The following is a 72089-nucleotide window of genomic DNA, read 5'->3' as shown; positions in this document are numbered from 1 at the left end:
AGGTTTGGTTTGTTTTGAAAGATTTGGAATTAGTATGCTTTTGAAAGTGGAGGTTTGTAAAGTTTAATGAAAATAATAATTTTTTATTAACTTTGGTGGAGCATAACTTGGCCTCCAGACCTCTGATTTTTATCAAACTTATCTAGAAAGAAAATTTGGTCCGAGAAGTTTACACTGTTTGAAGAACAGAGGAAAAATATTTTAAAATAAGAAAGTTATGCTCGATCAAAGTTTGGGGTTCAAAATAGAGATTCTGAACTTAGCAGCTTTTCGAAGTTTCTGTTAAGCCTACTATTTTACGGTTATTTTTGTATTGAATTGAGTGGACTTTATCCTTACACTTATTCATATAAATTGCATGGTTTTATAAATCCTTCTGAATTTGTGCTATGATTGAAAACATGCTTCTTTGGCCTTAAAATTGCTAATTTTTAATCCTCCTTTATTACCATTCGATGCCGTGATGTGTGCGTTAAGTGATTTCAGGTTTTATAAGGTAGGAATGGCTTAGAGGATAGAAAGGAAGCATGCAAAAGTGGAAGGAACACAAGAAATTGAAGTTTTGAGAAGCTGGCCTCGACGCGCATGCATGGATGACACATACGCCTGACCGGTGCAGCAGACAAACGACGCGTACGCGTGGATGACGCGTACGGGTGACCAGGAATTTGTTCAGTGATGCATACGCGTGGCTAACGCGTACGTGTGAAAAGCGTCACGTGATTAGGACTTATGAACTCAAGTTGATTGTACGCACTTGACTTTCATTCATTGGTTAGAGGTTAACTAAGTGAAGGCAATTTACATTTACCATCACAATTGATGACGATAATGAGGATAGGACTTCTAATTCTCTTTCCTTGATAAGAGCTTTCTTAGTTTATGAAGCAAGAAAAAGCAGTGAACAAGCAAAAGCTTGCGAAAAAAAAGAAAAAAAGTGGCGAAAAAAATTAGAAAAAAAAAAGAAAAAGCAAGCAGAAAAAGCCAATAGCTCTTAAAACCAAGAGGCAAGGGTAAAAAGGATCCAAGACTTTGAGCATCAATGGATAGGAGGGCCCAAGGAAATAAAATCCAGGCCTAAGCGGCTAATTCAAGCTGTCTCTAACCTTGTGCTTGTGGCATGCAGGTCCAAGTGAAAAGCTTGAGACTGAGTGGTTAAAGTCGTGATCCAAAGCAAAAAGAGTGTGCTTAAGAACTCTGGACACCTCTAATTGGGGACTTTAGTAAAGCTGAGTCACAATCTGAAAAGGTTCACCCAGTAATGTGTCTGTGGCATTTATGTATCCGGTGGTAATACTGGAAAACAAAGTGCTTAGGGCCACGGCCAAGACTCATAAAAGTAGCTGTGTTCAAGAATCAACATACTTAACTAGGAAAATCAATAACACTATCTGAAACTCTGAGTTTCTATAGATGCCAATCATTCTGAACTACAAAGGAAGAAGTGAGATGCCAAAACAGTTCAGAAGCAAAAAGCTACAAGTCCCGCTCATCTAATTAGAACTAATCTTCATTGATATTTTAAGATTTATAGTATATTCTCTTCTTTTTATCCTAATTTATTTTCAGTTGCTTGGGGACAACCAACAATTTAAGTGAGCGGATAATTTATACGCTTTTTGGCATTGTTTTTAGATAGTTTTTAGTAGGATCTAGCTACTTTTATGGATGTTTTCATTAGTTTTTATGAAAAATTTACATTTTTGGACTTTACTATGATTTTGTGTGTTTTTCTGTGATTTCAGGTATTTTCTGGCTGAAAATTAGGGACCTGAGCAAAACTCTGATAGAAGGCTGACAAAGGACTGCTGATGCTGTTGGATTCTGACCTCCCTGCACTCGAAATGGATTTTCTGGAGCTACAGAAATTCAATTTGCGCGCTCTTAATGGCGTTGGAAAGTAGACATCCAAAGCTTTCTAGCAATATATAATAGTCTATACTTTATTCGAGTTTAGATGACGCAAACTGGCGTTCAACGCCAGTTCCATGCTGCATTCTAGAGTAAAACGCCAGAAACACGTCACAAACCAGAGTTAAACGCCAAAAACATGTTACAACTTGGAGTTTAACTCCAAGAGAAGCCTCTGCACGTGTAAAGCTCAAGCTCAGCCCAAGCACACACCAAGTAGGTCCCGGAAGTGGATTTCTGCACTTAGACTTATTTTTGTAAACCCTAGTAGCTAGTTTAGTATAAATAGAACTTTTTACTATTGTACTGGGGGTCCTTTTCCCTTATTTTCGAATTCATATCATATTTTGGGGGCTGGCCATCCGGCCATGCCTGGACCACCATCACTTATGTATTTTCAATGGTGGAGTTTCTATACACCATAGATTAAGGGTGTGGAGCTCTGCTGTACCTCGAGTATTAATGCAATTACTACTATTTTCTATTCAATTCATGCTTATTCTTATTCTAAGATATTCTCTGCACTTCAACATGATGAATGTGATGATCCATGACACTCATCATCATTCTCACCTATGAACGCGTGACTAACAACCACTTCCGTTCTACTTTAGACCGAGCGCATATCTCTTGGATTCCTTAATCAGAATCTTCGTGGTATAAGCTAGAACCCTTTGGCGGCCACTCCTGAGGATCCGAAAAGTCTAAACCTTGTTTCTGGTATTCCGAGTAGGATTCAGGGATTGAATGGCTGTGACGAGCTTCAAACTCGCGATTGTTGGGTGTGATGACAAACGCAAAAGAATCAATGGATTCTATTCCGACATGATCGAGAACTGACAGATGATTAGCGGTGCTGTGACAAGAGCATTTGGACCATTTTTACTGAGAGGATGGGATGTAGCCATTGACAACGGTGATGCCCTACATACAGCTTGCCATGGAAAGGAGTATGAAGGATTGAAAGTAAGAAAGCAGTATGTTACAGAGATTCAATAGGGATAAAGTATCTCCATACACTTATCTGAAATTCCCACCAATGATTTACATAAGTATTTCTATCTTTACTTTATGCTTTATTTATTATTAAAATTTCAAAACCATTATAAACCATTTGAATCCGCCTGACTGAGATTTACAAGATGACCATAGCTTGCTTCATACCAACAATTTCCGTGGGATCGACCCTTACTCGCGTAAGGTTTATTACTTGGACGACCCAGTGCACTTGCTTGTTAGTTGTGCGGAGTTGTGACAAAGTTTGATTCATGTTTGAGAGCACCAAGCCTATTGGCGCCATTGTTGATGATCACAATTTCGTGCACCACAGGTCAAACTCGTGTATTAGAAACCCAAGAGATACACACTCAAGCTATCGCCCAATGACTACGTTGAGCTCATGTAGAACAGAAGTGTTTGTCAGGCATGCGTTCATATGTTGGGGAATGATGATGAGTGTCACGGATCATCACATTCTCCATGTTGAAATATGAGTGAGTATCTTAGAATAGAAACAAACGTGATTGAATAGAAAATAGTAGTAAATGCATTAATCCATGGAAACACAGTAAAGCTCCCCACCCCCACCTATGGGGTTTAGAGGTTCATACTGTAGAAGATACAATAGGATTTGTCAAAAATGTCATAAGTTGCCAAATGAAAGTCTAAAAGTAGTTTTTATACTAAACTCGTAACCTAGGTTTATAGAAAATGAGTAACTAAGTGCAGATAGTGCAGAAATTCACATCCGGGGCCCACTTGGTGTGTGTTTGGGCTGAGCTTTGAAGCTTTCATGTGCATAGGCCATTCTTGGAGTTAAACGCTAGCTTTGGTGCCACTTTGGGCATTTAACTCCAGCTTTGGTGCCAGTTCTGGCGTTTTACTCCAGAAAAGGGTCTCTGGTGGGCATTTGAACGCCAGTTTGGGCCACCAAATCTCGAGAAAAGTATAACTATTATACATTGCTGGAAAGCCCAAGATGTCTACTTTCCATCACAATTTAGATCGAACCAATTGGGCTTCTGTAGCTCTAGAAAATCCACTTCGAGTACAAGAAGGTCAGAATCCAACAGCATCTGCAGTCCTTTCTCAGCCTTTGAAACAGATTTTTGCTCAGGTCCCTCAATTTCTGCCAGAAAATACCTGAAATCATAGAAAAACACACAAACTCATAGTAAAGTCCAGAAATGTAAATTTTTCATAAAAACTAATAAAAATATACTAAAAAGTGACTAAAACATACTAGAAACTACCTGAAAACAATGCCAAAAAGCGTATAAATTATCTGCTCATCACAACACCAAACTTAAATTGTTGCTCGTTCCCAAGCAACTGAAAACAAAATACAATAAAAAGAAGAGAATATACAATAAATCCCAAAATATCAATGAAGCTTAGTTTTAATTAGATGAGCGGGACTTGTAGCTTTTTTTGCTTCTGAACAGTTTTGGCATCTCATTTTATCCTTTGAAATTCAGAATGATTGGCATCTATAGGAACTCAAAATTAAGATAGTGTTATTGATTCTCCTAGTTCAGTATGTTGATTCTTGAACACAGCTACTTATGAGTCTTGGCCGTGACGCTAAGCATCTTGTTTTCCAGTATTACCACCGGATACATAAATGCCACAGACACATAATTAGGTGAACCTTTTCAGATTATGACTCAGCTTTGCTAGAGTCCCCAGTTAGAGGTGTCCAGAGTTCTTAAGCACACTCTTTTGCTTTGGATCACGACTTTAACCACTTAGTCCCAAGCTTTTCACTTGGACCTTCATGACACAAGCACATGGTCAGGGACAGCTTGATTTAGCCGCTTAGGCCATGATTTTATTCCTTTGGGGCCTCCTATCCATTAATGCTCAAAGCCTTGGATCCTCTTTACCCTTGCCTTTTGGTTTAAAGGGATATTGGCTTTTTCTGCTTGCTTTTTCTTTTTCTTTCTTCCCCTTTTTTTTCTTTATTTTTTTCGTATGCTTTTTATTTTTCACTGCTTTTTCTTGCTTCAAGAATCAATTTTATGATTTTTCAGATTATCAATAACATTTATCTTTTTTTCATTATTCTTTCAAGAGCCAACAATTTTAACATTCATAAACTTCACTATAAAAAGTATGCACTATTCAAGCATTCATTTAGAAAACAAAAAGTATTGCCACCACGTCAAAATAATTAAACTAAGTTCAAGATAGAATTCAAAATTCATGTACTTCTTGTTCTTTTGCAATTAAAAACATTTTTTATTTAAGAAAGGTGAAGGATTCATGGGACATTCATAGCTTCAAGGCATAGACACTAGACACTAATGATCATGTAATAAAGACACAAACATAGACAAAACATAAAGCATAAGAAACGAAAAACAGAAAAATGAATAATAAGAAAATTAAAGAACGGGTCCACCTTAGTGAAAATTAAAGAACGGGTCCACCTTAGTGATGGCAGCTAGTTCTTCCTCTTGAAGATCCTATGGAGTGCTTAAGGACAATAATTAAAAGTGCTAGGTGGGAGACAACTCACCATGGTATGATCTTCCTTTTCTACAGTTTCTTTTATTTATTTATTTGCTTATTTTTGTTTCATTATGTGTGTGTGTTACTTTTCACCAATGCATGTTTACATTTGCTCTTTTAATAATAACAAAAAAAAAGAGTGCATCCCACGCGCGCGTCATATTGAATGCTGCAACTTCCGGTACCAAAACCAAAGAGTTGTGCTGGAACTGTGCGGGTAGGGTACTAGACACACAACCCAACCCACGTGTGCACCTCGCTGATGCGTACGTGTCATTTACATTTTGGGCCACCCACGCGTAAGCGTGGACGATGCGCACGCATCGTATGATAATGCTGCCATCCTCGGTACATAAACTAGAGAGTTGTGATGGAACTGTGCTGGTTTCACATGTCTAGCACGAAAAGTGGTCATGCGCACGCGTGACTGACGCTCACGCATCATCTCCTTTATTCTACTTCTCACGCGTACGCGTGATCGACACTCACGCGCATCGTCATTCTGCAATCGATGCGTGCGCGTGGACGACGCTTACGCGTCACCTCTCTTTTCCCATTTCTTCTTCTTTCTTCTCTTCGTTCTTCTTCTTTCTTCTTCCTTTCTTACTTTCTTCTCCTCCCTCTCTTAAAAAATTCCACTTCTCATCTCTATCCCCCTTCATTCTCTTTTGCTTTTTGCATTTGCATACTCTCATCCATTGCATTTTAATTTGGCTTTTGTAGCTTGTTCTTCTTTTCCTTCTTAAGTTTACTATTTTACTATTGGTGTTGATTTTTCCTACTTAACTGTTGAGAATTTCTTGAACCATTTTGGTGCTTCTTAACTTGTTTGATATTTAGTTGATATATCTTTGCTTCTATTGTTTTTTCACTTGCATGTTGTAGCTACCATGTAGTTGAGAACTCCACTCTTATTTGGCATTACCCAACACCTATATTCTATTTGCTTTATTTTTTGGCTTAATCTTCCATCTTTTTCTCCCCTTTCAGGATGGCCACCAAGAAGGGAGAAGAAAAGCTTCGAAATAGGGCAACAAGCAAGTCCTTCTACACAATCCTTTGTAGAAGCTCATCAGTTGTGGCAACCCACCCTAATCTACCCCTTGCTCATCTTTGCATGCACCGAGGACGGTGCAATCTTTAAGTGTGGGGAGGTCGAGTCCGACTTCCGTGGGTAACAATTCCTTTTTCCAACACCAATTATTAATCTTCTTTGTTAGTTAGTTGTTGCATTGCATGATAAATCACATGTGTAGTTAGTTGCTTGCATTTAGGTACTACTTGGTTGAAGTGATGATTTCTTTTCCAAAAAATTATTTTAGTACATTTCACTAATTTGAATTAAAATTTTTGTTGAACTTGCTTGAAGTAATTTAATTTGGAACATGGTTTTAGAGCTCAAACACACAAACCAGTAAGATTTTTGAGCTTATTTGATTGGTTGCATCTTATCAACCAATATTTTATTTTGGTGTGTATTGTTCTCTCTAAAATTGCGATCTTTGTCTTGCTTGATTCTATATTTCCATTGTTTGATATATGTATGTACTTATATGATTGAAGCCCTTGTTTCACTAAGCTTACATACCCATATGGCCTTACCCTTCACCATTCTTTGCAAACCATTGTTGAGTCTCTTTAACCCCATTTATTCTTTATTTTAGCACATCACTAACTCTAAGTATAAAACAATGAATGTCCTTAATTTGAATCCTTGGTTAGCTTAGACTTGTGAAAGTGTTCATGAATTAAGTGTAGAAAAATTGGGTTTGGAAACATTTGGTTTGGGAATTGGGTATTGTATATTTTTGTTAAAATGTGAAAAAGATAGTTGAGCACATATCCTTACATTCAATACCTTAATCATATGCATTGAGAAAAAAAATAAAAAAAGAAGAAAAAAAAAGAGAAAAAGATAATAATATAAAGGGGACAAAATGTTCCAAAGTAAAAGGTGGTAGCAATGCATATATACTATACTCAAACTTGGGATGCATGAATATGTGGCAAAACATAGTTAATGGGTAGTTAGATTTTGTAATTTGATACATGGATTGTTTGAAGTTAAGTGGGAAGTTTAGGTTAATCAAGGATTCAGATTTTAGTCCACTTGAACAAATACAATCCTACCTCGACCCTAACCCCATTACAACCCTTAAAAGACCTCTTGATATGTGTATTCGTGCATTAAATTTGTGTTGATTGGTAGAAGAAGAGAAAGTCTTAGAAAGCAAGATTAGTAGAGAATTGAGAGAATCGAACCTTAAACACTTGAGCGATTAGAGTGTATACACTTCCGGTGAGGGTTCGATGCTCGATTCTTTGTTCCCGGCTTTCATTAGCTTTCTTCTTGCAAGTTTATTTGTACTTCATTTTGAGATTTGAATTAGTGGAATCTAGTTTATATTTGCTTGGAAGATTTATTTACTTTTAACCAAGTAGGTAGAAATATTTTTTCATTTAGTTGCATTCATATAGATAGGTTGCATTTAATAAATTCTATCATCCCTCTTTACCCCCTTTATAGCTTCTCTTGAGTTTAGAATGAGGACATGCTAATGTTTAAGTGTGGGAAGATTTGATAAACCACTATTTTACGGTTATTTTTGTATCGAATTGAGTGGATTTTATCAACTATTCCTACACTTATTCATATAAATTGCATGGTTTTATAAATCCTTCCGAATTTGTACTATGATTGAAAACATGTTTCTTTGGCCTTAAAATTTCTAATTTTTAATCCTCCTTTATTACCATTCAATGCCGTGATGTGTGCGTTAAGTGATTTCAGGTTTTATAAGGCAGGAATGACTTAGAGGATGGAAAGGAAGCATGCAAAAGTGGAAGGAACACAAGAAATTGAAGTTTTGAGAAGCTAGCCTCGACGCGCACGCATGGATGACGCGTATGCGTGATCGGTGCAGTAGACAAACGACGCGTACGCGTGACACGTGTCACGTGCCTCAGTTACGAGAAAACGCTAAGGGCGATTTCTGAGCTGCTTTTGGCCTAATTTCAAGCTTGAAAATGAAGATTAGAGGCTGCAAAGTGGAACAAATCAAAGTGACACACTTCATTCATTCACTTTAGGTTTAGTTAGATGTAGGTTTCTAGAGAGAGAGAGGCTCCCTCCTCTCTCTAGGTTTTAAGGTTTTTGTTCTTGTTCCTTCTGAAATTCAGATTTCTACCTTACTTTAATTTAGTTTTCTTCTATTTTTATTTGTTCTAGTACTTTAGTTTATCTCCTTCTCTTGTTGATTCCTTTATGTCGCCAATTTAGTTTATGAATTTTTCTTGTTTCCTTTAATCCATATTAATGCAATTTATGTTTTCATGTTTATGATTGCTTTCTTTAATTTGTTGTTATTGTTTCCTCTTGCAATTGTTAATCTTAGATTTTGCTATGTCTTGTTAGTTTTCTATGTTTTTTTACTTTAAGCCTTCCAAGTGTTTGATAAAATGCTTGGTTGGATTTTAAATTAGGTTTTTATGTTTTTAGCTTGGATTGATTAATTAGAGACTCTTGAGTTATCAAAATTTTGTTGTTGAATGGTAATTGAAGATTGCCGGTTAGCTTGAACTTTACTAAATCTAGTCTTTCATTATGGTTTGACTAGGACCTGTGAACTCAAGTTGATTGTACGCATTTGACTTTCCTTCATTGGTTAGAGATTAACTAAGTGAAGGCAATTTACATTTACCATCACAATTAATGACGATAATGAGGATAAGACTTCTAATTCTTTTTCCTTGCTAAGAGCTTTCTTAGTTATTACTTTACTTTCTTGCCATTTTACTTTCCTGTCTCTTAATTCAAAAATCCCAAAAACATTTTCCCATAACCAATAGTAAATACACTTCCCTGCAATTCCTTTGAGAGACGACCCGATGTTTGAATACTTCGGTTTATTTTTATTGGGGTTTGTACTTTTTACAACCTAATTAAACGTTGACCAAGGATTGCTTGTTGGTTTAGAACAATACTTGCAACGCGATATTTTTGTGAAATTATTTACCGACAACTTTCCTCTGTCAAGACACGCGCGAGACGACCATTTGCTACTGCCCAGAGGGCTCGCGTACGCGAATGTGTGTCACATACGCGATCACATGGCACGCGACGCGAGCAATGCTCTCGAGTTGAATAGCTCGCGTACGCGAGAGGTCAAAATTTTCAAGGGTACGTATGCGAAATGTGACACACGACGCGAGCAGGGCTTGCGTCCCTCTTTTTCCAAAACTTTAAATTTTGATTTTTAAATGCATTCCTCCAGCTTTCAAAACCTTTTTTACTCTTGTTTAAGGCATGGTAGGTGGAATTTGGGTAGTGAAGTACTCTTAGGGCTGTAAGGAAGGTAACTTGTTGACGAAGAAAGAGGTGAATTAATGATGAATCATGGCTAATAATGATTATATGAGTTTACTGATGATGATGGCGGAAGTGCTATTTATGTTATGAGCTAGATGACTATATTGATACTGAATTACGGCTGATTATGAATTATGTTATGAGCCAAATGGCTATATTGATAATGAATTATGGTAGATTATGAATATATGATTATTGATGGATTATGTGGTAGTTGCACTTCCAAATATCTGAGATACGAGTTTTTCTGGGTGAAAGCAGCAGCTTGCCACCACGTGCTCCAAGTTAAGACTCGATACTCTGCTGACCCTATGTCGTAAGTATGGCTGGACACTTAAACCTTTCCGGTGAGCTCACCCCCATGGATATGCACCGGTGTGTGTTATATGATTATGAATGTTTATAATTTGAGATATCGGGGATGGAGACAGAGGGACAGTCCAATGGTTAGTGATGTGTGGAAAACGATCCAACACAAAACTCACCGGCAAGTGTACCGGGTCGCATCAAGTAATAATAACTCACATGAGTGAGGTCGATCCCACAGGGATTGAAGGATTGAGCAATTTTAGTTTAGTGGTTGATTTAGTCAAGCGATTCAAGTTTTAGTTGAGTGATTTGTGTTTAACAGAAAGTAAATGACATTAAATGTAAAGGGGGAAGGGAAAAGTGCAGTAAATTGAAGAACAGAATTGTAAATGTGCAGAATCTTAAAGAGCAAGGAAGTAAATGACTGAAACTTAAAGTGCAAGAAACTTAAATTGCAGTAACTTAAAGGGCAAGAAAGATAAATGACTTGAATATAAAAGGGAATTGAGGAATGGGATTGCAAGATCTAAACAAAGCTGAAGTAAATTGTAGCAAGAGATTGAGCAGAATTTAAATCAGGAGCAAGTAGCATTCAAACAGAATTGAAATAAAATGCAGCAGAGGTTCACAGAAGAACCAAGAGTGAATTATGATCTCAGGATCCCAAGGGCTTAGGTAGCAGAGCCTAAAACCCAATTTCCTTCCCAGATCTGAATCAACTAAGCAATTGACAAAAAATTAAAGATAAAGCAGTAGAAGAACAGAATTGAGATTCAATTATGCAGAAAATAAAATGCAAAGGGCTTGAATGGGAATTGGGACAGAATTTCCCCAATTTCACACACCCAATGCTCAGAAAACAGAAGAGTAGAATTGCCCAAGAGAAGTGAGGAAGGAGATCAATCAATTCTCCTTTGATCCTCTTGGTGCTCGGACAAATCTCTCAAGAAAGCTCAAAGACAAAAGTTAAAAGCTCAAAATGAAAGCAAAATTTCAAAGCTCAAAGTAAAGGTAGCTAAAAAAGTTTTTAATTACATCAAACTAAGTCCTATTTATACACTTTCTATTCTTGGATAATGGGATTTGGATGGGCTTTTGGATTAGTGAAGAAATGAATTCAAATGAATTTTTAATTTGAATTTTGGCCCAAAAACCACTCCCAGGAGGCTGCCCTGCCCTTGTGGAGGGCAGGGCAGAAAAATGAAGCTTGGTGCATGGATTTGGTGCGGCCATGTGCGAGTTGGTGCGGCGTGTTGTGATTCTGGCGCGTCCTGGTGCGAGTCTGGCACGAGGCTGGTGCGCCAGAGGCTGCCCTGCCCGCGCCAAGGGCAGGGCGGGAAAGTTTGGTGCGCCAGGGAGCGTTAGTGCGTGCGGATGGTGCTGCCAGGAATGAAAAATGCTGCCCTGCCCGCGCCAAGGGCAGGGCAGGATCGGTTTGGTGCGCCAGGGAGGAAACGCGCGCGCCAGATGCTGCCAGGACGAGGAAATTGGTGCGCCAGAGTGAGAAATGGCGCGCCAAGACCGTGCCAATTCAAATGCTGCCCTGCCCGCGCCAAGGGCAGGGCAGGGTTGCCATATTGCACGCCCGTGTTCGAACCTGGGCCGATGCAAACACGCTTCTTTTTCTCTTGGCTTTTTGGCACGCTAGTCACCCTTAGTCTTTGGCTTCCTCATGGTCCCTTGCTGGAGCCTTGTAGCATGCATAGTTGATATTTTCTTCTTGATTTTCTTCCTCATGGAGCCCGATTCTGCTCTCCACAAGGGCAGGGCAGAGTTTGCTTCTCTTGGTTCCAAGGCATCATTTTGTGCTCTGCCCTTGGAGTGGGCAGGGCAGAGTTGCCTTCCTTGACTTGGTCACTTAATGCTGCCCTCCTAGAGGGCATTCTGCCCTTGTGAAGGGCAAGGTTGCTTCCCTCATTAGTTGCGGCACGCTTCTCTCCTCTTTGGCCACGCTTTCCATTTTCTTTTCTTTTCTTCACCTAAAATAAACCAAACAACCACTCAAAGTATCACTAAATTCAAGAGGCTTATAAATCAATTAAAATGCAATTAAAATTAGCTTAAACCTCATGATTTAACATTAATTTCATGGTGGTTGCTTGATTTAGAGAAGTTGTGCATTTTCACTCCAAATCACTTACTTAGGATGCAAGAAAGTGCATAAATGCTAACAAAACAAGTGAAATTAGCTTGAAAAATGGGTATATGATGACTTGTCATCACAACACCAAACTTAAACCTTGCTTGTCCCCAAGCAAGCATCAAAACTAAGAGAAAATGGAATGAATAAGAAAAGTGTATATATCCTTATTATGCAGATAGCAGAACTTGATCTATGGGGCATTTATGCAGACAATGACACTCATTTATTGTTGCTGCTGCATAATACACATTTTGCATCAAAGGTTTGCTAAGCTTGCTGTTATAAGACTCTTCTTTTGATTACTCCCTTGGTAACTCTTTTTATAATGCTTTAACAAGCTTATTACTTTCTTATAGGTTGGGTGTCAAATGCTGCAGCATAGCCTTTGGCTTTATTTTCTTTTCTTTTGCTCAACATCTTTCCACCACAGACACTTAGCTCATTAATTCTTCCTAGGATCATTGATGCCCAGCATCTCTTTGGATCACTAAGTGCTTTGTATCTGAGTTGCTCTTTATTGTGGATTTTCAATTGGCCATCCCAAATCAGTTGATCTAAGTGACCGGGTTTCAAAATACCCCTTAGAATTTACTCATCCAAGCAGATCTCAGTACAAGAACACCACAGACATTTGTCCTAAGGTTCAAGCCATTGGTGTCCAACCTTTATTCTTTGTTTTTCTTGCCACTTTGGCTTTTTCTTTCTTCCTTTTCTTTCTGTTTTTGTTACCAAGGGTATTTCATTCTTGATATGAGTTTTCATAACAGCAAGCTAACTCACAATTGGATGAAAATGATATTATGCAACATTTATTTCATGAGTTATGCATTTAATCAAACACATATGCCACCACCAACTTCCATTCACACTCATGCAACATTGGATATTTCACTTTTCAATTCAAACCAAACTCTTTTATTTAGGCATATGGGAAACGAAGCAATATTTAAAGCTAAGTGATGGATACAAGCATTATGCATACTTATCATTTTTAACAAACCATTTCACTTGTAGCTAAATGAACACTTTAGCAAGAAATACAATGACTTCCAGTTTCGAAACATCACACAGCAGCAAGGATTAAGTTCAGATACGACCTTTGAAGTTGCAGCTCTTTGATTTTTCCTTCTGTTGTGTCCTCTTTTAAGATGCAAAATGTCTTCAATTATTGACTCTGTCCTGCATAATCCTCAAAGTTGCTTGCTTCTCAAGCCCTTAATTATATGGTTAGTAAGCATAATACTGAGTGTGGTTTTAGGATTTGTTTTGGTGTGTGAACACCAAACTTAATTGTTTTGCCACTGTCTCAGATGTACCAAGTTAACCATATTTGAAACCATGTATTCTTGCTAAAGGTTACTGGAATTAGAGCTAGAAAACAATTCAACAGTTGAATAATAGGTTTGATTACTTGGAGCTAGAATCATGCAAGAGGTGAGAATGTGTTAATTGATATTTTTGGTGGAACACCAAACTTAGAAGTTTTCATTCTCCCTCAAATTGTTTTTGGTGTGCAACACCAAACTTAGCTCCTTGCAATGCACAACAATTACTCAACATTTTTATCGAAAAGCTATGAAAAGAAACTACCTCAGGTTGGGTTGCCTCCCAACAAGCGCTCTTTTATTGTCATTAGCTTGACATTGACCTCCCTTTAAGGTGGTTGATGTTGGTGATGTCTCAGCTTGTCGCCTCTCACTGTCAGCTTTCTCTGTGTGCTTTGATGCTCAATTTCCATATGCTCAAGAGAAAGAATTTGATTGACAGTGTAATAATCTTCTGCTCCCTGCTGTTGGTATATTAGTTGCACCTTATCACCTTTAGAGAATCCTTCAGTTGGGATTTTCTTGTTCTTCCACCCTTTGTGAGCCTTTTTCTTGTTCTTCACCTTTTTCTTGCTTGTTGATCTTCCTTTCTTGGCAATTACTTGAGTTGTGATGCCTTCCTTCTTGCTGATCACCCCTGCTTCCTTGTGAATCCCCTTTTCTTCTTGTATTTGTTTGTTTATCTGTTCCACTTCCTTTTCAGTTGATTGCTTTGAAAGAAGGTCATCACTCATTCTGCCTGTTTCTTTATTCTTTTGTGATTCTGGGAAGACTTTCAGGATGATGCTCTCCTCATGCATCCTAAGGGTTAGCTCTCCTTGCTCTATGTCCACAATGGCTCTAGCAGTGGCCAAAAATGGTCGACCAAGTATTATGGAGTCATTTCCATTTTCTGAAGAATCTAGGATCACAAAGTCTGCCGGATAGATGAACTTGCCAATCTTAACTAAAAGGTTCTCAATCAGCCCCTTAGGATGGATTATTGATTGATCTACCAATTCCAAAGTCATCTCTGTTGGTTTCACCTCTTCTATGCCAAGCTTTTTCACTAGAGAATATGGGATTAGATTTATGCTTGCTCCTAGATCGCACATCCCTTTGTTAATGAGCAGGTTCCCAATAGTGCATGGTAAGAAGAAACCTCCAGGGTCCTCAAGCTTGGGAGGGAGTCCCTTTTTAATGAGTGCACTGCATTCCTCACTAAGCATCACTGTTTCCTTCTCATTCCAATCCCTTTTCTTGTTGATGAGCTCTTTTAAGAACTTGGCATACAGGGGCATTTGCTCCAAAGCCTCTGCCAAAGGTATGTTGATCTCTAACTTCTTGAAAGTCTCAAGAAATTTGTGGAAGTGCTGGTCCTTTGTTTCCTTGTGAAATCTTTGTGGATAAGGTAGTGGTGGTGTTGAGCTCTTCACCACTTGATGTTGCTTTGGAATTGGTTCATCCAAGATCTTCTTTTCTTTTTTCAAATTCTGTGGCTTGTTGTCTTCCTCTGTGAGCTTTTCTGGAGCATTCTTGCTTATCTTGTCTTGGTTGATGGTTTCGTCCTTCTTTGTTGGCTCAGTGTCATTCTCCATAAGCTTCTTTGTTGCTCCTTGGTTACCATCTGTCAACACCCTTCCACTTCTTAGTTGCACAACCTTGCATTCTTCCTTTGGGTTGGGAATGGTGTCACTAGGTAGTGAACTTGATGGCTTCTCAACAGAGATCTTCTTAGAGATTTGTCCAATCTGCCTCTCTAGGTTCTTCATGGAGGCTTCTTGATTTTTGTTTGTCAATTCTTGGCTCTTCATTAGTTTCTCCAAGAGTAGCTCTAGATTGGTGATTCTCTGTGAGTCTTGGGAGATGGTTTGATTTTGGGGTGTTGATGGATGAATATAAGTGTTTTGGTTAGTTGGGTGGTTATTGGGTGGGTATTGGTTAGAATTTGGGTAGTTGTTTTGTGGTTTTCTGTATGAGTTTTGGTTAGTGTTTGGCTGGGAGTTATGGTTTGTGTTTTTCCAATTGTTTTGGCCTGTGTTTCTTTGCCATGGTTGTTGGTTTTGGGTATGGTTGTCTCCCCATCTAAGGTTGGGATGGTTCTTCCAAGATGGGTTGTAGGTATCACCATAGACTTCATTTGTTCCAGGATTTTGGTTGTGCATGTATTGGACTTGCTCTTGTTGTTGCTCCTCTTGAGTTTCTTCATTTTGCACCCAAGTGGTTGGAGGTTGGCTTGTGGTGTTCACTGCTGCCACTTGCAAGCCATCAATTCTCTTAGCCATTTGCTCAAATTGTTGTTGAATCTGTTGCTGCATCATCTTGTTTTGAGTTAAGATTGAATCAACTCCTTCCAACTCCATGACTCCTCTTCTCTGTGATGGTTGGCGTTGTCTTTGATGAGCAAAGAAATATTGGTTGTTGGCCACCATCTCAATGAGGTTTTGAGCTTCCTCTATGGTCTTCATGAGTTGTAAAGAGCCTCCGGCAGAGTGATCAAGAGCTTCTTGAGCTTTAAGGGTGAGGCCTTCATAGAAGTTTTGTAGCTTGTCCCACTCAGTGAACATCTCTGGGGGACACTTCCTCAATAGAGCCTTATATCTCTCCCATGCTTCATATAAGTTCTCGGCCTCCATTTGAGTGAATGTTTGAACCTCTGTCTTCAACCTTAGGACTCTTTGAGGGGGGTAGAATTTGGCAAGAAACTTGCTCACTAAGTCATCCCAAGTGTTGATGCTTTCTTTTGGAAAAGTCTCTAGCCATTGAGTAGCTTTATCTCTGAGAGAGAATGGGAAGAGTAGCAACTTGTAGCTATCAGGAGGCACACCATTTGTCTTCACTGTGTCACAGATTCTCAAGAAAGTGGACAAATGTTGGTTTGGATCCTCCAAAGGCCCTCCTCCAAAAGAACAATTATTTTGAACCAGAGTGATGAGTTGTGGCTTGAGTTCAAAGTTGTTTGCATTGACATTGGGAGGAAGAATGCTACTCCCACAATGCTTGGCATTTGCAAATGTGTATGAAGCCAAAACTCTTCTCTGTTGTTGATTATTGTTGGCTCCGTCTCCTGGTTGATTGGTATCTCCTTCCATATCTTGGAATTCCTCCTCAGATTCTTCTTCTTCTCCAACAATGTACTTCCCTCTTTCAGCTCTTCTTATTCTCCGAAGAGTCCTTGGATCAATTTCAGTGATGATAGGAGAGGATCTCCCTATACCTGACATACAAACACACAACAATAAATACACAAACCCAGAAAGCCAATGAAACTTCAATCTATAGCTAGAATGAAGGTTCAGTTAGTTTAAGCAAAAATTCAAACAGTTAGTGTGTTAGTGAGAGTTAGAATAACAGAAAAGTAAAATGCTTAATCTAGACCTCCACTTCACTTAATCATTGTCAATCTATTTCAATCCCCGGCAACGGCGCCAAAAACTTGATGTGTGGAAAACGATCCAACACAAAACTCACCGGCAAGTGTACCGGGTCGCATCAAGTAATAATAACTCACATGAGTGAGGTCGATCCCACAGGGATTGAAGGATTGAGCAATTTTAGTTTAGTGGTTGATTTAGTCAAGCGATTCAAGTTTTAGTTGAGTGATTTGTGTTTAACAGAAAGTAAATGACATTAAATGTAAAGGGGGAAGGGAAAAGTGCAGTAAATTGAAGAACAGAATTGTAAATGTGCAGAATCTTAAAGAGCAAGGAAGTAAATGACTGAAACTTAAAGTGCAAGAAACTTAAATTGCAGTAACTTAAAGGGCAAGAAAGATAAATGACTTGAATATAAAAGGGAATTGAGGAATGGGATTGCAAGATCTAAACAAAGCTGAAGTAAATTGTAGCAAGAGATTGAGCAGAATTTAAATCAGGAGCAAGTAGCATTCAAACAGAATTGAAATAAAATGCAGCAGAGGTTCACAGAAGAACCAAGAGTGAATTATGATCTCAGGATCCCAAGGGCTTAGGTAGCAGAGCCTAAAACCCAATTTCCTTCCCAGATCTGAATCAACTAAGCAATTGACAAAAAATTAAAGATAAAGCAGTAGAAGAACAGAATTGAGATTCAATTATGCAGAAAATAAAATGCAAAGGGCTTGAATGGGAATTGGGACAGAATTTCCCCAATTTCACACACCCAATGCTCAGAAAACAGAAGAGTAGAATTGCCCAAGAGAAGTGAGGAAGGAGATCAATCAATTCTCCTTTGATCCTCTTGGTGCTCGGACAAATCTCTCAAGAAAGCTCAAAGACAAAAGTTAAAAGCTCAAAATGAAAGCAAAATTTCAAAGCTCAAAGTAAAGGTAGCTAAAAAAGTTTTTAATTACATCAAACTAAGTCCTATTTATACACTTTCTATTCTTGGATAATGGGATTTGGATGGGCTTTTGGATTAGTGAAGAAATGAATTCAAATGAATTTTTAATTTGAATTTTGGCCCAAAAACCACTCCCAGGAGGCTGCCCTGCCCTTGTGGAGGGCAGGGCAGAAAAATGAAGCTTGGTGCATGGATTTGGTGCGGCCATGTGCGAGTTGGTGCGGCGTGTTGTGATTCTGGCGCGTCCTGGTGCGAGTCTGGCACGAGGCTGGTGCGCCAGAGGCTGCCCTGCCCGCGCCAAGGGCAGGGCGGGAAAGTTTGGTGCGCCAGGGAGCGTTAGTGCGTGCGGATGGTGCTGCCAGGAATGAAAAACGCTGCCCTGCCCGCGCCAAGGGCAGGGCAGGATCGGTTTGGTGCGCCAGGGAGGAAACGCGCGCGCCAGATGCTGCCAGGACGAGGAAATTGGTGCGCCAGAGTGAGAAATGGCGCGCCAAGACCGTGCCAATTCAAATGCTGCCCTGCCCGCGCCAAGGGCAGGGCAGGGTTGCCATATTGCACGCCCGTGTTCGAACCTGGGCCGATGCAAACACGCTTCTTTTTCTCTTGGCTTTTTGGCACGCTAGTCACCCTTAGTCTTTGGCTTCCTCATGGTCCCTTGCTCGAGCCTTGTAGCATGCATAGTTGATATTTTCTTCTTGATTTTCTTCCTCATGGAGCCCGATTCTGCTCTCCACAAGGGCAGGGCAGAGTTTGCTTCTCTTGGTTCCAAGGCATCATTTTGTGCTCTGCCCTTGGAGTGGGCAGGGCAGAGTTGCCTTCCTTGACTTGGTCACTTAATGCTGCCCTCCTAGAGGGCATTCTGCCCTTGTGAAGGGCAAGGTTGCTTCCCTCATTAGTTGCGGCACGCTTCTCTCCTCTTTGGCCACGCTTTCCATTTTCTTTTCTTTTCTTCACCTAAAATAAACCAAACAACCACTCAAAGTATCACTAAATTCAAGAGGCTTATAAATCAATTAAAATGCAATTAAAATTAGCTTAAACCTCATGATTTAACATTAATTTCATGGTGGTTGCTTGATTTAGAGAAGTTGTGCATTTTCACTCCAAATCACTTACTTAGGATGCAAGAAAGTGCATAAATGCTAACAAAACAAGTGAAATTAGCTTGAAAAATGGGTATATGATGACTTGTCATTAGTTAGCTACCAGGACTTGTCGAGTTGGCTATATAATTGACAAATGAGACTCATCAGCCATATGATAGGCATGCATCATATGCATCTATGTGTTTGCTTGGTGTGCTTTATTTAGAATGCCTAACTGATTGCATAAACTACTTGCTACCTGTTTACCTGCTGTATCTGAATCCTAATTGTGATTTTCTTGCATGTAATATTTATGTTTGAAACAAATGATTCCAGTGGCGGTTGGGAGATTCGGAGGAGTTGGAAAGGGGAGTATTAGATAGTATGAAGATCCTTAGTTAGTCGCCTAATCTATCTTTGGTTTAGTTATATTTTATAAGATTTAATCATACGTCGGAGTTTTAGGACCGCCTTCACTTTTCCGGGACATTATATGATAGAGATGTGGGCACTGTTACCATGCTGAGAACCTCTGGTTCTCACCCCATACATATTTTGTAGTTTTTAGATGCAAGACGTGAGGCACCTCGCTGAGGCATTCTGGGAGCTTCTTACAGTGAAGATCTTTTGCATTTTGGGACTTTATTTTGGTTATGTTGTTTATAAGTAGATACTTATTATCTCCACTACTTATGTATATGATGTATTACTCCTCTTAGAGGTTATCTTGGAGAAACAAGTTCTAAAAACTGTATTTTGGGCTCTTTTGGGTTCTCTTGTATATATGTATATATGCTTATGTGCTCTGGCCGGTTTATCTTCGCGAGCCGAGTTAGAAGCTTTGTTATCTGTATCTTGGAACTCTCTTGTGTGTGTGTGTGTGTCTATATATATATATATATATATATATATACTTAGTTTATTCTTAGCCTCCTCGATTTACGTTAACCGCTAACGTTGACATGAGTGTTGTGCTTTTTCATTTAACGATTTTGTTTTAACTTTCCTTCAAAGGCTCCTAGATATATATATTTTTAAACTATATTTAAATATATAATTTTACTTTTATAAGTCGTAATACCTCACCACCTCTGTTTTATGACTTAAGCATAAGACTTTATGTGGTAGGGTGTTACAGTACATAAGGTGCTAGTCATCCAAAATTGAAGATAAAATATCATTAAGAAGATAATTACTAAAATTAGATGTATTAAATCACTAGTAATTACACTTCTAGAGTAAATATATGAGCTACTAGTATAAATGATACTAGTAGCATGATTATCTCAGAGATAAGAGATTGACGATGAAGCATTAGCATAAGTAAGCTCATTGGAGAGTACCGGCATTAGTCCTCGCCGATAGATTTTTGACCTAGTTATAATATTATTAAACTTTTTTTCAGTTTAACCAAAGCAGGTAAAATAATAATATAATAATATAATATTATTATTTTTTCTCTTGAGATTCAGATCTAACTTGTCAAACTGAGTCTGACTACGAAAATCAAAATGTTGAAATTCTTAGCTGAAATGGCTCAAAATTTCAGTTTTTTGCGGCTTAGTCGATATGCCTGCTTAGCTCAGGAGAGGTGCCTACTTGAGGTGCTTGCTTGAGGTGCTTGATTTGATGATGCAGTGCTTGTGCATTAGAAGTATCTGCTTCACTGAACTTTCTTAAAAATTCCGTTTCTTTAGGAAAAAATCTCATTTTGTCGAAAACTAGACCATTACGCTTAGATTAGTAAAGTATCTGAGTTTTGTTTGAATATGTCCATGAATATTTGAAGTTCTTAGATTTATGGGTATCTAGTTTAACTCTGTACTTAGTCTTAAGAAGATTTGAGAAAAGAATATTTAAGATTTTAGGTTAGTTTGAAGTCCATCTAAATTACTTTGTAAATTTAAGAAAGTTTGATGAAATAATATCTAATATTTTTAGGTTAGTGTAATATCTAATTTCAGTCTTATTTAAGCAAATTTGAAAAATATTTAAATTTTTTAAGTTAGAATGCAATTCAATCTAAATCAAGGTTTAGTTTAAGAACACTTGAGAAAAAAAATATAATTTGACACTTTTTTTTTATTAGTAGAATTCTTAAATTACTAATTCAGGATTAAACGTATGCATTTTAGGTTGAAGCAATATATTATCAATCTATATCTACTAAACTTTTATTTCTTTAATTTACAGCTTATTATTTATATTGGGGTCTAAAATCCATTTTAGTCGTGTCCAAGATACCATAAAAGGTGTGTATTAAAACCTTAAGTATGTTAGAATTTAATTTTAAAAACTGAAAATAAGACTTTTGAACTTACCTCTAATATATTTCACTACATACAAATCTTAAAACTTCAAAAACTTTTAAGTTACTATTTCAGATTTCAAAAAGCATAAAAAATTCAAAACATTATTCAAACTCCCTTCTCGTGCACTTTTATTATAAAACAACTTAGAGGGAAAAAAAAGATTGTTTAAATAAATTTTTGATTCGTAACAACCACTCATTTTTTAGTTTTGGTTCACTCAAATTTAAAATATTTTAGTTTTAGTCCCTGCCATTAGTTTGCTTTATCAAATGGTGTTGTGACAAGTTTTTTTTTTAAAGTGAAGCTCAACACTTGAAGTGAAGCAAAGACAAAACGAAAAATAAAAGACAAACATTAGAAAACAGTAACTTATATCCCCATGTTATTTTCGGCATTGCCATCAATAACTAAAGAAATCCGCATCTAGCTACTCCTTGTAGTTCAGAGAGTACATATTGATAATCTCCTCCACTCCTTTTCTCTTGTTCTAAAATAGTCTTTTATTTCTTTCGAACCACAAATTCTAGATAATTGCACAAAAGCTCACCATTCATCCTTATTGTGACAAGTTAAGCGTCAACTCACATTTTATCATACGATTTATCACAGCAGCACTTTAACGAAACAAACTAATAAAAACTATAACCAAATTCTTTTAAATTTTCCTAAACCAAAATCAAAGAAAAATTTTACAAAAGACAACCAAAATATAAGTATTTTATAGACAGCGAAAACTTATTTAAGCCAAAAATTAATAAATTATACTAGCAGTAAATTACATAATACCTAAAATTTATATACGCAAAGTATATTGATAAACTAACAAGTAACAAGGTTAATATTCATTATGTAATCCTACAATAGCAAAACGCAGCCCCACCGGCAAACCAAAAAAGTAAAGGCAAAAAAAAAAAAAAGAATCAAGCATCATATAAAATACATACAAGCTTTATAACAATCTGACAAAAAATATTTTAAAAAAACTAATGGAAAGAATTTCACAAGAATGCTTATTCAGCATCCAAATTATCATATTGCCAAGGGTTGAACTCTGTTCTGCTGCTGTCAGGTTCGTCGTTGCAGGCAGAGCTTTCGATAGCGGCGCGATGTGCAGTGTATTTACCGTTGTATTGATAAACTTCCAAGTCACCCCATGGTGTAGGAGTTACTTCCTCTGTCAAATCAAACCATCTGGAAACGAACTTGTGGTCCTTGGCCTCGCGGTTTCGCTTCTCTGCTCTCTGCCTCTCCTCCAAACTGCAAAAAATAAAAAGTTGTAAACACGTAGAATGGTAAAGAATTAACAAGACCTCACAGGTGATGATGATAAAGAAGAATGAAAGATTTTAAGTTTCAGTCCACATTGGATATCTTTTCTGTTGCAAATGTTTTAATTGTGGAGAGAGTGAAAAGGGCAGTTAATTACCTGCTTTTCTCATTGCCAGCTGTGGAAAGGTCACCCTTCTCAAGGGCCATTCTGTCGGGTCGGAGACGAGAGTCGGATGCCAATAACTTCTTGGGAGCGGTGTCAAAGCTGTTGATCTTATGTGCAAAATGTGTGTACTGGAATTTGTCGTTTTTCGGAGTCTCGGCAACTCTCCATGACTGCAGAATGGGACAAGTTAGATCGCAAAATAAATATTCCAGAATAACGTGGGAACAGTGCAGCAAACACAAAATCATAGAAACAATGACACCAAAAAGTAGCAATCTCTCCATAAAATCAGGGATGAGGAGTTGAAGAATGAAGAGTCAGGAATGATGAAAATTTAAAAAAAAAAATATATCAGAGAAGACGTTTTATAAGCTTCCTAATTAATTCACTTTGACTAAGCTCCTTTCCTATTTTTACTAAGCAAGCATTCAACCGTATTCAAGTATTGGTCATATTCAGTCCGAACCGGCAGACTCACTTCCCATCCAGCTTAAAGATAATTATGAGATAATACAAAAATATTCTCCTACAGAAGCAATAGTTTAGAAATTACATGGGGAAAAAAAAAATTCTAAACGGACAAAAGAAAATATTCTTTTCCTATCTGATCTTTATTTTTATGAGACTGATTAGTCTCTCTGTTAATATTTTTATCATTGACGCAGGGACTAATTAGTCTCATAAAAATAAAGATCAAGAATTGAAAAAGATATTTTTTATTTAAAAATCTCATAATCTCTTCCAAAAAATTATCAGGACGAAGTTGGGTATTCACTCGAGAAAAAATCAGAGAGCACCATATGCTGTGCATTTGGAGACACTAATTGGATTAGTCATCTACCTACTACAATTTACAGAGGAAGAATTATGTGCGACACATCTATGGAATAAAACTGGCATGCTACCTAGGAAGCTCAATACGACACACGATATGGATATGATACGACACGATACGACGATATGTATTTTTATAAAAGTAAAAATAGGATAAGTCATGTAATATAATAAAACATAAATAAATGGAAGTTGGATAACACACCTCTTTAATTTGAGTGCCCGGAAGTGGCTCTCCCTCTGAGTCACAAGGCTGATAACTCATAGCCTCATTCCATTTTCCTGTCATCAGTATCTTTGGCTCATCGGAAGCATTATATACGTATCCGTCCACCTCATACCGACCAGCTCTGCAAATAGAAATTCCTTTTAGGTTGGACGATATACACAACAAAAGCACCAAGGAAATAATGAAACTGGAAGTCGACAAGCTATAAAGCCTGTAGTAATTGTCAGACAAATAGTGTTGTTTTAGAGTTAGTCCTTGACACCTTTAAATGTCCAACCCAAGTTAGCAATATGCATTATCCATGCTTCAAGATCAATGGGCGATTATTAGTTTAAGCTTTTAAGCGGTTAGCTCTAGAAAGTTTTAATACAATATACAAAATCCTGCTTCTTACTGAATTCTTCAATCTGTTGATCATATCATGATTCATGCTTTTCAGCACCTAAAACTACAATAAATAGAAGCCAAACATGGAGATAGGAAATTCCCCATAAGAAATAAATACGCATGATAGAAAATCAATGTCTTCTTATCCGCTGATAGACGGATCTACAAGAGAAAGTAGTCATACCCAAACCAGCCGCATGGTTGAAAATACAGCACGACTTTATCGCCAGTAGTCAGATTTGTAAGGATCATCTCCCCTGGTGAGTCAATCCAAGTTCGTCCAAAAATCAAATTGCTAACTTTTGTTGGAGGTGGCACCAAATCAAGGACCGAACCATCTCTTTTGAGGGTAACTCGTGTTCTGCATTCAAGTAACAGCACATTACATGAGCACACAAAGAAAATGTTTACTAATAATTAACATGAATCATCCCAGAAACTTGCATTATAAAATAAAGTCAAATAACGTTGTAATAAGGACACATGAAACATTCTTAAACATAAGATGCACAATTGAAAACCCACAAATCATGTCTGACGACTCTTATGGCAAAGATTATGTTGCACTTCATCTTCTCTTTTAAGTCAACAAGCAAAATTCAAAAAGGAACCCAGACTTGAGAGAGCTGAAGAATAGAATTACCTTCCAATAGGATATACATCAACTGAGTTGCCAAGAAATTTGGTTTTCAATTTCGACGTCACATCATAAGTAAAGTGGTCATTTTCAGCATGCCCAGCACTCATGGGAGGGTGATGGCTGACCTGTTAGCAGTTTGTATTACGCGTAAACACAATTTAGAACCATGCTCAAGAGCATCATACAAACTACTCAGAAAATTATATACATTTCCTTTATAATATATAAACAATAGGACACTTGAATCAGCATTCTGTTTGAAGAACTAGCAAACAAATAAAAGAAAACATAACACACCTGTTCTGCTATAAATGTTAGGCCACCATGGTTAACCATTTCATAAGTCTCCCCAAGAATTGGATTGAAAGGTTTCCATGTTCGTGTGTAAGCAAAATAGACAGATATGAAGAATGATGCTGCAGAAATCATCCAATGTCAGATGTATGTAATTACATGAATAAAACAACAAGAGAGAGAGAACATGAAAATAATCCCTACAAGCATATACAAGTCTCATGTATGGATCCTCAGTCTCATCTGCCAAATCTAAAAGGTAAGAGTATTCCATCAGCTGTAAAATCGAAGCACAATCAGTGAGATTCTATAGATAGAACACTCGATATTCATAGTTTGTGAGAATGCAATAGCAAAAGCAAATGCACCAAAGTTACATATGTATATAATAATACACACCTCTGCCATTCTCTGTAGCATTGTCATTGGCTCAAAAATGATAACTGGAAGTGTCACCATTGATGTGATATCAGAGCCTATATACTTCTGCATCATTTTCCAGTAACTATCCCGATCCTGAAAGGTTCAAAGGAACATTTGACTATTTGAGAGATGAAATGCATACAATATAAAATATACATTATAAATTTGAAGACAAATTTTCTCCAAAGTACACCATGAGATATATGTAAATTTTTAGTAATCAAAGTCATCATTGGTTATAGGTTGACTAAAAGTTATAAAGTGAAAAACATCAAGTTTCAAAATGCAAATTCCATCTCCATTCCACAAAGATGAAAAGTTACTTTATGCCTGTTATAGAATCTAGATTGCATTAGCAACAGTTTCCTCACACAATAAATGTGCTTTGCCTTTAAGACAGTTAAATTCTTTGTACCTCTTGCTTCCATCGTCCCTTCTCCGCTTCCTCTGCTGCGTCTTCGGTTCCTCCTTCTGGATTAACAACCTCCAGCCCCTCATAGCCCATTATACTGAGAATCAAAATTACAAAATTTCAACATAAAATCTCCCAGCTCATGAAACTGAATCAGCCTAAAACAAACACAAGCTTCATGAAATAAATCAAACAGTTAATAGACACATTTCATGTTCCAGTGAAACTGAAAGAAATGAAACCCCAATAACTGAAAATAATCACAACAAACTCTAAACTCAAACGGCTCTTACATTAAATTACACGTTTAGAACTCAAACAACATATATATCTAATAAAACTGCTACATCATTATTTCAATCCAGCGAACAAAAAAAAACCAAGTAAGATCGATGATCATCCAAACCAAGTTAAATCAGTGATCTTGATTCTTGAACTTCCCTCATACAAAACAATTCACAAAAAAAAACACAATATAAAATTAACAAGTTTGAATCCAAAGGTTCTAAAAGATCTTATACCCATTCACGGATTTTGACATGGCAGTTCCAAAATTGGACAAACTGGAAGCAAGTGAAGCAAAGAAGCCACCCCCATTGGCGCTAGCAGCAGCAGCATGCTTGGGATCCTTTGGAGCCATGGCTATGAAAAATTCAACCAAATATTGAAACCAAATTGACAAAGAGAAAAGCGGAAGAATCTGATATTTTTCTTTAGCAAAGTCGATCTAACTTCTAACGAACCAAAAGGAATACTAAAATTTTGGATTATTTTTTATCACTATTTATATATAATGGTGCAGCAAACAATGCTTTATTATTAAAATAAATAAAATAATAATATTAATAAAATAATATCAGGAACAGCTACGAAAAGCAACGATCATGGTTGGCGGTTCTAGAGTTTTGAAAAGTCCAAGCGAATGGAAAGTGGGTTGATATTTCCTTTTTTTCTTTTCTTCAGAGTCTGTTTGGGTGGCGATGCAAATTTCAAAGGTGACGTAATGACGTGTCATGTTACACGCGTGTGCTTAGCGCGTGAGGTTGAGTTGCCTTGTGCGTAAAGAGAATCAATCAACTTTGGCGGCTTTATAAGGAGGAAGGAACAAGTTGTAGCTGGTGTGGCATTGGAATGACGAGGAGCACCACTTGCCTTTGCCGGCTACACACGCTAATTATTCTCTAACTCAGTTTTTGAATTTTAAATTTATAGTATACAACTATCCAACACTTGAAAGTTTTATGGTTGGAAAGAGGTCTTATAGATGTTCAGTCCACATGTAACCTATATTAGGTAGCGTTTGGTTATTGAGACATAGACACTGAGACATAGATACAGTGGTACACGATAACACATGTCTGCTGTTTGGTTTGGTGAGACACAGATTTTCGAAGGACACGGGAGGACACGGATGGACACGGAGACATTAAATTTGTGTACCTCCAATTTGGTGAGACACTAGACATAACTTGTGAGACACTAAATTTACTTTTCTATTTTTTTCAAAAAAAATTTTGTACATTTAATTTTTTTTATTTATTTAAATTTTGATTAATCTTTGATAAATTCTGAATTTTAATTTTCTATTTTTTTTCAAGAATAATTATATATTTAATATTTAAATGATAATTTAAAATGGTATTAGAAGAAATAAAAAATTATTAGAAGAAATAAAAATTTAATGGTGATGGCATGCATTGTTTGGGATAATAGGTGTATTGTAATGGTGGTAAAACTTGTGGTTGAATGAAAGGTAATTCAGTCTTTTTGAAATATATGTGTCTTGTTTCTTATTTTTGCCAAACACAATACATAGACACAAATATTTTATGTTCATGTTTTTAATGTCTGTGTCTCTGTATTTATATCTCATCAATACATCAACCAAACGGAGTATGGAATGATTTCTATTGTTAAAGGATCGTATCGCATTTACGATTTCTTCGAGTAAAAAGAAAAAATGTGATGGCTACGGTACGATCCCGATATATTTAAAATACAGATAAATAATAATAAATTATGTGGCATTTTTTTTTACATCAGGTATTTAATTTTTTTTAAATATATATTATATCACTAATTTTATTAATATATCTCTTTAATTAAATAAAAATAAAAATATATTTTTATTTAATTTTATAAAAAATTTTAAATTTTTTTTATTTGATTAAATAAAAATACTTTTTAAATTAATCAAATTTTAGAATTCAATTAATTTTAATTTTATAATTTTAAATAATTAAAACAACAAAACAAAAATATATTAAAAAAACAAAAATTCAAAATTCAACGCTTTTCCGTCGTTATCTCGGAATTCGACTCTAGAGTTTATACTATGGGATCTGATTCGTAGAGAAGGATTCAGCACTTTCCTCTCAGCAGCACTGCGTATTGTCGTGGAAGATTCGTGAGCGGCATGCTTAATTGGTTGGATAACAATCGGTTCATTGTTTCTCTCGATTTGGCATTGGAGTCGTATCAACAAATTTCGCTTCCTGATTTCGGAAGTAACAATAGTGATGAGTTTGAATTGACATTAGAAGTCTTCAAGAACAGTTTATGTGTTCTCTCATGCTATAACCATTTCACTTATGTTTGGATCATGAAGGATTATGGAATTGCAGTCTTAGACTAAGCTGTTGTGTGTACCTGATTTGATATATTATCCTGAATTTCTTGGATTCGATTTCAATGTTCTGCCGTTACGAGGGCGATTTGTATTTTCGACGAAGATGATAAGATACTATTGGAACTGTGGTTGGACATGGAGCAGAAGTTTGTTGTCTACATCGAAAAATTCGGCAGCCGCGTAGCCTCGGAGGTATATGTTGAGAGTTTGATATCGCCTTGTTTATTATGATGCATTCTGGTGTTACTTGCTGCCAAGGTTTTTCGAAGAATTTGGACATTTTTGCTTGTAGGTTTGTGAGAATTACTGAAAGCAACGTGACTGGTATGCTTGTTTGATTTAGCCTTGAAGAAATTATATTACTTTGTCATGGTTATTAACTTATGCTCTATTATTATATGGAGTATCCCATAGAGTCCAAAATCTGTTAACCAATTCTGTTAGTGTGAGTATATAGATAGATAGGCTCTCTCATGACTTAGCTTTTGTATTCATCTTCAATTGATCTATGAAATCATAGATGATATTCAGTTATTATAATATGTTTAATTTCTAATGTATTTTTGATAATGTAACAATATGTTTTACAACTTTAAACCTTAGTCTAAAATAAAATGAAAAGACATTAAAGAGGGAAAAATGATCACAAAAGGAGAGTTACACTTAGTATGTGTAACAAGAGGGATATAGTTTGACCAAAAGCTATCCATAGCTATGGATTCAATAGCTTACATATTAAGAGAGCAATTTCTGGCCCTATCTCCAACCATGTAACTGAAACACCCAAAATATGATTAGCTGAAAACTATAAGACTCAATACACAATTTACTTTATGAATCTTTGCCCAAAAGGTTATCCAAAACAATGTTATCCTAAACTATTATACATGGTGCGTTTGTCTCGACATTTTTGACATGTCATATTTGTATGAGGTTAACCAAATAACAAAATAGATGCATGCTCTACCATTGCAAAATAAGAAAGTATATGCATATGATATCAAATGTTATTTATCTAATTTTAATTTTTTGTGCATTTTATTATCTTCCTTTGTTTTGACTATGCCGCAAACTAACTGAACTGAGCATGGATATCATTGCAGTAACCATATACCAGTTCTTGCAAAATCCCACCGGGTATACGCTATAGATCTTATTGGATATGGATATTCAGACAAACCGAATCCTTGCCAAATTGGAGATCATTCATTTTACACTTTTGACACATGGGCTGCCCAGTTAAATGATTTTTTCCTTGATGTCGTTGAAGATCAAGCATTCTTTGTATGCAATTCTATTGGAGGTGAATTTTTCAGAAGCGCCTTGATAATTATTTATAGCTGGGATTATTTTCATTTAGTTATTTCTAATTACTGTTATAAGCTGAGCTGTTAATTATTTCGATATGCTAGATTTACACTATTACTAACTGTTTTTTGTTTATTTGTATTTTTTTTTCTGCAGGAGTTGTTGGTCTTCAGGCAGCTGTAGTTGCACCACAGATGTGCAGGAGCATTATTGTTCTCAATATATCGCTGCGTAAGCTTCATATAAAAAAGCAGCCATGGTATGCAAAACCTTTCATCAGATCATTCCAGAGATTGCTCAGGTACAATTGAAACAGAAGTATCTTTATGTTGATGTTGCAGATTTCAAGCCTTAATCAGATTATTACTATCATAATGTTATATTTTATAGGGATACAGCTGTAGGAAAATTCTTCTTTAAAGCTGTCGCGACAAAAGAATCTGTAAGGAACATTCTTTGTCAGGTACTCCTCTAGTTTAGTACTCAACTTTGTATATTCAAAAACTTGTGCTTCAAGGAATGCTGGGTTGACAAACTGTGACAAACGCCAACAGCCAAGAAGTTCAGGGGCAGCATAGAGAAATTACTTCTTTTAAATACATATAGGAGGAGAGGAATAAAAAATAACTAATGAGTAAGGAAGGCAACGTGAATTTAGGGAGTTAGTTACAAGAGAGAGAGATATATAAATAGGAAGTGAGAAGCATTTATTTCAGGTAGGAAGAGACTAAAGTGAGAATTGTGGAGAGAATTGGCCTCTCGAATGCCAAACGTCATTTCTATTACAGTCATACACACATATTCAATATACTCATTCACTGGTTTGGGACTATCACACACTTCTTCTATTCTTGTTATTCTTAATTTTTCATACTACTGCTCTCTATACTATCTCTATCCTAATCCTATTCTACCTTCTATGATATCTGAGAACCTTACAAAAACTGAATAAACTGCCCGAGAATGAGACGTTAATGGACTTTCAGATAAACAAGCCCTATGGTTTAGGATTAGATGTATGGCCCCTTATTTGGTGTAAAGCTTGTGATTTTGTTTGAAGATTTCCCCTTGCAGACAAGATAAGAGATTGGAAATCTCTTCATTGATATTCTTTTTCTTCCGATTTTTTTTTGTCTCTTGTTAGCAGGATCTTTATTGTCCATTTTTCTTCTATGTTTCTTTGCTCCCTCTTAATGGTATACTATTTTATCAAAAATCAAGAAAAGATTATTAGAATAAATCTGTATGTATCTGTTGTAAGCAATCAAATCCAAGGCATAGCCACTTTGTTCATTGACACATGATGATGCTTTCCCCCGAAACTAATGATTGTTTTATGAATTGCTCTCTGCAGTGCTATCATGACACCTCCATGGTGACTGACGAGCTAGTGGAGATCATACTCAATCCAGTATTGGAACCTGGAACCGCAGAGGTCTTTCTCTAGTTTATTTGTTACTCAGGTGGCCCTCTTCCTGAAGAGCTACTACCCCAAGTAACGGTAAGCTTCCTTATTCCCATACATGAGGAAGTCGGAACAAAGCCAAATGAATGTAAGGTTGACAAGATAAACTGAGTCTAGAAAACTTTCTTCTCAGTTGCCGGTATTGATAGCATGGGGTAACCAATTGAGCTTGGAAGAAACTACGGAAAATTTGATTCTGTAGAAGACTTTGTTGTCCTCCCAAATGTTGGACACTGCCCCCAGGTTCTCTCTCTCTCTCTCTCTTGTGTGTCATGCCCTTGCTTTCTCTATAGACATAGTCACGCAGGAGTATCGAGAAGCTTATAACTGATGAGGAGTATTGTCTTTCCTCACCATGTTTTCTAAATCCGGTGTCAGCTTTAAGTTGACTTGGGAATATAAATCGGAAATTCTTCTAAGCTAATTCCATGGTGCTGTGCTAGTGATTGAATAATAGGAGACTTTGCATGACGAAGAAAAAAAATGTGGACATATTCATACTCCCTCTTAAATTTACGTTATTAACTTGTGATGCTAACTGAAAGAGCCAAAGGTTTCTCTGCTATCATCTACGGTCTGCCTTCTAGATGTGTAGTTATTTGCTACATTTGTAAAGAAAATATCTACAAGTGCGGTTGCTGTTTTTCTAATTGATGCAATTACAAAATGTGATTGGCATGAGTTCTCAAATCCAATGATCTTATCACTCTTTTTGAAAATTCTTGTCTTTTTTTCTTATGCCTCTGGAATAACCAAACGGTGAAATAAATAACCTTTTGGTTCGGAAGAAGGTTAAATCAAATGTTGAATCCTGAAGATGTTTGAGGGCATATTCAGATATCCATTACTTTTGTTTCTTTGCCATAACTAATTAATCTTTACAAGTACTTGGACAATTCATATTATGCTTTGCTAATAAATTTCATACCATGGAACTTTATATCTTTTTTATCTTCAATGTTTTTTTTTCAATTTTTAGAAATCATTTACCTATCTTCTCTAATTTTTGATAATCAATTAACATTAATTTTTTTTCTTACTTGATTATATTCTATAGTATAAACATTTATTTTGCATTTGAAATTTTGGATGGGATTTAAATTTTGAAAGCCTCCACCAGAAAGCTGAAAGTGACTAATTAAGATCTTTCAGTTCACACGGAGGCTGAAAGGGAGAGGGTTTATCCCTTAGAATCTTTCGAAGGAAGAGAACGAATATGCGTATTCTTGTTCTTTTCTCATCTAGTTTCGAACAGTCCTTTGTTTCATCCATTATTTTGCCTCTGGTCTACATATTTGTCTACAAGATATGTAGCATACATCAGTAAACTGGACTATCCACCATTTTCCCTATCAACAATCCTTAATTTAGTAGTCACCAATAACTCATCGTCAAGGACCCCTTAGCTTTACCAGTGAACAATTGAGCACTTGTTGGTGCTAGCAAGAATTTAAGTATATTGGAAGATATCTGATAATGTTGTTATAACTTCTAGGTATGTTGATTCAGTGTAAAAATGGGGTAGAAATTTCATGGATGAATTCAATGTATAATACAGGCTCCTTTACAAATCACTTGTCCTGGAATTTCAAAGGTCTGATTTATGATCTTGACTTCCATAGCATTGGCTTAATATATTTGCTTGGGATCAACCATATTACCCTAATTCCTTAATTCTAAATTTGAAATTCCTAGACAAGTGCAATGATAAGATTAAGGTTATGATTATGAAAGATTCTCACTTTATGATGAAGTAATCTGAATAGTCTTGTCTCTTTATTAAATTTTTTTCTTCACTTTATGAAGGATGAAGCCCCTCATCTTGTGAATCCACTTGTTGAGTCATTTGTGGCGTGCCATGCTAAATCTTACGTCCAGCAGCCCAACAGTTAGTTAAACCAGGTTGTTGATGCCGTTTGTTTTCATGGGAATCATTTTCATCCATATGATTCCATTAAGATCATATTTGATTTATTGTTAAATATAAGTATGACGTTCTAGTATATATGGTATATTGGTATTCAGTATTTGACTTTACAAGTTGTTCACAAATGTGAGAAAAATTATACCACGTAAATGCAATCCATGGTGGTAATTGTCATCATGTTTGCATATAAATTATATCTCAATTGACAAAATCCATTCATCTTTGTATCGTAATCATAAACTTATTAAGATTCACTATCTGCTGCTGAACGCATAGTTATTAAGATTTACCAGCAGTGATTCATTTTTGTATTGTAATCATAAACTTATTAAGATTTACTATCTGCTGCTGAACGCATAGTTATTAAGATTTACCAGCAGTGATTAATAAGATTCATTAAGAAGTGATGACATAAGAAAAGAAAATTTGGGGAGGGGGCCGGGGAGATACGGTATGAGGTTTGGATTTGGATTCTCTAAATTTTGAATTTTATTTTAGACGGTAAAATATGAATTTTCACCATTTATTTCATAAGTAGGACCAAAGAGAAAATAAGAGAGAAACTATTCAAGAGTCTCGATCACATTTTACCCTCTAAAGTGAAAATTCAAAATTTAGAGGATTCAAATTCCTGAGGTTTCGCCTATTCAAACCCATATTTCATGAGTCGACCAAGTAAAATATAAACAGTCAACTCACCAAAAAAAAGAAGTTATAAGTATTATAGATAACGAAATACATAGACAATTTCATTTCGTTTCACACTATACATTGATGGAAGGATATACAATTTTGGCCTATGACACAATCTCATAGACCATTTTGAAACTTTAGTTACCAAAACACATACAGAACCACAAGATAAATCACCTATACTTGGTCTTCTATAATGAGAGCTGAATGAATAATGCAAGTACCTAAGCCATTTTTCCATTATGCATTTGTAGTTTCCTTTCTTCTTGGGGTACCTTTTTTGCTTTTGGGTATTACAAGAGTAATGTTACTCAGGGAACCATGTGTATGAACCACGCTAAATCGGGAATGGATCCTCTCCAGTGAATAAAAAACTGGATAGTGTGCAGTGTTTAATCTAACCATTCACCACACTCTCTCTCTTATTTATTTCTGGTCCCACTATTAAAATTAAAGGTGAGAGATTGCACTGTATTTTGTCAAGTGTTGAAAAAACTGGAGAGGATCCATTTCCCACTAAATCTAAGCCTTTAGTAACAACTCATTATACACTGCCTTTCTTTCTTGTTTATGGTCCGGAGACATTTACTTTCCAAACATGCCAACAAAATACCAGTTAAGGCTTGCTCAAAATGGCTACTGTCGGGTGACAAAATTTAGCTTACAAATATAAGAATCATGTTTACCAAAAATAAATAAAAATGAAGAAGATAAAGGGCATCATGACATGGCGGGTCATGTTACATGTATAACACTAAAATCTACAAAATTGTCATTCCTGGATTTTGGGATTATGCACATGTTTGATATTTAATGACATACTAATAAGCAATCCTTTGAAACTTCATCTTTCCTTCATCTAAGACAGCCATTTGTTTCCTTTTCTTAGATAACTTAGTGGCATTTTGAAATCCATTTTGTTCATCACTGAATTGAGCAGCTGTTCGAGCACGTAGTTCTTCTTTTGCTCGCTCTATTACCTGAAAGTAAAATGGCAATTGGCTCCCAAATATTTGACGTTTAACAGCCGACTTTCTAGTCTCTGTTCCCTTTTTTTTTTCGCAAATCCATAATTTAGTTTCACTTACTAGATGCCTTCCATAAAGATGGGTGCTTGAGAGTGCCTTAAGTGCATTCTGTGCTTCTTGCTGAGTAACAAACTCCACAAAAGCAAATCCTCTATGTTAACAATTTCTAGATTTAGATTGCTCACTCTTCCTGTGGAACCCGTAACTTCCATCCTGTTGCAAGAGGAATTCTTATTTATTAAACAAACACACAAGCCCCATATCCAGCACACAACTAAGACAGAAAAAACAGAATACTAGATTGTATAAAAGAACTAAATTTCAATCACCAAAAGAGTATAAATTCATACATAGGCAACAGATACCTCGGAAAGTCACCACACATATCATTCCCTATCCCTCAACATCCACTAGATTCCTCCCCAAAAAATACAAAACATATTAAGATACATACATGTGAATCTAAATATACATATGAGCTGAGTAACTTTATCTTTTTTCCCTGATCAGGCAACATATTCAAAATTGAGCATAAATGAACTTTTAAGTATTTAAACAAAAGCTGCATCAATCAGCCCCTTCTCTCGAGTATAATCCAAATCACTCGAACTCCCACATAAGGATGAAGGAAAATGACTTACATGGATCCCAATACAGGTATAACAATGGGTCAATATTATTGATGCAAAAGAGACAAGATTTACACAATGTTTTTTTAGATAAAAATAATGTTTCTATGTGACTAAATTGTTTTTCTTTACAAAAATAAAGTTGTATATACCTGAAACAGATCCTTAATTGGCTTCCAAACTGTCACACCGGCTACTGGAGTAAACCGAAGCATCGATTCCAGATGAAATATGTTTAACCATGACATTACCACTTTGATCTTGAACAGGCGCCGCAGAAACCCCAGAAATTTCCTTGCTAGGCTGACCACCTTGATCATGTTTAATAGAAGAATCATTCTGAGCAGCCGGCTCATAATTTATAGTAGGCAGTGATGAATGCTTCCCAACATCTTCTGTGGCCTTCAGTAATAGTCCTTCATCCTGTGTTTGATGTGATTCAGAAGAAGTACCAACAGATTTATTGTATTCCTCATGTTCTCTGACATCTTCCTGGGTTTCTGATTTAGGATCTATATCTTTGCACTCTATGACCAGTTCCTTGTTCATAATACCCAAGCTATCAATAACATGCACATCTGGAGAGGCATAGTTTTTCCCAGTCAATTGGCTTGGGTTAAAAGTAAAACTATTTTCATCAGTAACTTCATTGTTTTGGTCAGACAAATCTAGGCCTGAAAGATCTCGGGATAGCACCCTTTCAAGATCTTCATACTCACCTTGTGATGTCGATACTTCAGTTCTATCAACACTTGTAGAAAGGATATTAGAATTAGTATTTTCTTCTTCCTTTTCAAGTAAAGTCTGAGCATCACTAGAATTAGAAAACTGAACATGAGCATACTCTAACTGTACATCACGTATTGAAGCATTTCTTATTACAACAGAATTTGAACCAAGTGGGGAATCATCTTGGCTAAGCACAGAAGGGAACTCGGCACTGTCTTTTTCCTTCAGATTAACAGCTCCACCAGCCACTTGAGGATCCAAGTTAACTGCATCTCTAACTGATATTCCAGTCATCTTCATTTTCACCACCACCAGTATCCGAAGGGACTACAATAAATGTAGTTTTCTTTTGCTAAAAAAAATAGTACTTCAATTGCTAATGTGTATGGTTTTATTGGTAACCTAAAATATTTATATTTTTCAGGTAAATGATGGTACATGGATGCGACTTCCGTTGGATTTGATTCTAAGGCCCCACAACTTGATGCTGCTTAATGTCATTGAATCTGCTACCAGAAATTACAATAAGTATAAACAAAAGGAGTCAAACAAAAATTAAATAATCATAATTGTCATGAAGTCATGTTTAGATTATATTAACTAATAAGACTTGTTAGTTTCATCTCTTTTACATAAAAAATTATTATGCACTATGTTTTTTATGGGCTCTTGTTGAAAATTAATGTTTCTGTCTTTCGTTTGATTTTAGTTGAATTTAGGTGAAGCTTAATTTTCACTCTAGCATTTTGATTCCTTGAACCACTTCTGTGTTGTAAGCTTAATTGAAAATTTGATACTAAAATATATTAAGCATTTTAAAATAAAAACATGAGAAAATGGTTATAATCTATCTTTTGAAAATCGGTTCGAACCGGTCGGTTGAACCGGTTGAACTATGAATCGCTACCAAAAACAACTTGGATAAATGTTAAAACCCCCAATTTCAAAAACCGTAATTGAACCGTCGAACCGGCCAAGAACTGGTCGGTCCAACCGAACCATCACCTGGCCAAATTTTTGGAATAAGGGAAAATGCAAAGTTTTGAAAACGGTTCGAACTGACTGGTCTTTACTGGTCAAATCATGAACCGAGTGAAAAAGCGGTTCGGACCAAGATTCTGAAAACCCATTTGAACGGGTCGATCGAACCATGAACCGATATAAAAAACAAATCTGTCATATATCAAAACCGAAAGATTCAAAAACCGTCGTTGGACCGTCGAACCGGTCGAGAACCGGTTGGTCGAACCGAACCGGGATCCGATCGATTTTCTAAAATTTGCTCAAAATGGTGCCGTTGGTTAGAGGAACCCTAACCAGTAACCAAAACACGCAGCACCTTCTTGGCCTCTCCTCTCTCACAGCCTCACTTAGCCACTCTCCTCCTTTCTCTCATCGAGCTCCTCTTCACTCCCTCACTTCCCTCTCTCTGGCCTCTGAACGAACACACTGAAGAACGCAGAGAAGACAGAAGAGAACTCGAATGCATCTTGGAGGAAGCACCGAAGTAGCCATCTCTCGTCGCCGTTCCTCAACATCCAGCCACCGCCGCTGCTACAGCTTCAGTGCAACGTCGCTCTTGTTTGCCGCGCATCCGCCTCCTTTTTGGCCAAGCTTCTGCATCTGTTTTTTGTTCTTTTTAGCCAACCCTTTTTCGAGCTGCTTAGCCCTCTGTTCAGTCCTCTACGCCGCGTGTTCGAGCCTCCTTTCAGCCTCTGTTCCGCGGCCTTTCAGCCACTGTTCCACTTGTCTGCCTCCATTCAGCCATCTCCGTTGCGATTTAAAGCTCCTCCCTTTCCCTGTGCTGTTTGAATTTCAGAACTGCTCCATCCTAGGGTGATTTTTCCTTCTTCTTGTTCTTTATTGTATTAATTATTCAGTTATTATTTTTTTATTGTTGTTTTCAGGGTTAGTATGTTTTCTAGTTCTTATTTTGTTGTTAGTTTGCTGCAGTTTAAAATGTTAATTGTTCTTGTTATTTTGATTATCAGTTTTAATTGTAATGCAGTATAGAATATAAAAAACAAGCATTTTGGGACAATTTTAGTGTATTATTGTATGGATAGTTTACCGTACAAATATTTAAATAGATATGGAACAAGATCATATCCAAATACAGACTTGCCCAGAATGAATGGTCCAGGGCATTTATAATGATAGAATGAAGTGGGCTACCACATATTTGAGGGAGCACTTCTTTGGCCGCATAAGAACTACATCACAGTGTGAGGGAGTTCATTCATTATTGAAGAACTATGTTGACAGTAAAACCAGTCTCCTTGAATTCATGCATAAATTTAGTGAAGTACTAAGGCATTACCGAAACAACCATCTTACTGCTGACTTTGAAACCTTTTATAAGTTTCCTGTTTTGACTACATGCTTGAAAAGTTTTGAGAAACAAGCTGCTGAACTTTATAGTAGAAATATTTTTAAACTTGTGAAAGATGAGATAGAAGTAGTAAGTGCCTTAAATGTGACTGAATGCCCAAACAGTGGAGACATTGTTAAGTACAACACGAGTGCGTATTTTAATCAGCAATGGGAATTTAAAGTATCTTACAATAAAGACAAGGACCTGTTTGCGTGTGAGTGCAGGCTATTTGGGACTCGTGGATTACTATGCTCCTACATCTTTGGGGTCTTGAAGCATTGCAATGCAAAATGCGTCCCTACATCTCTTATCTTGAAAAGATGGACAAGAGATGCAAAAAGTGATTTTATATGCTCAATTGGCGAGCAAGACACCGCTGATGATATAGTGCCCACACTTAGATGCGGTGCAATGGCATCTATTTGTTGGAAGCTTTGTAATATTTATTCCAAAAATTCAGCCGACTATAGGGAAATCTCAGGTAAGTTACTTAAGCTAATTTCGAAGGTGCAAAATAAAGGTGATGCACAAGCGAGGTTTTCCCCTATGTCAGCACTAATAGGTGATCCAGCTGTTGTGAAGTCAAAAGGGGCTCCAAGAAAGGTTCCAAAAGGCCAAAAGAGGTGAAGATGTTCGCATTGTAAGTCAAGCAGGAATTTTGTTAGGACATGTTCATTACTTGCCAAGGAGGACTCCCCCGCCAAATACTCTAATGCTGAAGATGAACCAATGGTATTAATATAATGCCTTGCTTAATTAGTTACTTTATGCTTACCTATTATTTTAGTGTCTTTCGCAGAATTATTAAATAATGCTATATTTTGAGCAATTTTTTAAATTTTTTTAGTAGGTTGAAGAATGTGATGCCAATAAACAGACTCCCTCTCAGAACACGAAATCAGTAGAAAATACACCCGTGCACAATAACAATAATTTTAAAGTAAGCACTTGTCCATGGTATACCATATATCAAATTTATTGTCATTTCAATTCAAATTTGCAACATATTATTCTCGTAATGCTTATATTATTTCTTATTATTCTATTACAAAAAATTCAAGAGTTGTTGAAGCAAGAAGTCTGTATCTAAATTGACAGAGACACCGAAGATTAGAGCAAATGGCAAAAAAAAGCCGATAGAAGGTAACATTACGCATATCTAATAATTTATATTAGATAATTCAAGAAGGAAAATTAAAGTCTTAATTTGAATTTAAATTATATTAATCCAATACCATAAGTGCAACTAAGAGTTTAAGGGTGAGTGAGGCCAACACTTTCAGAAAATTCTTACTCGACTCTTGCTTGTCTGACTAGTTTCTTTATTTTTTTTTTAAATTTTGTATCGTAATTATTTAAAAATTATGATTTATGTTTAGACCGAAGAAATCACTCTAACTCAAGAGACATTAAAAGATAAGACCAACACATCAGGAATAGAAGTGACCGAAGTTCTAGATGCAGCCACAACCAAGATACCAGGATTGCCACAATATCCTATGCATCATTATCCAGGAGTCCTTCCTTATCAACCTTTTGGTGGGGTCCTCCCTATTCCTTTTCATCCTGTTCCAAATGGCATGGCGTACTTCAACCAATATCCTGCTACTGCCAGAATTACATCATATCCTCAGTTTTCTCATGTCTTGTCGTATTCTAGTGGACCCAGCGATAGCAATACATGGCCTGGACTTTTGAATGATGTCATCAACAACAAAAAGTCATAGAGTTATAATCTATATATTATATTTTTAATTTATGCATGTTAAAATTGCTGATTATATCTCCCTTTCAAGTGCTTGTGCTATCAATTTATAAAAATTAGGGCAGGTTCCACAGGATTAGATTTACAACATAGGATATTTTTTATTATTTTCTTGTGGGCATATAAACCGTCTAGTGACATACGACATTATATTTTGTTTACGTTTGTGTTGGTATTTGTTTTCCGGATTATTTAATGTCTCCATTTGACTAGAGATATAAGTATTATTATTTTTAAGGGTGGGTTTTCTTGACCATCATTATTACTTCTATGTTTTATGATTTTTCCGCTAGTGGTGCTTATTATTATGCCATTTTGACATTATGATTGATTTTATCATAATTAGATAGATTCAAAATCAATAGATATTAGCTAATATTAGTATCTTTGATATATGAATTGAGCTCTGTTGGGATTTTAAGTGAAGATTTTTCCTTTTACTTTTGTTCTATCTTATTTATTTATTAGCTCTGAGGGATATTTCTTTGCACTTTGATCATTCCCTCTTGATGTGGGAGTTCTAGTGCAAGTGGAGTTTTCCCTTTTTTCTGAGATTTTAAAGTGGAAGTGGGAGTTCGAGTGATTTGGATTATACTCGAGAGAAGGGACTGGTTGATGCAGCTTTTGTTTAAATAATTAAAAGTTCATTTATGCTCAGTTTTGAATATGCTACCTGATCAGGAAAAAAAGGTAAAGTTACTCAACTCATATGTGTGTCTTTCACTAATCTATTATGTTTCACTCAGTAAATCACTATTGATGTCTTTGTTATTTATGGTTATCTTTCAGCAGTTTGTTGAACTACAATTCCCAAATTCACATATTTTTTGTTTATTAGGAAGTCGATGACAAGCAAAATGAAGCCATCACAGCTGCATCTAATGAGTTGGCCAAAAGAAAAAATGAGTTCGAAGAAAATTTAAAACTTTCACATGATTTAAAAGTAAGTATAGTTTCATAATGATCTTAGGCTTTCTATTTCTTGTATTTGTAATTTTCTTGTTCTGCTACTTACTGGAAACTATTTAACTGGGTTGATGGATTCTCACTCTTATACATAGCTGCTTCCTCTCCAGAAGTTGTTAATACAAAATACTGACTTCATGTGTTGTTGGGCTTATTGAATGCCTGAAATAATGATTGCTTAACTTAAACTTAGAAGTTCACATTTTGCTTGGGTTGGGAATGGTTCTTATATGTGGTATACCTCACATAAGTAGAAGTTGTTTAGGCTTGAAGGATGGATGAAGCATTGGCCCGTTAACCTTGTATTGAAACATAATATGTCTAGAATCAAAGTGGCATTTCATGCATTTTCTTAGAGTATAGTCTTGATCTAAAAGTAATACTAGAGTGCCCACTAAACTCTAGTTGCTGCCTTGCTTCGATGAATTCATAACTCTTAATTCCATTGATAAATTCTTGGTTTTTGATTGATTATGTCACTCATGGAAGGTCTAGGTGCAGCATGGAATGTTGCTAATGTGACAAAAGGATCAACTGGGGTGATATTTGGTCTTGGAACTGTTGGCCTTTCTGTAAGTGCAACAAACAACTCTGTCTGTCTAAACTTTTCAGTTCTCAATTGGTTACTAATGATCATTTCCAAACTACAAGATAATTTATGAATTCTCCTTTAATTAGGTTACACAAGGTGCAAAACTAAGGAGAGCATCTTGAATAATTGGCGTGGATAAGAATCCACATAAGTGTGAAAAAGGTGCCAAAATCATCCCTGAAATCGATCTGAATATTGTTTTTTCACCTAGCACAATCCTTGGTTCATTATTTGTTATTGTGTTTGTTGTTGCCGCAGCAAAAGCTTTTGGATTTACAGAAGTTGTTGACCCGAGTTCCTACCAAGAACCTATTGCTTAAGTTACTATTCCTTTTTCAGTTATACCATCTGACAAGGGCTACTTATTACAAGTATCCAAAGCAAAAGTTTTCATTCCAGTGGCTAAATGGTGATTTATTTTCAAAATTATAGACAGGGGTATTGCCTTCGTTTGTACCTTTTGCGCAAGCATTTGCAGTTGTACTCACAGCTGTTCTTACTGGTTCTCTCTATTATGTGGCTGCCTCGCCGAAAGGTCCTCTTCTTATTGCCCTTCAACATGTTTTCCCTTTGCATTGACTTATTTTGTTTTTAAGCTTTCTTAACGATCTCTTGCTTATTTGTTTACTTCTTTTAGATCCCACTTATACTGTGGCACCTGTTTTGCAATCTCGCTCGGGCCGTCAAGATTTGAAAAAGCTGTTTGAAGGTTCAATTACTTATCCCTGCAGCAAAGCATTAGAATCAGTTCATAGATTCATAGATTGAAAAAATTTCATTTGGTTCAGAAAGTGGTGGAATACAGTCATAAACTTATAAAATTTCGCTATGATATAATATCTACTAGTCATTGATTAAGCAGTTTCTACTTATTATATCTATTTCATGAGTCTGATTGCACTGTCTGCTTTCGGTTTGTAACATGGTATGAAAAGCGCCAAATAAAAAAGATATATTCCCCTCTTCTTGAAGGACTTCTTGCCCTTTACTTGGGTTTTGAATGGATTCAAGTAATCTTCTTAGCTTTACATTTTATATAATCTTTTGAAAATATTTTTCTATTTTGTGTAAGATTTTCAAGGATAAACTAATTGGCAATGGTTATGTGACAGACAAATAACATTCTAGCGCCCATTATCACACATGGCATATACTCAACGGTTATATTAGGACATGGCCTTTGGAAAATTCATGACCACCGTGTAGACTACGGCAAGAATCCAACAGCTCAAATCAAAAGAAAGATATTCCAAGTAGATTTTGAATTACCATCCATGGCTGACACAGGTTGATAAAAATTGTATATGTATTAGAGTTGTTAATCTTGTAAAGGAAAGTTGTATAATTATGTTAGTTGAGATCTCTTACATATAGAATAGCACATTTACTGTTCCATTTAAATTATCCATTGAACGTTTTATTTGAACCACTAGCTATCATGGGGTGAATAATTCACCATGTGACGTAGTGGGGTAGTATATATCCTTTACAGCTTTACCCCAATGTTGACTGGGCTAAATAAGAGACAAAAAAAGACATACAAGTTAGGTGCTGGTTAAATTCAACCTGTAAACGCAAAAGAAAGTAGGTAAATAGATAAGCATCTAAACAATGTTACATAAGATTCTTCATAAAGAAAAGGAATTTATTTTGGGTAGATAAAACTGAAAATTTTAATTAAACATTTTCTCACATGGAGCGTTATATATCACCCAAAAAGGAAAAGAAAATACATATTAGTAATAGTATAAAACCACATATAACTTAGATAATAGTGTACTAAGTCAAATATTTTCGTAAGACTAGTGTAGAAATCAATACCACCAAACTTCTACTTCATACATACAATGAATACAGAGTCACTTAAGGTCTTTGATGAACGGATTTTCTATCGGTAAAGAATTCACAAATAAGTTCGCGTTGTAAGTATAGTATCTAAACCAACGGAGAATCCTTTCGTGCAAAAGTTTTGGTTGTCATAAGTAACAAACCCAGTAAAATTTATAAACTGAAGTATTCAAACCTTGGGTCGTCTTCTCAAGGAATTGCAAGGAGGTGTATTTTATTATTGGTTATGGAAAACAGTGTTTTTGGATTTTTGAAAGGTTTGAACAAGAGAAATAAATTGCAGGAATTAATAAATCATAGCTAAGAAAACTCTTGGCAAGGTATGAAAATTAGAAGTCCTATCCTAGTTATCCTTATCAATTGTGATGAGAATTGACTTTTGCTCCCACTTGGTCAACCTCTAGCTATGAAGGTATGTTAAGTGGATAAATCAATTTGATTCCTTAGGTCCTAGTCAATTCCTAAGAAAAGACTAGAGTTAGGGAAATCCAAATCAATCAGCAAAGAATTCTAATTTTCAATCAACAATGAGTTTGATAACTCAAGTGTCTCCAATTACTCAACACAAGCTAAGAATGTAAAAAGCTAAATTAAAATCATAATTATGAAATACCTCAAATTGCATTAAATAGAGAAATCAAATTAAACATGAGAATTCATAAATCAAAGTAATAGAAGAAATAAAAATAGAAAAGAAACCAAAGTAAAGGAACATTGAACCTGGAATGAAGAAGAATAATCCTAAAACTAATAGAAATCCTAAATCCTAAGAGAGAGGAGAGAGCCTCTCTCTCTAGAAACTACATCTAATCCTAAAATTATGAATTATCAGCCTCCCCTTTTGAATAGATACATTCCCCCACTTTATAGCCTCTAATCTGTGTTTTCTGGGCCAAAACTGGGTCAAAAACAGCCCAGAAATCACTCCCAGTGATTTTTGGTTCGTACAGGTCGCTGCAAAGTCACGCGGAAGCGTCGTCCACGCGTTAGTGTGGATTGGGTTTCTTGCCAGGTCACGCGTCCGCGTGATCCACGCGTTCGTGTTGCCTGGCTTCGAAGCAGCTTTGGCAAATTATATATCGTTGCGAAGCTCTAGATGTTAGCTTTCCAAAGCAACTAAAACCGCGTCATTTGGATTTTTGTAGCTCAAGTTATGGTTGATTTAGTACCAGAAGGTCAGGCTGGACAACTTTAGCAGTTTCTTTAGTTTCTTGTATTCCTTCCACTTTTGCATGCTTCCTTTCCATCCTCTAAGCCATTCCTGCCCTGTAATCCCTGTAATCACTTAACGCACATATACGGCATCGAATGGTATAAAAGGGAATTAATTTTTGGTAATTTAAAGGCTTGGGAAGCAAGTTTCCAATTATAGAACAAAATATGGGAAAGATTTGTAAAACCATGCAAATAGTATGAATAAGTGGGTAAAGAGTTGATAAAAACCACTCCATTTAGCACAAGATAAACCATGAAATAGTGGTTTATCAGTCTTCCTTCAGCTTTAGCAGCAATGACATATTCATAGGCCGCGGAATGTTAGAATAAAGTTCAACTAGTTATAGTACTGAGTTTAGAATTTGTTGATTTGGTGGCACTGGTCCTTTTACTTGTTTGCTTATACCTTGAAGAAGCTTTTCTCGAGCTATTTGCACTAGAGGATTTTACAGAATTTAAAACCTTAATCCCTTTCTTCATAGATTTTCCTGATGATGATCCTTTTCCGGATTTCAAATCCGATCATTTATTCCCTAAACTGGCACGTCCACCAGGATTGTTCTTAACTTTAGAAACTTTAACTAATTTTCTGTCCTTCCCACTCTGCCCATTAACTTGGGTCCTGGCGATATCCCTTCGTACTCCTTCTTTCATGATAGCCTCCAAACTCTCATTCTTCCTCATTGCCTCCTCTATTCTAGTCGCCAAGATCAAGTCCTTCTTTGTAACCAAACTGGTTACTTTCCCTGCAATAAAAAAGAGTATTCATTCTTCAATGATTTTAAAGGGCATGTGCTTAAGTGTTTAGGGCTATTGTTCTAACAAAATAAAATATAAGAATTTGGCTGTACAGAGAAGTACATGATAAGATTTTACCTTTTGCACCCATACGAGCAGTTCTACCAGTCCGATGAAGGTAATCGATCTAAAAATTGAAAGGGAAAGTAAAGGTGAGAAACTAAGTAATATCAAGGAAAGAAGTAAAAAAGAGTGCAAGGTACTCAGACCCAAATTATAGAACCATGGCTATGATACTCACAGAGTTCAAGGGGAAGTCAAACATAACAACATGATCTACATCCAAGTCCAGACCCCTAGTGGCCAAGTCTGTGCAAACTAATGTTGGACGATCATCAATGTCATTCTTAAATTTATTGAGGTTTTCAACCGTGTAAGCAAAAAAAAAATTGATGATGCAATTAAGTAAATGGGAATATGGAAGAGTAGGAAATAAGAGATCTCACTGTTGCCAAGATATGAAGACTATTTTATCAACACAACTATTCGAATTCTCATTAATACAATATATTTAATATTATTCCCTCTCAACAATCTATTTTCCAACCAATCCCTACAATTCCAACAGTTGACAATATGCCTATTTCCTGGTAGCTTAACATAATTTTTGTGTGTGTGGGTGCTTTTTTAGGGGGGTTGTTTGTTTGTACTTCACCTTTGCTCTGCTGGTACTTCCCCATGGTAGTTGATAGTATGAATCATATTTTCAACAAGGTAGTGATTCACCGCACGGTTAGAGTCCAAAGTATTGCAAAAAACCATCACCTTGTTGCCTTTTGCTCGGCTTGGCACAAGTAACTACCATCACATGATCGGAAAACAAAGATTGAAATGTAGTGATATTTACTTGCTAAAAAATGAAAGGGAGAGAGAGGTTGTATTTTTATTGCTAGCACAGCACCAATATGCCAATATCTACTAACTCCTAACTCCTAACTAACACCAGCAACAAACGACGATTATTCCACTACCTAACATGAATAGAAAGTCAATTTGTGCTAATTCAACTACAGTGATTCCCAAAATAAACCATAAATATCAATGTGTTTGGCGTGAAGACTGATGGAAAAATGCAGGATACCTGAAGTAATGCTTCCAGCTTGTTCTCAGAACCTGAAAGTTTAATAAAATTGTGACGAGCAGAAGAAATCCTTTTATGCAATGTTAATGTCGCAGATGTACAATGCCCTGAAACTCCTCATCAATTAGCTTTTGCACAGCCTATAAGACTTAAAAAAAAGTCAGATTGATGACTTACTCTTAACTTCTAGCTATAGAATAATTTCAACCAAGGGTAAACAAATGGAAGGTGAGTGAGCAACATTCTAAAACATAACCACTATACTGTCCCCTTACAAAGATCATTACATGATATTTTGTTTCTGGATTCATATAAATGCACTTTATTTATTGTACATTTGTAGTATATTCTGAAAAGCCAAAAATTACAATTGAACACAAGCATGTGTTGGATTATATAGTTATATTATTGTAATAGGAAATATTATATCTTCACATGATAGAAGGAAGATTGAAGAGATTATAGTGATGCAATTATAAAAGAAAGAAATAAAACACTACCACTTTGTAAGAATTTTATTCCCTTAAATTTACTTAGCAGATTACGGCACAGATCAGCATACCATTGTCATTGTTGCGGTTACCAAGATGGTCAGAAAACCTAGGCCATCAGACTTTGATGCACGATGTTTCAATGGGGCCAGAAATTTGCATATATCAGGACCAAAGCCACGATCAAACATTATATCTGCCTCATTCAAGACCTGCAGAACAAATATATTAATTATTGTACCAATTCATTATTGTAGCAAATTATTGCATATTGGAATTAGTCGATTGTGGATTACTCACCAAGTATTTGATGTCGCCATACACCAGGTTGCCCTCCTCAATATGTTGAAGAATCCTTCCAGGGGTACCAACTACCATATCAATGGGGTTATTAAGTGGATCCTTTTGAGGCCTAATACGGCCACCACCACTTACCATTGTGCACCTGAACCATGCATGATGACTAATTGATTTCGCAACTCAAAAAACCTAATGAAATCCCATTTGATATTAGTTCATGTAACTCAACATAAGAGAGTTTTCAAGTGTTCTACAAAAAGACCAAACCTTAGTAGCTATATATAGTGGAGGATAAATAAGTCAAACCTTCCCCTTAAGTCATCATCAGGAAAGACATATTTTGAAACAAGACCCCGTGTTTCTAGCTTATATATGTTGAGATTAATGTTGTCCACATATTCTTGCAGCTTTGTTACTACATCCTTCACACTGAATAAAGTATTAGACCACAGGATATGCTTGAAAAATCATTGAAATCTCTGATTCTCACATGTTTTCTTCTACCTTTACGAAATTACTTTGCAAATGAAATATACTAGTAAAACAAAGAATAAAAAATTGGATCCAAAGTTCCAAAAAGAGCACAACTTTGGCCATATTATAAGATGTTGCTTACTTGTAAAATAGGGTTAACCTGCAACACACAAAATAAAAACATCACTAATGCCATATCAAAACCATTCCTAAAAGAAAAATCTAGATTGATTGTAATTTCCTAGAGCATAAACATGACATCTCCTGAAATAGTACATTCCCCTGGAATTTGGTTGATTCCACCTCCAAGATCTACAGTAGAAAATATAATCATGAATATTTAAGATCTTATATTAAAAAAGAAGTACTAAAGTAATAATTTGAGCCCACAAACTTATAGCTCCATTAGGTTGGTTTCATGGTTGATGCGGTGGCAAACCATAAATCTGTTCCTGTGGATGTGGTGGAAAGTCTTCATAAATCGTGAATGGATTTCCTTTAGAGCATCCATGGATAGCTCCAGAGGATTTATAGCCTGCAAGAAACCAAATATGAAATAATAGACAAGTTAACAACTCAGTACTTACAATATTATAAAGCTTAAGAGTCGAAGTCACAAAAAACATTAAAATTAAAAAAAAATGTATTGATTGGTTGATAAATCCCGATTTTGTGGTTTATCTTGTGCTTATTTTGGGAGATTTTATCACCTTTTCTCACATTTATTCAATGAAATAGCATAGTTTTGCAATTCTCCCTTGATTTGTGCTTAAATGTGAAAACATGCTTTTTAAGCCCTAAAATTGGTGATTTTAATTAACTTTAATTCCATTTGATGCCTTGATATATTTGTTGAATAATTTCAAGTTCATTGGTCAATACTTGGTCAAGTTTCCACACAACAGGGGTAAGGCCTAAAGACAAAAGTAACTATAGAATTGGTTATAATCTACTTTGACAGTCACAGAACTAAGACAAGCTTTTTTCTTCTCTCTTGTTTTGTCATCAAGAATACAGTTTAGTAGAGAAAGAGTAAAATTGGAATAATTATGTTTACTTACACACACATACCACATCTCTCACAAAATCAAGAATTAGAACTTCATTATTGACTTATTAATAGTATATATCATACTCATCAAATAAAAAAACCAAAATAAAAATAATAGTAGTAGAAAATTCCATAGCCGAGCGAAATGTTGAAGGTAGTACTATATGAATGAAGAGCATACTTTATGAGCTAACCCACTGTGAAAGAGTTTTTCGGTGACATGAAGTTTCCAAGGTATCATTCCACCACACCCTTTTATTTGTAGTACCCATTCTCTGCCAAGGCCTTGCTCATAACCTTAACAATGATTCCCTCACGCAACCAATAGTCCTTCCTGTTGATTTTCTCCTTTTTGTTCTCCTCTTCCCTTATAAATTCTTCCAAGGTTGACTTTCCTCCACTGCCACTCTCTTTTCTCTTCAAACTATTTCCTGGATTCCTTTCCTTGTATTTATCTTCCTCATCCTCATCAAACACATCCTTCTTCGATGAATTATCAGAATCATTAACAATGGAGTAATTCACAGTAAAAACAGTAAGATTAACAGATTAATTAACACTTATTCAACAATTATTCAACCCATAACAAGTTTACAAATTAACGAACAACAATTATTCAATAATTGTTATAAAAAAATACCTAGAAGCTAGAAGCCCTAGAACAGAGCAGAGCAGATCCTGAGCAAGAAGAGGACAAGGGCACGACCGAAGGGATGACAGGTGGAACAGAGATAGCGCCGGTGACGATAAAACAGAGCTGCATGACGGAAAAAAGAGGCGAGCTCGGTGACGATGGAACCGAGTTGTGCGACGGTGCTTTCAAAGCTGAAACAGTAGCTGCACGATGGTGGAACAGAGCTGCACGATAACGACGGTGGCTTCGAAGCTCGTTTCGGCGACGGTGGCGGGAGATAGACGGAGGTGAGGGAGTGAGATCGATGACGGAGAGAGGAAGGAGGAGCTCGAGGGTGATTGGATGGATGGGTTCGCGTTTAGCCGTTGTGTGGAGCTAAGGTTGCTGGGTTGGATAATTGGCTAGGGTATCCCAGCAAAACGATGGCGTCTTGCGTGCGACGCACAGTGAGACAGATGAGAGAGATCGAGTAGCAGAGAGAGAGGATAGGAAGAGGAGAGAAGAAGATGAAGAAGACTGAAATCTTCAGGGGCGTGAACGAGAAGGTTTCTAAACCCAAATGAAGAACAATTTTGGTTTTTTGTTTTTTTAATATGTTTAACACAAATGAAGAATAATTTTAATTTTTTGTTTTTTTAAATATATTTTTATTTTAAATATATTTTTGAAACTATAAAATTAGAATTAATTGAATTCTAAAATATGATTAATTTAAAAGGGTATTTTGTCTAATCAAATAAAGGAAGGATGTTTAAGTATTTTTATAAAGTTAAATAAATAAATGTTTTTTTAATTTTATTTAATTAAAAGGGTGTTTTAGTAAAAGTGGTGATATACTATACATTTAAAAAAGAAAAAATTAAATGCTGACATGGAAAATAAATTTCACATGTCTTATTGTTATTTGTCCATATTTTAAACGTATCGGTATGTATGAATTTATCATCGTACCATAGCAATCACAAAAAAAGTAAAGAGGAAGAAAACGAAGGAAAGAGAAAAGGAAAGGATAAAATATTAAAATAGTAGTTAAAAGATTTTGTTGTCCATAAAAATAATTTTAAAAAATACGAATAATATATAAATTATTAAAGATAACTAAATTTGTGAAAAATAATCATTCATTAATTAATTTGTTTTCATTTTTGTTGACAAAAAATATTTAAGTGACAAAGGTTAGTGATGAAATAGGAAACAGCATTATGTCATAACTCATGACTTTAAATTTTATATAAAGGACGCTCGGTACAGATTAATCATCATTCAGATATACAAATATTCTCCTTATTTGTATATCTTGTTGACAAGTTTACCTGGCTTTTGTAGAATGGGGCAGGAGCTCAGCAGTTTATGGGCGCTCATGGGGAGGGTCTCTGAGCCAAGTCGATTGTGTGAACGGAACGACATTGTGTTGGATTCCGTTCATTCAACTTTAGGCGTTAGGCTTTATTGGTCGTTGGGAATGATTTTGATAAAAAAAAGATGCAACGCAGGGTTCTCAGTTCACTCTCCTCTGGTCGTGCCAAATTTCCAACAAAATAATGATATTCTCCCTCAAAGAAAACCGTAGTTTTTTCCTAATAATTTTTACGAAACTAATTTTTATGGGCTTTAAATTATAATTTTGGGATAAAATATAAAAGGGGCCTGCTACACATACAAGCAATTAAGCTACATTTGTTTACAGAGACAAGACACTGAGACAGAGACACTGAGACACAAAATCGTGTTTGGAAGAGGAGATATGGATAGAGACAATGTGTCTAAAGACACTGAATTAGTATATTTTGTGTCCATCCTGACAGGAAGGACACGGAGACACTAACAAGGGACACAACTTATTTTTTTTCTTTCATTATTCTTGTTTATTTTTCATAATTATATTTTTTATTGTTATATTTTTCATCTCAAATTTTTTGAATAAAAAAATAAAAATAAATTGAATTTTCATAATTTGTTCTAGTTTATCACCAAACAGAATACAAGAACATAAAATTTTGTGTCTCTGTCCATCAGTGTCTTGTCCTATCATGTTCTCAGTGTCTTATCCTGTCATGTTCTTAGAAACAAACGCAGTCTTAAAGCTTACAAGCCTTACAAGTAGGCCTAGTCCAGAAATAACCCACGTGCACTCACTCCTTAGAATGGAGCGTCAATCTCATGCACCTCACACAAACGGTTACGCTTTCCAAAAATACACTGATTATGGCGCACTCTCCCTCAAAGAAAACGCAAACCGTCATGTTTCAAGGAACATTCTAAACAAATTACGATTCTGAAGAGACGTTTGTACTCGTCACGAAGATTAAAAGAAATCAAGAAGAAAAGATGAAACTCTCCATACAAAATCACCGGAAAAAATGAAGAAATATTATTCAAGGTAAGTTACTGTTTTACTGAACTTGTAGATTTTCCACATTTCTGTTTCTGATTTCGAAATCGAAGAACTAGGTTTTACTGTTCTTCTAAGTTCTTTTAGATTTTACTGTTCTTCTTGTTCTACATCTCATATTACTGTTTTTACTATTCTTCTTGTTCTAGGTTTTACTGTTCTTCTAACTTCTTCTAGGTTTTACTGTTCTCAAAGTTGTTCTAGATTTTACTGTTCTTCTAATTCTAGTTCTTCTCCTAACTGATTTTTGTGTGTATATTGCGTAATTTATTGGGTGTATATGGAGTAATTTGTTGGGTATATATGGTTGATTGTTGGGTGTATGGCGTAATTTGTTGGGTGTATATTTCTGAACTCATATAATGTAATATAATCAACTGTTGCAACTGTTCTAATATTGCTTGTCCTTGGGTGTATATTGCTCGACCTTGTAATATTGCTTGACCTTGTATATTTATGCATGTTTGAGTGAATTGAACATCATTTTGAACTAATCTAATTAAATACTTATGAAATCGATTTGGGTGTATGTGGCTGATCTATGGGTGTATCTGACTGATATATGGGTGTATTTTTTATACATTGATAGCATCTCCTTTTCATTGCAGTAAAAATGGCAAGCAAAAACCAAGTTGAAAAAATGTAAGCACAAATATATGTCTTAAGATCAAATCAGTTTTTCATAATAGAAATATATCTGACTCTAATTTTGCTTTGTTTACAGCAAACCAAAGACCTGAAGTGTGCAACCCATCTGTTGAGTGAGAAATTCAGAAATATAAGCGAGGAGAAGAAAGCAATTGTTAGGGATTTGGGGTTTGGTGGCCTGATGCACATCCCACCGCTAAGGGTGCATCACAAATTATTAAAGGAGTTGGCTAACTCCTTTGAATTAGGGAAAAGCAGACTTGAAACCTGCTACAGTTAATTTAGAGTAAGACCAAGCACAATAGGGGTTGCGCTTGGCCTCAACGCGTTAGGTAACACATTACAGACATAGGTGTATATGAGCCATATTGGGGTGTATTTCAACTGATGTTTGGGTGTATTTCAACTGATGTTTGGGTGTATTTCAACTGATTTTCAAACTATGTGGTTTTCTTTTTTGTAGGAGATCTATTTCCTCAAAAAGTCAGTTATAAGAAACTTTCTAAAGAGAACAAACAAATTTTTAGAAGATTCCAAGGGAAGACTCTAAAAAGTCTGACGGATGAGATGATGATTATTGCTATTGATAATGAACAGGATCGCCTCATGTTCAAGAGGGCTCTATATACAGATGGCATTCCTGTTACCAACCACAATAAACAAAATTTCTCTTGTGCACCTGGCACCAATTTTCAAGATGGACATAATAAGAGAGGGAAACTGGGGAGCACATGTTCTGAATTTCATCATCAAGGCATAACGGTTTACAATCTGAAAAAGAAAAAGACAATTGATGGCTGCCTATTTGCCCTGATGATAGTTTACTTCCATCTATCAAAAAATAAAGACAAGAAAGGAGAAGAAAGAGCTGCAAAACCATGGATTGCCAACTGGAATAGAGAGCAATTGGTTGAGAGGATGAGAGCTGAAATGGGTGAAGAAATTGTAAGTGAACAAAATATCTTGGGTGTATTTTATTTATGTGGTTGTTGTTAACTAACATTTCTACTGTTTCAGGAAATTGTAAAGATGGCAGAAACAAAGGAGAAAATAAAACAAATGAAGAAAAAAGAAAAAAAAAAGAAAAAACCAAAAAAACAAAAAAAGGAAGGCAAGTTCATCATCATCTGACAGTGAAACAACTGAAAGTGAAGTCCATTCTACCTCTGAGTCTGAGACTGAAGAAGACTCAGAGGATCCAACAAGGAAACAACCCACCCGAATAGCCAAAAAGCAATAACATACTTGGGTGTATTTTGTGTATTCATTTGGGTGTATTTTGTCCCTTTTGGTATGTTTTTAAATAATGATTGTTTGTCTTCCATAATGGAATCCAAAAAAAGGAAGAAGATTCGGGAGGATTCTGATTCAGAATCTGAATCGAATGATGAGTAATGTTCTGAAATTATTATTGCTTTCCTTTTCAGTTTATTATCAAAATTTCATGTATTAACAGAGCATCTCTTATTAACTTTCAGAAGTGAAGAATCATCACCAGTAGAGAAGCAAAAACAAAAAGAAAAAGACTAAGAGAACACCCCAAAAGTAAGCACTTCTTTGGATAGTATTTTCTGATCAATTTTATTTTGTATTTCTGATTCATACTTGTTTTTTCTCCCCAGGACACAATCAAAAAAGAAAAAAGGTCATTGTTGAGGATTCATCTCCTGAACAAGCTCAATCCTATCATGGGTAGAGTACCTTGTAAGCTATATTACCGTTTATCATCAAAATTATATTTGTTAACATGTTCTTTTATGCATGTACTGCCAGATCTGAAATTGGAACTGAAGAATTAGAAGAAATCTTAAGGGAATCTAGGAAGAAGAAAAACAATGAAAAATCTGCTGCACAGGGGTATGTCTTGTTTGGGTGTATATTTCCGATTTTAAGGTGTTTTTTTTTGCTAATAATTGTTTCTGGTTTGCCAGGGAGAAGGAAGCTGACCTGTGATCGACAGAAGGTGACTATATCTCATCTGAAACATAAGAACCTTTATTTGATAAAATCTTGTTGTCCTGATTTAACAGTATGGTAATTTTATTGAATAATATCTACTCTATGTTTAGAATACTGGAGGTAAACTGAGAAAGTGATGATCCTTTGTCTCAAGGACACACAAATCAAAGTAGCATAAACAAACCGGCGGAGAGCATGTAATTTCTCTTTCTAATACAGATTGCTTTTATCTTTTATTACCTTCTGCTTCTAATTCTGTATATATTTTTTTTAGAAAAAAGAACCCCTTTAATGTTTTATTCGAGAAAAAAAAGGTAGGAAAAAAAAGCCAAAACTAGAACTATGTAAGTTCTCAAAAAACAAAGGCTGTCTTTCTTTTGAATGCTTCGGGTGTATTTTTGACTTTCTTTGGGTGTATTTCAGGTTGAGTCTAGTTGAAGAGTCAGGCAACAAGCCAATTGAAGAGAACATGATGATTGTGTGGGTAGAGACACAGTCACAAACCGAAGCGCTTTCAATGTGAGTTTTCAAGAAAAAATTTCAACCTTATAACCATTTTACTTTCATGGGCTTTGTTAACCTTTTATTTTTCTTCTTGTTTAGAGTTCCGATTCAAGTTTGTCTACTACTGTCCCAAACAACCACTGTGCTAGAAATTGAACCAACCCTGTGCCAGAAATTGAATAAACCCCTACAAAGTCTCCAAGTGAAAAAATTAATAAAGAAACTACAAAAAGGTAAGTAATAATCTTCGGGTGTATTTGTTTATTGTTTGGGTGTATATTGTCCTTGTTAGGGTGTATTCATTTAGGTGTATTTTTTGTATCCGTTTGGGTGTATTGTCTGTATTCATTTGGGTGTATTTTTTGTATTCATTTGGGTCTATTTTTTGTAATCATTTGTTTGTATTTTCTGTATTTTCTGTATTCATTTGGGTGTATTGTCTGTATTCGTTTGGGTATATTTTCCGTATTCCTTGGGTGTATTTGTTTACTTTTTGGGTGTATATTGTCCTTGTTGGGGTGTATATCCTCACAATTGTTCTATAACACTGCAGCACTCCAGAACCACCGCCAAAAACTAAACAAAGCACACCCACGCTTTCACCAGCTCCATCTAAAGTGTAAGTTCAGCAGAGTAAAATTTTGTTTTCAATATCATTCATCTATTCTTATTTTTATAGTATGTTATATCTCATCACGCAGTAATCCAGACCTAGAAGATGCTGCTGCACTGATGATGATGGCACAGACAGCATCGTACATTCCTAAACAAGGTCCAATGCCATCATTCAGTCTTGGCTTGACTGATTCAAGCCAAGAAGAAGCAGCAACGCAAGAGGAGAAGAGGGCAAAAACTACTGAAATGCCAAAACTAATAGAACAGTTAGGGGAACTGGTGGAAAAATTGCAGGCAGTGGGGTGAAACTAGAAGGTAAAACTCCACCTCTTCATAAGCAATGTGGTGAACAAAGTTTTGAAAAGTTTGAAACTCCTACGACGACAAATGAAATAAGTGCTGAAATGAAAGAGAAATGCTACATCTGGGCCACACGTGTGAAAACATACGCAGATGGAAATACTAATGAGTATGACGCCGTGTGCACACTCATTGCCCAAGATAAATACATTTTGTCAAAACTTCACTTCGCATGTCTCCAAGCTGATACACATATAGAAGCTGAGGTAATATTAGAATAACATTAATGATTTTATCATGAAAAGTAACTTCAACATTGATTTATGTAAAATTGATTTGGGCTTTTATTTCTAAATTGTCTCTGCCATGTCCTTCATCCTTAACCAGCAAAAGATTAAAAGGTTTCAAGAAGAAATATACTGTCTCCCCCTGATATTGTGGTAAGTTGTACTTCAACAAATCTTGGGTGTATTTTCTTTATTCATTTGAGTGTATTTTCTGTATTCATTTGGGTGTATTTTCTTCATTCCTTAGGGTGTATTTTCTGCATTCATTTGGGTGTATTTTCTGTATTCATTTGGTGTTTCACATTTTTTTTGCAGAACATGGCCATTGCAAATCATCCAAAAGGGGTATTCTTACAGCCTAAAACCAATAAGCCATTCAGGGTAGAAGACTACCCAATGTTTATACCCTTCTTATTACCATTCTTTACTTATGTGCCAAAAAAACTAAAACACTGTTCAATCTGGACATACTTCAGATTTTTGCACCTATTTGCCATTCCCAACATTGGTGGTTATGAGTGGCTGATACAAGGAAAAAAAATATTTTGTACTCGACCCATATCACACGACTTGTCCAGTAGATGAAAGAAAGAACATAAATATATTCACTGTAAGTTGGTTCTGTGTTCTGTATTTTAATATTTGGGTGTATTTCTGTTCAATATAAGGTGTAGGTTTATGCTCATTTGTTTATATTCCTTTATTAAATTTATTCATATATTACTGATTTGTTTTGTGTGTTTAAGGGACATGTAATTTCAAGAATGAGAGTATATGCTAGGGGGCACCTCTGAAGAAAGACGATCACAAAATTCATACACCATACATTAACATCTCAAGCCAAAAGACAACGTATAAATCTTTTAATCTTAAAATTAAACTTTCCTATATGTAATTTGCTAAGTTATTTCTTGTTTTTTAGCTATGACTGTGCTATTTATGTAATGAAATGGCTTGAGATAATTCAGCCCAGAAACGTTAAAAAGGGGAAGTATGAGTGGGACAACTGGAACCCGGTAATTGTGTTTAAAAACAATATTACCTTACTAAATTAACATAGTTGATCAAAAAGAAAATTCTTTTAAACTTCAGGACGAGATGGACCACTATAGAGTAGAATATGCTTCCTAGATTCTATTCCATGAAAAGAATCAAGACAAAGCTGAAGCCATTAGGGGAAGTAATGCAATAAGACTGTTGGTGCATGAAATTGTGATCATCAACAATGGCGCCAAAAACTTGGTAGCGCTCTCAAACGTGAATCACACTTAGTCACAACTCTGCACAACTAACCAGCAAGTGCACTGGGTCGATCCCACGGGGATTGTTGGTATGAAGCAAGCTATAGTCATCTTGTAAATCTCAGTTAGGCGGATAATAAATGTTATGGAGTTTTCGAATAATAAATAAAGCAGAAAATAAAGATAGAGTTACTCATGTAATTCAATGGTGGGAATTTCAGATAAGTGTGTAGAGGTGCTTGTCCCTGTTAGATCTCTGCTTTCTTACTGTCTTCCTTCAATCTTTCTTATTCCTTTCCATGGCAAGCTGTATGTAGGGCATCACCGTTGTCAATGGCTACATCCCATCCTCTCAGTGAAAAAGGTCCAAATGCTCTGTCACGGCACGGCTAATCATCTGTCGGTTCTCAATCATGTTGGAATAGAATCCCTTGATTCTATTGCGTTTGTCATCACGCCCAACAATCGCGAGTTTGAAGCTCGTCACAGTTATTCAATCCCTGAATCCTACTCGAAATACCACAGACAAGGTTTAGACTTTCCGGATTCTCATGAATGCCGCCATCAATCTAGCTTATACCACGAAGATTCTGATTAAGGAATCCAAAATATATGCGCCTGGTCTAAGGTAGAACGGAAGTGGTTGTCAGTCACGCGTTCATAGGTGAGAATAATGATGAGTGTCATGGATCATCACATTCATCATGTTGAAGTGCAACGAATATCTTAGAATAAGAACAAGCGGAATTGAATAGAAAATACTGGTAATCGCATTGAAACTTGAGGTACAGTAGAGCTCCACACCCTTAATCTATGGTGTGTAGAAACTCCATCGTTAAAAATACATAAGTGATGAAGGTCCAGGCATGGCCGAATGGCCAGCCCCCAAAAGTGATCAAAAGATCAAAAAATACAATCAAAGATGAAAATACAATAGTAAAAAGTCCTATTTATACTAGACTAGCTACTAGGGTTTACAGAAGTAAGTAATTGATGCAGAAATCCACTTCCAGGACCCACTTGGTGTGTGCTTGGGCTGAGCTTGAACTTTACATGAGCTGAGACTTCTTTTGGAGTTGAACACCAAGTTGTAACGTGTTTTTTGCGTTCAACTCTAGTTCGTGACGTGTTTCTGGCGTTTGACTCCAGAATGCAGCATGGAACTGGCATTGAGCACCAGTTTACATCATCTAATCACGAATAAAGTATGGACTATTATATATTTCTGGAAAGCTCTGGATGTCTAATTTTCGAAGCCGTTGAGAACGTGCCATTTGGAGTTCTGTAGCTCCAGAAAATCCATTTCGAGTTCAGGGAGGTCAGATTCCAACAACATCAGCAGTCCTTTGTCAGCCTCCTTAACAGAGTTTTGCTCAGGTCCGTCAATTTCAGCCAGAAATTACCTGAAATCACAGAAAAACACACAAACCCATAGTAAAGTCCAGAAATGTGAATTTAGCATAAAAACTAATGAAAACATCCCTAAAAGTAGCTAGATTATACTAAAAACTATCTAAAAACAATGCCAAAAAGCGTATAAATTATCCGCTCATAACAACACCAAACTTAAATTGTTGCTTGTCCCCAAGCAACTGAAAATCAATTAGGATAAAAAGAAGAAAATATACTATAAATTTCAAAATATCAATGAATATTAATTCTAATTAGATGAGCGGGACTTGTAGCTTTTTGCTTCTGAACAGTTTTCTCATCTCACTTTCTCCTTTGAGGTTTAGAATGATTGGCATCTATAGGAACTTAGAATTTCAGATAGTGTTATTGATTCTCCGAGTTAAGTTTGTTGATTCTTGAACACAGCTACTTTTATGAGTCTTGGTCGTGGCCCTAAGCACTTTGTTTTCCAATATTACCACCAGATACATAAATGCCACAGACACATAGCTAGGTGAACCTTTTCAGATTGTGACTCAGCTTTGCTAAAGTCCCCAGTTAGAGGTGTCCAGGGTTCTTAAGCATACTCTTTTTGTTTTGGATCACGACTTTAACCACTCAGTCTCAAGCTTTTCACTTGGACCTGCATGCCACAAGCACATGGTTAGGGACAACTTATTTTAGCCGCTTAGGCCTGGATTTTAGTTCCTTGGGCCCTCCTATCCATTGATGCTCAAAGCCTTGGATCCTTTTTACCCTTGCTTTTTCACTGCTTTTTCTTGCTTCAAGAATCAATTTCATGATTTTTCAGATTATCAATAGCATTTCTCTTTGTTCATCATTCTTTCAAGAGCCAACAATTTTAACATTCATAAACAACAAGATCAAAATTATGCACTGTTCAAGCATTCATTCAGAAAACAAAAAGTATTGTCACCACATCAATATAATTAAACTAAATTCAAGGATAATTTTGAAATTCATGTACTTCTTGTTCTTTTGAATTAGAAACATTTTTCATTTAAGAGAGGTGAAGGATTTATGGAATTATTCATAGATTTAAGACATAGTTACTACATACTAATGATCATGAAGTAGAGACACAAAACATAAACACACATATAGCATAAAAAACCGAAAAACAGAAAAAATAATAACAAGGAATGAGTCCACCTTAGTGATGGTGGCGCTTTCTTCTTGAAGAACCAATGATGTCCTTGAGTTCTTCTATGTCTCTTCCTTGCCTTTGTTGCTCCTCCCTCATTGCTTTTTGATCTTCTCTAATTTCATGGAGAATGATGGAGTGCTCTTGATGTTCCACCCTTAATTGATCCATATTATAACTCAAGTCTTCTAGAGAAGTGTTGAGTTGTTCCCAATAGTTGTTGGGAGGAAAGTGCATCCCTTGAGACATCTCCGGGATTTCTTGGTGATGAGCTTCCTCATGCGTCTCTTGGGTTCCATGAGTGGGCTCTCTTGTTTGCTCCATCCTTTTCTTAGTGATGGGCTTGTCCTCCTCAATGGGGATGTCTCCTTCTATGATGACTCTAGCTGAGTAACATAGATGGCAAATAAGATGAGGAAAAGCTAGCCTTGCCAAGGTAGAGGGCTTTTCGGCTATTTTGTAGAATTCAAGAGAGATAACTTCATGAACTTCTACTTCCTCTCCATTCATGATGCTATGAATCATGATGGCCCGATCCACAGTAACTTCAAATCGGTTGCTAGTGGGGATGATGGAGCGTTGGATGAACTCCAACCATCCTCTAGCCACAGGCTTGAGGTCCAGTCTTCTTAATTGAACTGGCTTGCCTTTGGAGTCTCTTTTCCATTGGGCTCCTTCAACACATATGTCCCTAAAGACTTGGTCCAATCTTTGATCAAAGTTGACCATTCTTGTGTAGAGGTGTGCATCTCCTTGCATCATGGGCAAGTTGAATGTCAACCTCACATTTTCCGGACTAAAATCTAAGTATTTCCCCCGAACCATTATAAGATAGTTCTTTGGATTCGGGTTCATACTTTGATTATGGTTCCTAGTGATCCATGCATTGGCATAGAACTCTTGAACCATCAAGATTCTGACTTGTTGAATGGGGTTGGTCAAAACTTCCCAACTTTTTCTTTGAATCTCATGTCGGATCTCCGGAAACTCATTTTTCTTGAGCTTAAAAGGGACCTCAGGGATCACCTTCTTCTTTGCCACAACATCATAGAAGTGGTCTTGATGGGCTTTGGAGATGAATCTCTCCATCTCCCATGACTCGGAGGTGAAAGCTTTTGTCTTCTCTTTCCCTTTTCTAGAGGTTTCTCCGGCCTTAGGTGCCATCAATGGTAATGGAAAAACAAAAAGCTTATGCTTTTACCGCACCAAACTTAGAATATTGCTCGCCCTCGAGCAAGAGAAGAAAGAAAAGAAAAGAAGAAGAGAAAATATGGAGGAGAGTGGAGAAAGGTGTATTCGGCCAAGGTATAGGAGAGGGATTTGTGTTGTGTGAAAATGAAGGAGAATAGATGGGTTTATATAGTAAGGGGAGAGGGAGTAGGTTCGGCTATTTAGGGTGGGTTTGGGTGGGAAAGAAATTTTGAATTTTGAAGGTAGGTGGGGTTTATGGGAAAGAGTGGATAGATGTGAGTGGTGAAGGGGGTAATTGGGAAGAGAGACTGAGGTGATTGGTGAAGGGTTTTGGAGAAGAGTGTTTCTTGGAAAGAGAGGATGAATGTTGAGAAGAGGGGAGAATATGGTAGGTGGGGATCCTGTGGGTTCCACAGATCCTGAGTTGATCCTATGGGGTCCACAGATCCTGAGGTGTCAAGGATTTACATCCATACACCAGTTAGGCATGTAAAATGCCTTTGTATACAATTCTGGCGTTTAAACGCCGAAGTGAGGCTTATGTTGGGCGTTCAACGCCCAACAGCAGCATGTTTCTGGCGTTTGAACGCCAGTTCCATGCTTGTTTCTGGCGTTCAGCGCCAATTCTCCTCAGGGTATATTCCTGGTGTTCAAACGCCAGGATGCTGCTTGTTTCTGGCGTTCAACGCCAGATCCATGCTCTGTTCTGGCGTTGAATGCCAGCCAGATGCTCCTTACTGGCGTTTAAACGCCAGTAAGTCCTTCCTCCAAGGTGTGATTTTTCTTCTGCTGTTTTTTATTCTGTTTTTAATTTTAATATTTTTTCGTGACTCCACATAATCATGAACTTAATAAAACATAAAAGAACAATGAAAATAAAATAAAATTAGATAAATAAAAATTGGGTTGCCTCCTAATAAGCATTTCTTTAATGTCAATAACTTGACAGTGAGCTCTCATGGAGCCTCACAGGTGATCAGGTCAATGTTGTAGACTCCCAACACCAAACATAGAGTTTGGATGTGGGGATTCAACACCAAACTTAGAGTTTGGCTATGGCCTCTCAACACCAAACTTAGAGTTTGATTGTGGGGGCTTTGTTTGACTCTGTACTGAGAGAAACTTTTCATGCTTCCCCTCCATTGTTAAAGAAGAAGATCCTTGAACCTTAAACACAAGGTAGTCCCCATTCAATTGAAGGACTAATTCTCCTCTATTAACATCTATCACAGCTCCTGCTGTGGCTAGGAAAGGTCTTCCAAGGATGATGCATTCATCCTCCTCCTTCCTAGTGTCTAAGATTATGAAATCAGCAGGGATGTAAAGGCCTTCAACCTTTACCAACACGTCCTCTACCAATCCATAAGCTTGTCTTACTGACTTGTCTGCCATTTGTAATGAGAATATGGCAGGCTGTACCTCAATGATTCCAGTTTCTCCATTACAAAGAGTGGCATAAGATTTATGCCTGACCCTAGGTCACACAGAGCCTTGTCAAAGGTCATGGTGCCTATAGTACAGGGTATTAAGAATTTGCCAGGATCTTGTCTCTTTTGAGGTAAAGTTTGCTGAACCCATGTATCTAGTTCACTAATGAGCAAGGGAGGTTCACCTTCCCAAGTCTCATTACCAAACAACTTGGCATTCAGCTTCATGATGGCTCCTAGATATTGAGCAACTTGCTCTCCAGTTACATCTTCATCCTCTTCAGAGGAAGAATAGTCTTCAGAGCTCATGAATGGTAGAAGGAGGTTTAATGGGATCTCTATGGTCTCTATATGAGCCTCAGATTCCTTTAGGTCTTTAATAGGGAACTCCTTCTTGCTTGAGAGACGTCCCATGAGGTCTTCCTCATTGGGATTCACGTCCTCTCCTTCCTCTCTAGGTTCGGCCATATTGATTATATCAAAGGCCTTGCACTCTCTTTTTAGATTTTCTTCAGTATTGCTTGGGAGAGTACTATGAGGAGTTTCAGTGACTTTCTTACTCAGCTGGCCTACTTGTGCCTCCAAATTTTTTATGGAGGACCTTGTTTCACTCATGAAACTTAAAGTGGCCTTAGACAGATGAGAGACTAAATTTGCTAAGTTAAAGGTACTCTATTCATAATTCTCTGTCTGTTGCTGAGAAGATGATGGATAAGGCTTGATATTGCTGAGCCTATTTCTTCCACCATTATTAAAGCCTTGTTGAGGCTTTTGTTGATCCTTCCATGAGAAATTTGGATGATTTCTCCATGATGAATTATAAGTGTTTCCATAAGGTTCACCCATATAATTTACTTCTGCTATTGCAGGGTTCTCAGGATCATAAGCTTCTTCTTCAGAAGATGCCTCTTTAGTACTGTTGGATGCATTTTTCCATCCATTTAGACTTTGAGAAATCATGTTGACTTGCTGAGTCAACATTTTATTCTGAGCCAAAATGGCATTTAGAGCATCAATTTCAAGAACTCCCTTCCTTTGAGGCGTCCCATTATTCACAGAATTCCTCTCAGAAGTGTACATGCACTGGTTATTTGCAACCATGTCAATAAGTTCTTGAGCTTCTACAGGTGTTTTCTTTAGGTGAATGGATCCACCTGCAGAATGGTCCAATGACATCTTAGAGAACTCAGATAGACCATAATAGAATATATCTATCATGGTCCATTCTGAAAACATGTCAGAAGGACATCTTTTGGTCATCTGTTTGTATCTTTCCCAAGCTTCATAGAGGGATTCACCATCTTTTTGTTTGAAGGTCTGAACATCCACTCTAAGCTTGCTCAGCTTTTGAGGAGGAAAGAACTTAGCCAAGAAGGCCGTGACCAGCTTATCCCAGGAGTCCAGGCTATCTTTAGGTTGGGAGTCCAACCATGCTCTAGCTTTGTCTCTTACAGCAAAAGGGAAAATCATGAGCCTGTAGACTTCAGGATCTACTCCATTAGTCTTAACAGTCTCACAGATCTGCAAGAACTCAGTTAAAAACTGGTAGGGATCTTCTGATGGAAGTCCATGAAACTTGTAGTTCTGCTGCATTAGAGCAACTAGTTGAGGTTTCAGCTCAAAATTGTTTCCTCAAATGGCAGGAATTGAGATGCTTCTTCCATCAAACTTGGAAATAGGTTTAGTATAATCACCAAGCATCCTTCTTGCATTATTGTTGTTGGGTTCAGCTGCCATCTCCTTTTCTTGTTCGAAAATTTCAGCAAGGTTTTCTCTAGATTGTTGTAATTTAGCTTCTCTTAGTTTTCTCTTCAAAGTTCTTTCAGGTTCTGGATCAGCTTCAACAAGAATGTCTTTTTCCTTGTTCCTGCTCATATGAAAGAGAAGAGAACAGAAAAAAGAAGAGGGATCCTCTATGTTACAGTAAAGAGGTTCCTTATTATTAGTAGAAGAAAAAAGGGGATAAAGAAGGGAGAATCCAAACACAAAGGTGAGGATAAGGGCAGTGATTTGAGATGAAGAGAAGTGTTAGTAAATGAATGGATAAATAGAAAAATATGAGAGAGGGAGAAGTTTTCGAAAATAATTTTGAAAAGGAGTTAATGATTTTCGAAAATTAAGATAAGAAATAAAATTAAAATTTAAAATTTAAAACAATTAATTAATTAAAAAGAATTTTTGAAAAAAAGAGGGAGGTATTTTCAAAAATTAGAAAAAGGAAAGTTGTTACGTGGTTTTGAAAAAGATAAGAAATAAACAAAAAGTCAAATAGTTAGTTGAAAAAGATTTAAAAATCAAATTTGAAAAGATAAGAAGATAAGAAGTTAGAAAAGATATTTTAAAATCAAATTTTTGAAAAAAGATAAAATTTTGAAAAAGATATGATATAAAAGATAAGTTGAAAAGATATGATTAAAAAGATATGGTAAGAGAAGATTTATTTTTTTAAATTAAAATTAATTACTTAACTAACAAGAAACTAAAAGATATGATTCTAGAATTTAAATATTGAACCTTTCTTAACAAGAAAGTAACAAACTTCAAATTTTTGAACCAATCACATTACTTGTAAGCATAATTTTCGAAAATTTTGAAATAAAATTAAGAAAAGATTTTGAAAATAATTTTTGAAATTTTCAAAAATCATGAAAGAAAAATGAAAAAGATTTGAATTTTGAAAAAGTTTTAAAAAGATAAGATTTTTAAAATTTGAAAATTTGACTTGACTTATAAGAATTAACTAATTTTAAAATTTTTTTGATTAAGTCAACCCAAATTTTCGAAATTTTGAGAGAATTAAGGAAAAGATATTTTTTATTTTTGAATTTTTAATGATGAGAGAGAAAAACACAAATATGACCCAAAACCTGAAAATTTTGGATCAAAACCAATGATACATGCAAGAACACTATGAATGTCAAGATGAACACCAAGAACACTTTGAAGATCATGATGAACATCAAGAACATATTTTTGAAAAATTTTTGATGCAAAAAAAACATGCAAGACACCAAACTTATAAATCTTTAATGCTTAGACAATATGAATGCAAAGATGCACATGAAAAACAATAAAAGACACAAAACAAGAAAACATCAAGATCAAACAAGAAGACTTACCAAGAACAACTTGAAGATCATGAAGAACACTATGAATGCATGAATTTTTGAAAAAATACAAGAAATATTTTTAAAGCATGCAATTGACACGAAACTTAAAACATGACACAAGACTCAAACAAGAAACACAAAAATATTTTTTATTTTTATAATTTTATTATTTTTTTGGATTTTATTTTATTTTTTAGAAAACATATAGGAAAAAGGAAGTAATGAATTCAAAGTCCTCAATCAAAATTCCAGGAATCATACTAGGTTAGTCTAAAGCTTGATGGCCAGCCAAGCTTCAGCATACCATTTTGAAACTCTAGAATTCATTCTTAAAAACTCTGAAGGATTTTTCTAAAATAGAGGGAGAATTTTGAAAAATATTTTTGAAAACTTTTTGAAAAGAAAATAAAAAAGAAAATTACCTAATCTGAGCAACAAGATGAACCGTCAGTTGTCCAAACTCAAACAATCCCTGGAAACGGTGCCAAAAACTTGGTGCACGAAATTGTGATCATCAACAATGGCGCCAAAAACTTGGTAGCGCTCTCAAATGTGAATCACACTTAGTCACAACTCCGCACAACTAACCAGCAAGTACACTGGGTCGTCCAAGTAATACCTTACGTGAGTAAGGGTCGATCCCACGGGGATTGTTGGTATGAAGCAAGCTATAGTCATCTTATAAATCTCAGTTAGGCGGATAATAAATGTTATGGAGTTTTTGAATAATAAATAAAGCAGAAAATAAAGATAGAGTTACTCATGTAATTCAATGGTGGGAATTTCAGATAAGTGTGTGGAGGTGCTTGTCCCTGTCGGATCTCTGCTTTCCTACTGTCTTCCTTCAATCCTTCTTATTCCTTTTCTTGGCAAGCTGTATGTAGGGCATCACTGTTGTCAATGGCTACATCCCATCCTCTCAATGAAAAAGGTCCAAATGCTCTGTCACGGCACGGCTAATCATCTGTCAGTTCTCGATCATGTTGGAATAGAATCCCTTGATTCTTTTGCATTTGTCATCACGCCCAACAATCGCGAGTTTGAAGCTCATCACAGTCATTCAAACCCTGAATCCTACTCGGAATACCACAGATAAAGTTTAGACTTTTCGGATTCTCATGAATGCCGCCATCAATCTAGCTTATACCATGAAAATTCTGATTAAGGAATCTAAGAGATATGCGCTCGGTCTAAGGTAGAACGGAAGTGGTTGTCAGTCACGCGTTCATAGGTGAGAATGATGATGAGTGTCACGGATCATCACATTCATCATGTTGAAGTGCAATGAATATCTTAGAATAAGAACAAGTGGAATTGAATAGAAAATAGTGGTAATTGCATTGAAACTTGAGGTACAGCAGAGCTCCACACCCTTAATCTATGGTGTGTAGAAACTCCACCGTTAAAAATACATAAATGATGAAGGTCCAGGCATGGCCGAATAGCCAGTCCCCAAACGTGATCAAAAGATCAAAAAATACAATCAAAGATGAAAATACAATAGTAAAAAATCCTATTTATACTAGACTAGCTACTAGGGTTTACAGAAGTAAGTAATTGATACAGAAATCCACTTTCGGGGCCCATTTGGCGTGTGCTTGGGCTGAGCTTGAACTTTACATGAGCTGAGAGTTGAACACCAGAGTTGTAACGTGTTTTTGGCGTTCAACTCTGGTTCGTGACGTGTTTCTGGCGTTTGACTCCAGAATGCAGCATGGAACTAGCGTTGAGCGCCAGTTTATATCATCTAATCACGAATAAAGTATGAACTATTATATATTGCTGGAAAAATCTGGATGTCGACTTTCCAACGCCATTGAGAGCGCGCCATTTGGAGTTCTATAGCTCCAGAAAATCCATTTTGAGTGCAGGGAGGTCAGATTCCAACAATATCAGCAGTCCTTTGTCAGCCTCCTTATCAGAGTTTTGCTTAGGTCCCTCAATTTCAGCCAGAAATGACCTGAAATCACAGAAAAACACACAAACTCATAGTAAAGTCCAGAAATGTGAATTTAGCATAAAAACTAATGAAAACATCCCTAAAATTTGATAGATTATACTAAAAACTATCTAAAAACAATGCCAAAAAGCGTATAAATTATCCGCTCATCAACTGTCCAAGCCATCCTCATTGTTATTGAATCCATATTTTCAGATATATTCTAATGATATTGACACTGATTAATGTAACTGTTATATAGTCTTGTAAGAAATTGAACAGATGCTGTAAAAGTTTGCCAATTATGAGTAAAATTTTTTTCCATAATTCAACTCTCTCTGCTATATTCAAAATGTCTGAATTACAAGTACTATAACATGAAGGAAAACATCAAACCAAATATACATCCATAACCTGACATTTTACACCCAAAGAAAGTCGAATATACACCCAAACATCTATCCCCTGATGATTTATCCCTAAAACCCAAAACCCTAAAACCATAAAACCTAAAACCCTAAAATCCTAAATCCTAAACCATAAACCTTAAACCCTAAAACCCTAAAACCCTAAACCATAAACCCTGAAACCCTAAAACCCTACAACCCTAAACCCTACACCCTACAACCCTAAACCCTAAAACCATAAAACCCTAAACCCTAAACCTTAAAACCTAAACCCTAAACCCTAAACCCTAAACCCTAAAACCGTAAAACTTTAAACCCTAAACACTAAAATCATAAACCCTAAACTCTAAACCCTAAATCCTATTCCCTAACCCTAAACCCTAAAACCCTAAAACCCTAAAACCCTAAACCCTAAACCCTAAACCACCCAACCTACTATACACCCAAATCATTGATTTTTACACCCATAAAATCTCATTTTACACCCAAGAAAAGTTAAATATACACCAGACTTCTATCCACTAATCCTTTATCCCTAAACCCTAAAACCCTAAAACCCTAAACCTTAAACCCTAAACCATAAACCCTAAACCCTAAACCCTAAACCCTAAAACCCTAAAACCTAAACCCTAAACCCTAAACCCCTAAAACCATAAACCATAAATCCTAAAACTTAAACCCTAAATCCTAAACCCTAAAACCGTAAATCATAATTTAAAAAACAAATATTTTATAACATAAACAGCAGATTGTTATATATATATATATATATGTATGTATGTATGTATGTATGTATGTATGTATGTATGTATGTATGTATGTATGTATGTATGTATGTAAAATGTGAAACACAAGAAAATTCAGAAATACACCAAAAAAACAGTGCTTTACACCCATATTCTGTAACTATATACCCAAAAAGTTATCTGTTACTGCTGGTTTCCTGAACTGATAATTTATATCATGTCCTTGATATTGGCTAGAATTTGGACGCACCATTGATGCAACATCAAAGAGGTTTAACTGGATATAATAAACTCACATATTAGCAAAACTATTAACGAGAAAATTAAACTCAATCATCACATATTTAAAGAACATCACTTTTACCTCGTTTAAAGCTTTTGTTTTCTTCTTCTTTGAGGCATTTGTAATCTATTTGTCTAACTTTGAACCTAGCCTATTTTTTGGACGTCCTCTTGTTTGAATCCTTGGAGGGCTTTGAAGCTCGTTAACGGATTTCAAGTTGGCGTCTTCGTGAGATAAAGAAGATGTTCCCTTCCTTTTGGCTTTTAATGATTCCATCTCAACCATGACGTTATCATACGCACGGTGTAGAATTGCAGTCACCTCCTCCGATACTGATGCAAATTCGTAAATATTTTGCAAATGAAAAACCAATTCGTCAAACCTCTTGCTTCTTAGCTCCAACATTGGCTCGTCGTGGCTGCTCTTGATGTGTGTGTGTCGCCTCTTTACCTTTTTGCTCCATCGTTTCAATATATATCTCGATGACACTTGGCTTACTCGTTCAAAGCTTAACACACTTAGTGTGTGACGGCACATTATCCCTCTTGACTCGAATAATAAGCATTGACATTTTACCTCGGCTACTACTGAGTCGTAAGTAACCACAAACTTGTTGAATATTGAGGTGGAAACTTGTTCTCCAACTTCGTATACTGAATATCCTAGAGCGGAATTCGTTAATCTAGTGATGCAATTCGCCTTTCCTCTAAATTGTGCTTAGACTTTCCTAAACTTTTGATAAGTGTACACATCTTGAAACTGAGCTTCAATGGAGGTTTTGGTTGCACATGGTATGACCGTATGAAAATCTGTAGCATCTGATTCTCTCTCTGCTTGCTCCTTGCTTCCGAGGCAATTATCGTAATGTTTAACAAATTGAATAAGCGAGCTATTTCGGGTAATAAACTTGTTAAAAAAATGAATGCATGCTCTCACTCCTTTGTGTGCTTTTCATCCCTGCCTAGAAGTGGTGATCCAGATAGATTGGAACCCATATATGACGGTCTTCATAAAGATCTGCATAATACACCCAAAAACAGACTATAAATACACCCGAAAAGCATGCAATTTACACCTCTACTGCAGATTTTAAACAACATTACCTGAAAGCCACTTGTTGTCCACAAGACCAAAATTCAGCAGAAAATCATTCCAATTCCTATCAAATGAATCTTTACTATGAGAGTTCCAAACAACTTGGCTCAATTCTTGTTCAATTTCAGCATGTCCCTTGTACCCATTTAATTTGCTTGGGATCTTCTTCGTGTGTGCCAAATACACCAACGGTGAATTGTTGTTGGCATACAAGCCTCTATAGCCCTTTTCATTGACGCGCATTGATCGGTGAGAAACCCTTTTGGAGCATTTCCCCCCATGCAACGAAGCCAACATTGAAATAACCATTTGAACGACTCAATTTCTTCATTTTTCATCAAAGCGTATCCAAGAAGTATTGACTGACCGTGGTGATTCACCCCGACAAAAGAACCACAAACCAAATTATACTTGAAACAAATTACGACATTGCAGAATGAAAATTATTACGTACACCCATATAATGAATTTATACACCCAAGGAACATCTAATATACACCTCTGCAGCAGATTCATAGAACAAAATTAATTTAGCAGCATAAACAAGAACAACATATTACCTATTTGTATTGTAGGTGGTGTCAAATGAAATAACATCTCCGAAATACTCAAAGGCAGCTCTGGTCCTTGCATCGGCCCAAAAAGCAAGCTTAATCGATTGATCGTCCTCGAGTTTGAGCTCGAAAAAGAAAATCTGATTCTTCTCTTTCATTCTCAATAAATATTTCCCGAATTCCTTTGCATCTTCTTGTACCGAAACATTCCCCACTTCTCTCGTGATGTAATTCCTTACATCCTTTTCAATAAAATTTAACTCGCGATGACCCCCAGCTGCCGTGACGAATGATTGGAATGTTTTGCTTGGTCTGATACCGGCCTCCTCGTTATTCTCTATTGTACGACGAACGGACATGCTTAGTTCCCTATACTGTTTGAGCATCTCTGCTTGAGTTGGACAGTAAGGGTGTGAATGATGCAACACGACCTTCGAAATGATCCAAGCACCAACATCCTTCAATGTGTGTATATAAATTCTTGCAGCACAATTTAAACCAGCTGTGGGATTTGTCTTCTCGGTCGAAGATATTTTAGATTTCCATTTTCCTTCTCTGTTGCATGTGATCAATTGATTCTTAATTTTGTTTCCCTTTTTATTTGTGCTCCGAACTCTTGTAGAAAAACCTGTAGCCTTGGCATAGTCCTTGTAAAATTTTGCAGCATCTTCAAGAGTTTTAAAAGTCATTCCAACCTTGGGAACAAACTGGTCATCAACAACAGAGAGGGCCTGTGAAATACAACATCTTAAAAATAAGAAAATACTATAGAATACACCCAAGGACTCCTGATTTACACCTGTTACGACAACAAGTCAACTAAAATAACAAGAAAAATCATAAACTGTAAATACACCCAAGCTTCCCCTAAAATATACTCAAACTTCCCTAAAAATACACCCAAAAAGTTCTGATCT

General features: G+C 36.2%; 3 protein-coding genes, 1 long non-coding RNA gene, 1 other non-coding gene and 1 pseudogene across 6 annotated transcripts; 3 read left to right on the top strand and 3 right to left on the bottom strand.

The window, feature by feature from the left end:
* Nucleotides 1–22058: 22058 nt before the first annotated feature.
* On the bottom strand, nucleotides 22059–27167 carry LOC112796860 (oxysterol-binding protein-related protein 3A). Its single transcript, XM_025839519.3, has 10 exons — nucleotides 26442–27167; nucleotides 25924–26017; nucleotides 25485–25601; nucleotides 25290–25362; nucleotides 25089–25207; nucleotides 24795–24916; nucleotides 24336–24512; nucleotides 23741–23885; nucleotides 22693–22871; nucleotides 22059–22523 (listed from the first exon to the last, which is right to left on the bottom strand). The coding sequence occupies exons 1-10, from the start codon at nucleotides 26558–26560 to the stop codon at nucleotides 22277–22279; spliced, it is 1392 nt and encodes a 463-aa protein (XP_025695304.1). The 5' UTR covers nucleotides 26561–27167; the 3' UTR covers nucleotides 22059–22276.
* A 2096-nt stretch (nucleotides 27168–29263) lies between these two features.
* LOC112796859 (uncharacterized) lies at nucleotides 29264–33076 on the top strand (annotated as a pseudogene).
* A 1455-nt stretch (nucleotides 33077–34531) lies between these two features.
* LOC112796858 (uncharacterized) lies at nucleotides 34532–36706 on the bottom strand. Of its 2 annotated transcripts, XR_011881180.1 has the most exons (3): nucleotides 35752–36706; nucleotides 35031–35183; nucleotides 34532–34922 (listed from the first exon to the last, which is right to left on the bottom strand). XR_011881180.1 is itself a non-coding variant. In XM_025839518.3 (2 exons), exon 1 carries the CDS (start codon nucleotides 36626–36628, stop codon nucleotides 35765–35767), a length of 864 nt encoding a protein of 287 aa, XP_025695303.3. In that variant the 5' UTR covers nucleotides 36629–36641; the 3' UTR covers nucleotides 34532–35183; nucleotides 35752–35764. The 2 variants fall into 2 exon arrangements, 1 of the variants encoding a protein (XP_025695303.3); XM_025839518.3 differs by having other exon boundaries at nucleotides 34532–35183; nucleotides 35752–36641.
* Nucleotides 35481–36983, top strand: LOC140184441 (uncharacterized). Its single transcript, XR_011881181.1, has 3 exons — nucleotides 35481–35627; nucleotides 35761–36666; nucleotides 36753–36983. It is a non-coding gene; the product is annotated as an uncharacterized lncRNA (long non-coding RNA).
* Nucleotides 36984–45367: 8384 nt separating this feature from the next.
* On the bottom strand, nucleotides 45368–46251 carry LOC112794947 (DEAD-box ATP-dependent RNA helicase 39-like). The gene is made up of 3 exons (XM_072234683.1): nucleotides 46128–46251; nucleotides 45965–46013; nucleotides 45368–45834 (listed from the first exon to the last, which is right to left on the bottom strand). Exons 1-3 carry the CDS (start codon nucleotides 46149–46151, stop codon nucleotides 45611–45613), a joined length of 297 nt encoding a protein of 98 aa, XP_072090784.1. The 5' UTR covers nucleotides 46152–46251; the 3' UTR covers nucleotides 45368–45610.
* An 18021-nt stretch (nucleotides 46252–64272) lies between these two features.
* On the top strand, nucleotides 64273–64376 carry LOC112798646 (small nucleolar RNA R71). The gene has a single exon (XR_003200249.1). It is a non-coding gene; the product is annotated as a small nucleolar RNA R71 (small nucleolar RNA).
* The last annotated feature ends 7713 nt before the right edge of the window (nucleotides 64377–72089 follow it).

Source organism: Arachis hypogaea, chromosome 4 (assembly GCF_003086295.3).
Source record: "Arachis hypogaea cultivar Tifrunner chromosome 4, arahy.Tifrunner.gnm2.J5K5, whole genome shotgun sequence".
Classification (NCBI taxonomy): domain Eukaryota; kingdom Viridiplantae; phylum Streptophyta; class Magnoliopsida; order Fabales; family Fabaceae; genus Arachis; species Arachis hypogaea.
This window is presented reverse-complemented; position numbering and strand designations above follow the sequence as displayed.

Excerpts from the sequence above, each read along its gene's own strand:
- LOC112796860 (XM_025839519.3), bottom strand. The coding sequence starts at position 26,560 with ATGGCTCCAAAGGATCCCAAGCATGCTGCTGCTGCTAGCGCCAATGGG. Across the intron at positions 26,018-26,441 it reads ATGTCAAAATCCGTGAATGG|TATAATGGGCTATGAGGGGC; the intron begins GTATAAGATCTT and ends TTTGATTCTCAG. Across the intron at positions 25,208-25,289 it reads CATGAGACTTGTATATGCTT|CATCATTCTTCATATCTGTC; the intron begins GTAGGGATTATT and ends TGATTTCTGCAG.
- LOC112796858 (XM_025839518.3), bottom strand. The coding sequence starts at position 36,628 with ATGAAGATGACTGGAATATCAGTTAGAGATGCAGTTAACTTGGATCCT.
- LOC112794947 (XM_072234683.1), bottom strand. The coding sequence starts at position 46,151 with ATGTTTGACTTCCCCTTGAACTCT. Across the intron at positions 46,014-46,127 it reads TTGACTTCCCCTTGAACTCT|ATCGATTACCTTCATCGGAC; the intron begins GTGAGTATCATA and ends TTCAATTTTTAG. Across the intron at positions 45,835-45,964 it reads TGCTCGTATGGGTGCAAAAG|GGAAAGTAACCAGTTTGGTT; the intron begins GTAAAATCTTAT and ends TTTTTATTGCAG.